General features: G+C 38.0%; 4 protein-coding genes and 1 long non-coding RNA gene across 11 annotated transcripts; 1 reads left to right on the top strand and 4 right to left on the bottom strand.

The window, feature by feature from the left end:
* The first annotated feature begins 1434 nt into the window (after positions 1–1434).
* On the top strand, positions 1435–7889 carry LOC112568441 (zinc finger protein 771-like). Its single transcript, XM_025245744.1, is given in 10 exon segments — positions 1435–1509; positions 2614–2760; positions 5232–5658; positions 5764–5951; positions 6144–6318; positions 6500–6577; positions 6580–6668; positions 6970–7135; positions 7495–7578; positions 7756–7889. Coding segments are annotated over 10 exon segments (1563 nt in total).
* Positions 7890–16228: 8339 nt separating this feature from the next.
* LOC112568825 lies at positions 16229–34274 on the bottom strand. 3 transcript variants are annotated; one of them, XR_003100199.1, is made up of 10 exons: positions 34100–34274; positions 32800–33165; positions 27691–31984; positions 24611–24976; positions 20451–23887; positions 19381–19497; positions 18826–18841; positions 18424–18473; positions 17361–17547; positions 16229–17181 (listed from the first exon to the last, which is right to left on the bottom strand). XR_003100199.1 is itself a non-coding variant. In XM_025246322.1 (9 exons), exons 3-8 carry the CDS (start codon positions 21109–21111, stop codon positions 17381–17383), a joined length of 786 nt encoding a protein of 261 aa, XP_025102107.1. In that variant the 5' UTR covers positions 21112–23887; positions 24611–24976; positions 27691–27841; the 3' UTR covers positions 16229–17181; positions 17361–17380. The 3 variants fall into 3 exon arrangements, 2 of the variants coding, with proteins under 2 accessions (XP_025102107.1, XP_025102108.1); XM_025246322.1 differs by lacking the exons at positions 32800–33165; positions 34100–34274 and having other exon boundaries at positions 20451–20816; positions 21042–23887; positions 27691–27841; XM_025246323.1 differs by lacking the exons at positions 27691–31984; positions 32800–33165; positions 34100–34274 and adding an exon at positions 25698–25847 and having other exon boundaries at positions 20451–20816; positions 21042–23887.
* Positions 34275–35735: 1461 nt separating this feature from the next.
* LOC112569571 lies at positions 35736–41676 on the bottom strand. 3 transcript variants are annotated; one of them, XM_025247386.1, is made up of 6 exons: positions 41616–41676; positions 39693–40037; positions 38066–38188; positions 37582–37597; positions 36897–36958; positions 35736–36319 (listed from the first exon to the last, which is right to left on the bottom strand). In XM_025247386.1, exons 2-6 carry the CDS (start codon positions 39994–39996, stop codon positions 36138–36140), a joined length of 687 nt encoding a protein of 228 aa, XP_025103171.1. In that variant the 5' UTR covers positions 39997–40037; positions 41616–41676; the 3' UTR covers positions 35736–36137. The 3 variants fall into 3 exon arrangements, with proteins under 3 accessions (XP_025103171.1, XP_025103170.1, XP_025103169.1); XM_025247385.1 differs by lacking the exon at positions 41616–41676 and adding an exon at positions 40682–41167 and having other exon boundaries at positions 36897–36965; positions 37589–37597; XM_025247384.1 differs by lacking the exon at positions 41616–41676 and adding an exon at positions 40682–41159.
* Positions 41677–46806: 5130 nt separating this feature from the next.
* Positions 46807–54565, bottom strand: LOC112569254. Of its 3 annotated transcripts, none has more exons than XM_025246991.1 (8): positions 54090–54559; positions 52815–53168; positions 50596–52664; positions 49821–50174; positions 49534–49662; positions 48891–48906; positions 48384–48445; positions 46807–47757 (listed from the first exon to the last, which is right to left on the bottom strand). In XM_025246991.1, the coding sequence occupies exons 3-8, from the start codon at positions 50669–50671 to the stop codon at positions 47702–47704; spliced, it is 693 nt and encodes a 230-aa protein (XP_025102776.1). In that variant the 5' UTR covers positions 50672–52664; positions 52815–53168; positions 54090–54559; the 3' UTR covers positions 46807–47701. The 3 variants fall into 3 exon arrangements, with proteins under 3 accessions (XP_025102776.1, XP_025102777.1, XP_025102778.1); XM_025246992.1 differs by having other exon boundaries at positions 52815–53154; XM_025246993.1 differs by lacking the exons at positions 50596–52664; positions 52815–53168 and having other exon boundaries at positions 54090–54565.
* Positions 54566–55559: 994 nt separating this feature from the next.
* LOC112568629 lies at positions 55560–57469 on the bottom strand. The gene is made up of 3 exons (XR_003100128.1): positions 56825–57469; positions 56152–56506; positions 55560–55857 (listed from the first exon to the last, which is right to left on the bottom strand). It is a non-coding gene; the product is annotated as an uncharacterized LOC112568629 (long non-coding RNA).
* Positions 57470–58867: the final 1398 nt, after the last annotated feature.

The following is a 58867-nucleotide window of genomic DNA, read 5'->3' as shown; positions in this document are numbered from 1 at the left end:
GGGCGCATTACATATGTATTTAAGAATGTATTATACATATTTAGTTGAAAAAGTAGACCGATTCGACCAACATATATGATAAATGGACATATTATGTACGATTGTTAATCATGTAAACAATAAAAAGAAACAAAAATCATGTTAACCATATCAGCTTCATTTCGATGTCGATACGTTGTTTAGGTATTGATGGTAGAGAACATTGCTAACACGTGACACCTGAGCGCAGGCATAGGGGACTGAAGGGAGTAAAACACTGTAACTTGGACTTAAAAAAAAAGCCTACAAGGGTAGATAATATGTGTTCATTAAAGGGATGCGACCCCTGGCTTGTTCATGTGGAGATAAATGTCACAGACCGTCTGAGGAGTGGTGACTGAGGGCTGATAGTCTGAGGATTAAACATTCCGCCGTTGACAGACACTCCTACCAGACGGCGCTCCAATCGTGTCACAACGTACGTCATGCAGGTCCTGACGCCATCACCAGCAGGGGATGCTACTCTCGCGACTGGGGACAAGGAGTCACGATTCTCTAGATACGTGTTACGAACATCGCTCAAGAAACTCCCATGTATGCGGCCCGAGAAGCAATACATCCAGTCTACCTATTGCTGAGCACTGTCTACAGTAAGCAAACGCTGAGTTGATTCACCAGAAATGACCAACAAACTTCTTGCACCAGACGATGTCAGACAATGTTTTCTTTTGATGTTGAGACATATGTTACCAAGCCAGTCTTATTTATGAATAACTCTAGCAAATATTTATTCTTCAATATTTAATTATTCTTTTATTTGATACTTTCACAATAATCATATTGTTTCGAATCCAACACAATTTTATTAAAATTATCTCAAAATTTATTGGCTTATTCCTTTTCAGTCCCATTTTCTTGCCCTTTATAAATTAAGAAATCAGTTTAATTGATAATGAGTAAAATTACATTTTTGATCGGTCGCCAGAATCCCCCATCAAGACAAATGTTTATCTAACGAGGCTGGACTTCTGTTAGAAGATGTGGTTTATGAATGTACAAAAGTGTTTGATATTAAAGTCACTTTTTTGACAGATTTAAGCAGGAAATATTTCATTAAAAAGTGAAAGTGTTCACAAATAATTTCCAACTAAGATGCAAATTTTCGGGTTCTTGTCCCTGACCATGTCCTCTCTTTATTCCTTTTGTGCGTGGTGAGTCACAGATGGTGTGAACCCTATGAACTATTAGGAAACCAAACGGCTGGTCAGTGGTCAGCGGTCAGTACCCAGCAATGGCTATTACACTTGAGATGATAATCCACTCGTAAGACCACGCGCCGCCCTGTCACTCACGGCGAGATTTCAACCACTCCTTCAGAGTCGTCTCCCCTCCTCGAGGCGGGGCTACGTCACGGGGTCCAGGCTTTCCCAGCCAATCAGAAGGCGAGATTGCGTAATGGCGCGAAGACTTGCAGAGAGGCAAGACCAGGGCGACCTTAGAGAGAGAGCGACTAAAGATTACTTGACCCTGGTAAGAAGTTCAACAAGCCCTGCCCAGCTGGCCAAGTGGTGACCACAAGTAAGTGTCCAGTCTCCTTGCTGATGTTTACACCGCTTGGTCGTCGTGTGTGCAGTGGATGGTGATGCCTGTATGTGGATGAAACTGATGTAAACTGTTCTGTGAGTGACACGAAATGAGTTGTTGATATTATGAACAACAGCTGGATTGAGGAAACGGAAGGTAGTTATTTTGTTTTGTTTGTATATCTCTTACTTTTTAATTTTTTAAGTTCAAAATATAAGCAGGTGACAAGAAAATCACGATCATGCAATTAAATTTTTTCAGCTTATTTTGAATTGAGCTTTAATAAACAGCATCCACTTCAGTTTTTATATAAAATGTCATGCACACATGTGCTAGTATTTGCATGCGCACACATAAACTCAGACTATCATCATTCGTGATTCGAATTTCTAAACTATGTCTAAAAATTTATTATCTTAAATATTAAAAAAAAAAAAAATAAAAACAACAACCCCCGTGCAGAACTCGAACTGTGTTTGTAGCTTCTGGACTCCCAAATATGGGATATATATCCGATACAAAACTTGCTTTAGCAGGACACAATCTTGACAAAAATCACAACTGATTCTTGCTATTATTGTAGAGAATCGAAAGGGTTATTTTGAAATAAAAAATAAACAAACAAAAGAAAAATGAAGGCTTCTACATATATATAGCGTGATAAAATAAAAAAAAGTAGGCTTTGTCTAAATCAACAATAATCGTGTTTATCAGGTCGAGCAGGTCTTAAACACAATCACAAATTTACATGATATCAACCCCTGACAATTAAGAAAATAATACGCGACGAACGTATGTCGGCTTTTTGCGATCAAACTAACAGAGAGAGGAAAAGCTAGAAATTATTACTTGCCATAGAAAAAAAAAATTTTACATTGTCGTTATTGAAAAACAGGATTTCTTTATTTTAAAAATCAATTACCTTTAGAAGAAATGATTAGTAATTTTTTTCTGTTTTCATTTTCAGTAATCTCTGTGCACGAGAGCAAGTGAGTGCCAGGATGTACGCATGCGTGCTCATTCCCAAAAGCCTGAGTTTGGTGCTGCAAGCTGCATCCGAATCAGGCCAACCTGCTGGAGATGTCGGCTGCTGTGTGGAGCAACCTTCACCTCACACCCGGCACCATCCTGCACCCGGACGAAGGGGAGGTGCGCCTGGACAGGCTGGAGGTGTACGGCGTGCTCAGGGACGACGATGTAAGTCGATGATTATTCTGACGGAAAACAATCACAAATGTCAAGACAAAAAATAAAAAAAAAAAAAAAATAAAAACAACAATTATGGCGTTTCAAACCTTACCAATCTTGACAAAAAAGTTAACCCAAGGGGTGAGAACTATCTTGACAACAGTTATTTACTTACTTCTTGTCTCCAGTTATTATTATGGAGTTAATATTATTGATGGCGTACGTCCAGGAATATCTCTACTGAAAGTTATGCCACGAATTGAAGTCAAATAATTATTCTGAAATAAAAGCTATCGATGAAATAAGGTTAGTTGGACATAAACATTATCTTCGGCATAAGTCCAGTGATTATTTGAAAGTAAAACTTATACATTATTATTTTTTTAAAACCGAAGTTTTATTGCGCACTTTGTAACCTTTGAGCGAATAGGAAATAAGGAGGACAGGACAAGTGAAAGCCGATGTTTTCACAGTAAACTTGGCCAGGCATTGTCCGGCCCCAGGACAGGAGCATATGTCACGCTGTACCCTCCTAGTTGTCAGGTCACCTGACCAAGCGTGAAATTCGCGGCATTCTGACCACGGCCCCCGCGTATAAGCCGGACACCAGCGAGACACATATCCCATCTTCTTTTCACCATCAGCACAATACCATTCAGATTTACAGAAGGCCTCCAGTCTCCTGCAAAGATGGTGTGACCCTTGACCTCCGGCCACTCGTGCCGACCTCGGGGACCGTTAAAAGGTTTGTAATCGCTAAGAAAAGGAGGAAAGAAGGAAGGATGAAAAAAAAAATGCCTTGTGGAGGGGGATGTCGGTAATGTCCCCCAGTGTCGTATGCCAGCGAAAGGAAAGAAAACTGTCGCGGGGGAACCTGATGAAACGATAACTCTTCCTGGTGGTCTGAGGACTGGACACCCCACCCTCTAGGTTGAATGAGAGACATCTGTGCTGCACGGGTCGTTACGGTGCAGTGGGTGTGACACAGGTATACAGCGATGATAAGTCTGCAAGTTTGCTGTCGGTGCACGGAGCCTGCTGGTACATGGCATCACAGTCCTCTCATTTCTCGTTTTTTTTTTCTTCTCACCATCTTCTTTACATCACTTTTGATTCAGACATGTATGTCGAAGATAGATTGTTCTTCGGTTTCTTCTTTTCCACATTACTCATTAATCTTCCCCAGAGGCTGAAGACCTAGCTGCAGACTCTAATACGTCACAACAAGCCAGGTCTGGATGCGATGACTGATTGGTCATGGACCGATGACATATCAAACTGTCATACCAACGTCTAAGAATGTCCTAGGATCAATCCTAGATAAACTTGTTGAAAAAACTCTTCGTATCTGAAACTATATGGAGAAATGTTTGACATTGTTTAGCAAAGCTTTTATTTAATCATCATGTAAACACTACAATCATCACGTAGGTCATATTCGGTCCATATTTTGTCCTGGTATGAAGGGACAAGCACTTGTTGCATTGAGGAACAATTCTGTACAAATGACCACGCGAACCTCCTGCCCTGCCACACTCCAGGAGCGTCTGACACGAGAGCTAACGAGGACCTGATGACGGGCAGGGACCCCTGCGAGCCCTGACTCCCTGAACAGGAGGTGTGTGGCTACAGGAACCGACTGTGCGGGCAGAAGAAAGAAAATATTACCCGGGGTAGGGAACAAAGCCGCTTGAAAAGATTCTAACAAGCAAACGACAGCGCGTGCAGCGAGGCAGTAAACGTCGTCCTTTGACCTCAGACCCCTAGCGGTACGATTCTAATGATAGACCTCCGCAGGTAGGCGGCTGAGCTAATCGCCAGAGCCAGGTAACTCTAAGCCGGGGAGACAGGGGGAGGGAATGCGAGGGATGTTCTCACACTGATGCTGGGGCATTCATCACACCCGGCGAGCGGGCCGTCACCGAGGGAGGCATCATCGTCTGAAAACGACAGGACAGACGACTATCGCTAATTTGTAATCGTCAGGAGATTTATGTGCCTTCACCCTGCCGCCATTTTTGCGGCAAATTCCTTCAGCTGTTTCAAGAGTTGGAAGGGTCTTCGTCTTGTTCTAAAGCCTGGCGCCATATTGGCAGATCAAGATTTTGTCCTGGACCCTGATGTGCTCGTCTGTTCTTTCTGTTTCTATGTATAACCGCTGAACTTACTGTTCATCTTATGGACATATTTCTGTGAAGAGTTGTCAAAGGAGGGAACATCCATTACATATGCAAAAATTCTCTGAACTGCTCTAGTCATAATTAAAATAATGACAATTTGAGTACATTTGTTAATTTTATTCCATCGAGTTATATTTCTTGACAGCTCGTAGCAACAGACGAAGACAACAACGTCTATATCTTTATTTAAGGTGTTATGAAAGATTCAGACAGATTTTCGTTTTATCCTTGCTTTTAGAACCTGTGAAGGAGTAAACTCTCTTTGGGTCTACATGTTACATGTGTTCATGTTTTTCACAGATTCGCCGGAAGTACGGGTGCTACGACATCATTCATGAAGTGGACGGGCAAAAAGTTCGCCACTGCAACTGGATCCGGTTTGTCAAGGCCTCGAGCGACTCCGATAAAGTCAACATCATCAGCTCCATAGTCAAAGGTCATCCGTTCTTTCAAGTCATCAAACCCATCAAGCCAAATGACGAACTCGTGGTACTATTCCACGACGATAGTTCTGAGACATCGACATCTTGCCATGAAGTCACCCAGGTGACGATGTCATCGCCCAGTAGGCAAAGTATACCAGACAGGTCACTGAGTGCACCAAACGGTGGCTCCAGTGACACAACAGAGGAAGAAGAAGACAAGGACTCATCACCTGAAATGTCAAATCAGTCCAGCTGTCATCAACTCGTCCCCTCTGAGGAAAGATGTTCTCGACGACCTGAAGGTTAGTTTCATTCGTTTCTTTCACATGTTTCCATGGTGATTGAAAAATTTAACCAGTAGCAAACTATCCTTTAATTGCTACTAATAGTTAACAATGTATTATCAGACGTTTCCGACGACGAAAGCGCAAGATGGGGCAAGGACATGCAAGTGTCTTCCGGAGAAGAAGACAGCGTGTCGTCTCTACAGGTAACCGACAAAGACATTCCACAGTCTTCAGAGACAGCCGATCCCCATCAGCATTCCGACAACGAACAGTGCTCACCGAGGGAGGACAGAGCAACATCGTGTGAGGTAAGCTGATGTTAACGACAGAGATTGAATATTCATCGTGTCATACTACTTCATCTTTACCTCCTCCTCTTCATCATCATCATCGCTATCATCACAGTCTATTAACCTTCTCTATAGACATTTACTATAGACCTCCCTCATAACAATTAATTTTTCTTTTTTCTTTCTTATTTTGGAAGGGTTTTGAAGTAGACCCATGTCCCATTGGTTTCTACAACAACGCCGATACCGGAAGTACCTTCGCGGCTGTTTGCAGATGGCGCTCCTACTCGCAGAGGGCGAGAACGAACATGGTGGCCGTGTGACACGTGTCCCAAGAAGTTCGACAGACCCTCGCTTCTGAAGAGACACATCCGCACCCACACAGGTGAGCGAAGTCGCAACCAGAAAAACGCGAGGATAGCCTCCTCCATTATATTCACTGGGCACCCATTCATAACACTTTTCAGACACTACCTACCTGTGAACAGGTAGGTCCCTATAAGTATTATACAGTCAGACAGGCAGTCATCATGTTGTTGTGAACCTTACGGTGGGGCTGTGTGCAGGCGAGAAGCCGCATGCCTGTGATGTTTGTGGCAAGGCCTTCTCCACGTCGTCGTCCCTCAACACTCACCGCAGGATCCACTCGGGGAGAAGCCCCACCAGTGCCCCGTGTGCGGCAAGCGCTTCACCGCCAGCTCCAACCTCTACTACCACCGCATGACGCACAATAAGGTAGGCAACCGACAACAGCAGCGTCTCCAACAACATCAACACCACATCCTCCACAATTACCTCCACATTGCTTCTATTACAACTTCATCATCTCATCGTCACTCTCACAAAACCATAATCGCCTCCTACTACATTTACAGTTACTACTACGTCATTAACCTCGTTATCATCCCTCACCTTCTCCTTCATTCTTTGCACCGCCGCCGCCACCACCACCACCACCATCACCACCACTACAACTACTACTACAACAACAATAATAATGACAGCAGCTTCATGTCTGTGTGTACGTGTTTACTAGGAGAAGCCCCACAAGTGTCAGCTGTGCTCCAAGTCCTTCCCCACACCTGGCGACCTCCGCTCTCACATGCACATCCACAACGGCTCCTGGCCCTTCCACTGCGACGTGTGCAACCGGGGCTTCAGCAAGCACACGAACCTCCGCAACCACATGCTCCTCCACACAGGTCAGTCGGCATCGTCATCGTCATCGTCGGTCCCTTGGCCCTGATTGGCCTCAACGGCATGTGCTGATTTGACCACCCTCAATTTTTTTAAGTTTTTTCTCGTTTCTGTGGTAATGAGGGTCCAGTCGAGTGAATATTGTCCGCCAGTTTCTTCTTTTCTTTGCGTCTTATTCTCCCTGTCTATATCTATATCTCCAGGATCAGCCACACAAGTCTTTGCGATCTCTAGAGGTGGCAATAGATCACCTACATGTCATAGCTTTTTTGCCTTATTTCGTAAACAGCGAGTCTGTAAACATTTCCTGTTGTCTTCATCTACGGTTGTATGAATCCTGTGTCTTATCTTCACGCATCAACAGGTGACAAGCCCCATGAGTGCTCTACCTGTAGGAAACGATTCGCTCTTCAGTGCAATCTCAAGGCTCACCTCAAGACACATGTCGGTAGGTGTATTGGTTACTTACCTTCTCCATTTACCGACGAAATAATCTGTGTCATCTATTATAACGATTACGATGATGATCATTCTCTCTCCAGCTATGTCCACGTGACTTGATTTCTCGTTGACACAGTCTTCTATATCTGAACATGTAATACAGTGTTTTAATTTTTTTCCTCAGGTGACAAGTCATCTCCTGCACTAAATGTGGACAGGCGTTGTCTGACAACCTCAAGATGGTTTCTGAGGGACTGTGCAGCGGATGTTTTGAGGATTCTACAAAAGCATCATCGCAGAAAAGGAAAGAGCAGGTGACAGTTGACTCTAGAACTGACTTCAGTATCGCAAAACTGACCTCAGCATCGCCTCGTGCCTCCACGGACAAAGCCTCATCTCCAGGAGCATCCTCCATCTCATCAGCCTCGTCGGAGAGTCCACCAGCCCGCCGTGCGGTCAGTTCAACGGTCATCGTCCCTGGCTGAGTCCCTTTTCATCAACGTCGTCGTCATCGCTGACATCTCCCCCTGCCATGTCGTGCGTGATAACATCTGTGCCGTCACTTCCCCATTACATGTTCTTGGAAAGCAGGACTGCCACGTCACCGTCAGTATTCTTTGCACAGGAAATGATGTCACGCGAGGCTTTCATGCCGACTGCGCGTGCGTCGCTGCCTTACCCAATGGCATCCCCATGGAAACAACAAATGATTGCACAGGCATTTTGAATAGGCCTTTGCTTTCTTTTGACAGACAGTAAGAATGAGAAAAACAAGGAAAGAAATTTTTAAATGATTACATTTCACTTTTAATTAATTTTTATTAGTAAAACATTTGTTTGTCTTTACCACTATCGCGCTTTTTTGGAGGAATTTTCCATAACACATTTTTTTTTATATTCAAGGATTATTCTGAAGATGACAGATCCTCCGTTTTGGCATCTTTTACTAATTTTTGAAATTCAGCAGTTGTCCAGAGATCACGGAGGGGATGGTGGGATCGAATGACACTGCAAATACAGTTTGCAATGAATGACTGGTGTTCGTCTGTGTGCATGACTAACCAATAAAGTGGTCCTCGGTCATCTTATCTTGGCTGCTGGCCGTGTCTCTATGTGCAATATTGGGACTGACATCTTTGTGCCTTTAATTGAAGAGTATTTGACCGCTTGAATATTTTCTCAAACCAAAAGTGAATAATACTTATCAGTAATGCTCAACTCATTAAGATTTAACATATCATATTTACTGGAGCATTCTGTATGCAAGTGGATGTCATCTCCATTTTTACATCCAAATTAAACACTATGCTGCCTTAGATGTTTTACGATCTTTATCTACGACTATAGAAATAAGTTTGAAAAAATTTTTTACTGGAGTATATTATTCAAGGTTCAAGTAGTCATTGAGATTGTTTTATCGCCATTTTATGTAAATCGTGTCATATTTCCTTATTTTTGTGTATCTATAAATGTAGATAGCGAAGAAGATCGTAGAGTGACTATCCAATAAAGTGGAAAAAGGTCTGCTTCACTGGCAACCGGAAAAGGATGAATTTTTTTTCTGTATTTGGTTCACGGGAATGAAAATAATTATTGTCAGACGCCACAGGCCGAGTTTCCAAAATAATTTAAACAGAGCAGTTTATAGTTGTGGACTTGTCCGTGTGTGAAAATGTGACACAAGAGATGAAGTGACCTGAAGAGTCAACATATATCTTCTGGTCAGGCTGGAGAGGGTTTTTTTTCATGAACTCGATTTTTTTCTTTTGTGGGCGTGGTGGGCCGGAGGACGTGCGCGCGGAGGGCAAACATTCTGGTGACCCTCGCCGCGTCACGACACAGAGGTCACAATAGCCGTGACGTCGCTAATGTGGCGCGTGGAGCGTGACCAGCGGCCAGCCACACAACAAGTTTATTTGTTCACACAAAGGCACGTGTTTGAGCACACAGTCGCTACAACGCCGCCACGTGGGGACTGACCTCTGACCTCTACTTCCGCTGGCGCAGCACGTTCTCACACATGACTGTATCTTGACAACGACGATGACGATGAGAGTGTCACATAATGTGAATATTGATATTAAGTAGTAGTTTCTTTTATTATTGGGACATTCTACAATAATTTATCTCAGAAATGGGAGTTTTATTCTAGAACTTTATTTAATTTGCTTGATTCACGTAAAATGAATAAATTAATGAATTATAAGATTATAATAAATCTTGTTAAATGTGTCTCCTTCCTTTATTTATTTTCCCTCGTCCTTTCTTCCTATCTTTCGACTCTCACTCTTTATTGTGCTTTTTTTCTCGCTCTTCTCCTCTTTCGTTTATTCATTCATTCTCTCACTTCATATCCCTTTCTAGGCACACATATCCTCATGATCATTATTTTTCTCATTGCCACTGTCATTGTCCACCTTCTCCCCAAGCCCTCACATCATCTGCCTATTTAACTTCGCTCATCATCTCCTTCCTTTTATCACCATTACCGTCCTTCTCTCTCTCTTCTTCTTCCTCATTGTGGTCATAGCCCTCCTGCTGCTCGAGGAATATCGCACATTCACGTGGCGAATAATGTACCCGCGCGATTTTCTTGCTGACCACCGGCGACGACATTGAGTCTTTGTGTCCTCCCTCGACAGGACGCCATTCCTTTCCTCCCAGCTTCCCCCTAGAGAGGACCAAGGGGACGTAACTAAGATGGACAGACTTCAATTTACGGGCAAGTAACTCCTAACATTGCCCTGTCTTCAGGTTCGACAGTGGTCAGTGGTAACACGCTTTACAATGGAATTCAAAGGGTAATCAGATTTTCGTCAGGAAATTGAATCTCTCAAGTGTTTAGACAATTTCTAAATTCGCTACTTCACATCATTCTGTACCCAAACACTTTACAAACATTCCCCCGACATTGGATCAGCTTTGCATACCTCCACGATTCATACAGATATTTTAATTGTTGTTTTTACAGTGGACTTTAGGGGAAGAAGGACAACTCTTCGTCTTGATGACGAGTTACGCAAACGTGGCGCCCGGCCGTAAGATGGAGCCGAGAGGCGCCTGGTGTCCCATCTGCCAGTAATCTGTGTTTAGAAAAAGGGGATTGAAAATTAACCGCTCCATTTGAATGGCTTCACGCACGTCTTCACGCGTGGATAAAAGGTGTGGGAGGGTTGGGAAGGTGATGCCGCATCCTCCGTTTGTGCGCGAGGAGGGCGAGCTGACAGCGCGGAGGACGTCCTCCAGACAGGTTTACTAGAGCGGCAAAGACATCCTTCCCTCCTCCCACACATCATCCCCTCTTTCCACCTCCTGTGTTCTCCGTGTGTGTGTAAGGAGTATGCTTGTAAGGCTCAAGAACAAGAGGGAGACATGGAAAACATACGAGGAACAGAAGAACAAGCAAACAACATTTGAACGACAGACGGATAAAATGATGAAGAATGAAAGACAAATATAGACAATACAAAGGAGAACTAAGATACAAGGACTTAGAGTATAGTGATTTTACAGAGCAGGGAAGAAGCAATAAGCGGAAAAAGCGGGAAGGGTGTGACAAAGGACTAGCATTGTGGGAAGTGGTGTAGGGAGGAATGTTTAAGGAAGGGGTACGTTGACAGTGGCTTCTGGGTAGTGGCAGATATGGAAACATTGTTATATCCACATTTATTACCACTCTAACTATACTATCCCGAATAAAAGGGAGAGAGTTCCATTGTTTTGCTGCACAGTGACTAAACATCCTGTGGCCATATGTTATGGTGACAGGAGGAGTAAGGAGACGATCGTCATCCGAGGAGCGGAGTTGTCTAGCTGGGATGTGCGGGAAGAGCAGTTCAGAGAAATATTCAGGGCAGGTGCCAGCAAAGAAATTAATCAAGTAATCAAGTCTAGACAAAACAAACACACAGACAAGTGTTGGTAGCGCGGGTAGACAGAATGTGACTGAACCTACAACCATCTTGAAGTGGAGGGACCTATGTATGTAAGTAGACTTTCGTCTTGATGGCGCTGGGTGTAAGGCAACGGCCGGCAGAGAACATCACCAGATGTGTAACCACAATGTCGCGACAGTTGGCGAGTACAAAGGTAACCTTAACAAAGTCTGCTTTTAGAGCTTTTTACCTCGCCGCCAGTGTCTGTAATAGTCCCTGCACCCGCCCAGCCCAGCCAGTTAAGATGCTCGCATTTCGCCCACTCACCCCCTCCTCCTCATCTTTACCCCCTCTCAGCCGCCGACACTTTTCTCCTCATCTGCAACCTGTCTCCTCAGGGGACCCAGCCTATCACTTTGTGCAAGTCGCGGTCAGCATCGAGTAACTCGCTCACAAGCTCATCAGCTCTTGCACCGACCATTTGCTCGCTGATTTCAGGATCTGATACCGGAAGTAAGGGGCGACGTTGTCAACAAGCAGATGCGCACATTCCAAGAGTGTGTTCGTGTATTTCTTGGTGTAGCGTTTAACCCTAAATTTTCTTGCTTATATTTATTAAACAAACCCCCAAAAACTAACAAAAGAAAAATCAGTCTTTATGAAAGACAAAAGATTAAATGGAATGATAAAAAAGAATAGAAAAGAAAACAACAATAACAAAACAAAACAACAACAAAACAAAAAAAAAAAAAAAAAAAAAAACAAACAAAAAAAACAAACAAACAAACAAAAAAAACCAAACAAACTACAGTGGAACCTCGGTTAACGAACTTAATCCGTTCTGGAAAGCTGTTCGTTATCCGAAATATTCGCTATCCGAGGCGTTCGCTAACCGAGGTTCCACTGTAGTTTGATAGCAAAAAGTTTTGGGATAGAAAAAGATCTGACTACAGTCTCAGTGGTATGGTTTGCGGTAATACGATTTGCGATCAACGACTGGAAAAAATAATACGCCAACCGAATGTGATGAAGGAAGATCTGAAGATGAAGATTGGAAAAAAAAAAATTAAAATCGACAACACAAGAAACAATTTTGTTGCCATTGCTAAGAGTTAAGTTGAAACTTTCTGCACCGCCTTCCCCAACCGACCTGAAGGAGATAAATTAGAATAAAACAATTTTCTAGCAATTTACCTGCAAACGCTTTTACTGACAAGCCGAGGGCCACGTGTCCTGAACAGGCCGCTGAGCGGCTGTGTGACTGAGGTCAGGGGTCGTGCACTGAGGTCGCCCCCTTTGTCATCTTTACGCCTTGTTTCGCGACTTGGAATAATTGTCTGACGGTAATCGGCAAAAGTCTCGCGTGGACAGGCGGCTGGACACCACGCGACCTTTGAAACAGTACCTCCATGTCAGGGGGCAAGCAACGGGAGAAGGGAGGGTGCGCCAACGGGGTGGGTGGGGGATGATGAAAGGGAGCGAACCACGGTCTGGACATTGGTTTATGAGCTCCATGCTCCATATTAGCACACTCGACATTGTGTGTGTGCGCGTGTCTGTTTGGATTTATGAGAATTACACGAGAATTACAACGAAAATCACAGTCACTACAATAAAACAAGACTTACTTTGTCAAAAGTTAGTTTTTCTGTTAAAAGATTGGGTTTGATGTCTTATTGGACGGATTTATTTTACTAATAAGTAAAATTTACTAATAACGAGTGGTTTATGTTTATTTTTTATTGTTAGTAATGGATGTTTACTTTGGGTGTGAGGTCTCTGTCAAAGCAGTTTTAGAGTATGGGCAGGCTACGACTGTCATCCAAGTCAAGGGTGGGTTTGAGAGTTTGCTTTGTGAGACAGAATTTAGTTGGAATTAGGATCAATGAAAGGAAATTTCCACTCGGACTCTGGCCAGTCAAAGGATATCATCCTGGCAAGAGTTCCGTTCTACAATGTGCATAATGGGCACCTCGAACTCATAAGTACATTTTATGCTGAGGTAGGAGGCCAGAGAAACTGCTTTTCGTGCACATATTGAGGAAGAGGAAGAGAGGAGACAGAAAGCAAAAAAAAAAAAAAAAAAAATAAATAAATAATAAATAAAATAAATAAAAAAAAATAAAATAAAAAAAAAAATAAAAGTAGACAAAACAATAAGAAAATGTGAAAGAATAGAGAGAGAGTCCAGGACTACTTTACGGCCGTGGCCCTATATTCCAATAACTTTCGTTTTAACAGAATTGTTTCCGTTTACCTAATGCCATCCATACGAAAGTAGTTTATTTTGTTTGGTTTTCCTCATTAACACCGGAACTGCTCGGCAGTGTGGTCCGGCGGTGGTTGCTCTACTCTGCGCGTGGCGCCTGCCCTATACCCCACAACTCATGTTTGCGCACGTGCTGTCCACGTGCCGGGAGGCTCCAAGTCCGCCCCGCCGTTCACAGACCGCTTTACCTCCTCCTCCCTCCGCGTTTCCTCCCCATCTTCCGCCTTGCTTCCGCTTTCGCTGCTCGCACGACTATCCCCCCCAATCCCCCTCCTCCTCGAGCCTTGATACAATCTGGGATTAGCGTCAACAAGCAGGGTAAACAACACTCAGCAGAGGTCACTCTTAATTATTACAGAACACCTGGTGTAAGGGGAAGTAAGTGGGACAAGGGAAGAGCAGACGAGAAGGGAGTGAACTCTCTGGAAATAAAAATGCTGACGAACATTCTTTATTTAGTAGCATTAAATATTCAGTAAGTCTCTCCTTTAAGTTCTGTTTTCTTTGTCTTCATCGAGCTTTCAACGTGCTCGTCGACATTCACGATGACGTCACCAACACGTGACGGACAAGCTCAAGACGTACTTGTACGTCCATGCTTAGCGTAACGAGCGGAGTTCACGTGCTGAAGACGTACTTGAGTGCGTTGTCCCCCTCGTGTGATTACCGTAAGAACAAACATCAGTGCCATGTCAGTCTGACTAAGTGTTCCTGCTGAAGCCAAGGTGGACTCGATGCAGAAGACACTCAGCTCTCAGTGTGTCAAAACATGAAGAGTCTGTCCTTCGCCGGCGTAAGAACCTTCAAGAAGCTGTCTGACGAACATGCTGACACCTCTAAAGGTGTTTTTCATCCACACAAACACAACTTTTTTCTGTTGTAAAGTATTTATAACATTGCCTGTTCTGTGTGTATTACGTATTACTCTTTTTTTCAATTTTTTTTCCAACCCTCCTCGATTTTCGAACTATCAGAGACTGGCGTTAGTTTATTCACCTCCTTCAAAGATATCAGTATTCTGTTAGTGTTTACTCTCTGAAACGCTAATACTTTGTGTTTACGACCTATAAGGACCCACGCTGACAACATTTTCTTTCAATAAAAGGTCAGATTAACTATTATACGAATATTTTATAGAGAAGGCGATATCAAGATCATTGTCGTATTCAGGAGTCTTTTTAGAGGAGCAAGCCGAGTTCTTTGTCATTTCTATTTGTTTGTTCTCTAATTGGTGTTTAGCAGTACAGTCTTATATGTTAAAGATTTTATGTTCATTTTATCAACTAGTCGTTCCGCATTCCTGCCTTGTCTTGTAGCCTTGTCAGCAGGGGTTGTCTCGAGACTATGCGAGATTCTCAGGGTGGAATTCCATGTTCCTGCTGCGTTCATGATGTGACACGACTGATTACAGTGATAGTAGAGTGAAAGTTGTATTAGCCATCTTGGTTGCCAGTACTGATTGCCTTTGTCACCACATGCACCCCTGTCGGAGATGCCAAGTGTGACACGGGGGGTGGCGTAACTTCCTCCTTCATCGTCCAGGAGTCGCTCCGGCTCCGCTCAGCACCCGCTGAGGTGTGATCTCATCAACTTCAGTAATCTAATGATAATCAGCCTACAAGCTGTCCCGTTGACCATCGATGGGAGGAAAGCAAACTGTTTGGATGGACCGATTGGTTAGATATACTTAATTCATGGTCTGCCTGCCACAGTAGATTTTATCTTTGTTTGTCTCTCTGTTTAAAATAAATAAACTCTGACTCACTCTCTGTGTGTGTGTATGAGAGGAGGAGGAGGAGGGGGGGACATAAATCGCAATGTTTATGAGTGGTCAGCATCACTGCATCAATGAAAACTAAATGTAATCAAGAAGAAAAAAAATACAATGCTAGTTTCATTCTTCCTTAGTAGCAATACGCTCACGTGTTTTACTTGCTTGTCTCGAGGAAGAACATGTCACACAATGCGATAATAAATCCTTAGTCAGAATTCAGGGCAGAAAATGTCAAGTCCTGCTTGCTTTGTTCATTTCTTCTCGACGGAGGTGTCCTCTGGACTCCAGTTGTCCTAACAGTCAGGTCAACGGAGTCTTTTCCACGAGCTGCTCAGGTTTTGAACGGGACAGAGTCCCAAATCGTCGGGTCAAAGTTCAGTTTGACATAGTTTGTAAAATGTCTCAAAAGACAAGAAGGCGAGTCCATAATCTCATAAAGTAACCTCCCTTTAGCTGTGCTGTCATGTCCAGATGTCGCCACGGTCGGTTGGCCGTAAATTTCTGTCTTCGTTCATCTGTGACCTCGCACGCGACCTGGAAGTCAAAGGCTACGCAAAGTGGGGAGAGTGTCCACACGACAGGGGTAGGGAGGGAGCAGCGCTGAACAAAGAAGCATCTTGGATTGGGGGAGGGGTGAAAGGTCGGGAAGGGGGCTGCACTCTGTCTGATCAAGAGAAAGTAAGGTACAAAGAGGAAGAGTGGTGGTCCGTCGAAATACTTTGAAAACACAAAAACTCAATAACTCTTTCCACTTTTCAAATATTTATTAGGTAACAAGGGGGCAAATCTGAACCGAAGATACCACTTTTTAAAAAAAGCAATTGGAATGCAAATAATACAACAGCTATAGGTAATACCTGTGTGAAACTAAAACAAAATGTCCTTTAAAAATCTCAGATATCTCAACAGTCTGGAACAAAATTGAAAGTGAAAGTTGAGAAGAGCATTAATTTCTACTTTTGGAATGTTTTTGTAACATTACATAAAATTTTTTTTACCCTTTCCTACTTTAATTTTTCCCGTTTTCTGTCATCTCACGTCTCATACTCCTCATATTCTTTGATTTTGTGTTCATTCGTTATTTCGCTCATTTAAAAATTTCTTCTCTATTCTCCGCTCTTTCTTTCTTTTCCACTTTCATTAACTTATACTGTTCTTCTTGCTGTTTTTCCTTTCACTAAGTTTTGTTGTTTCTTTCCTCTTTTCTTTATCTATTTATGTCGGTTACTTTTGTGTTGCACAATGCAAATTTTTAAGCTTTTTTTTTTGATACAGCTCTTTCTTTCCTTTCTTGTGTTCCTGCCACGATTAAAACACAAATGACATGGCCCAAATAAAGGGGCATAAATCTTAAACCATGCGAAGCCACATCCATTTCCTCGGTTTTTCCCCTTGACTGACATGCACTGTTCATGGAATCATCTGCCATCTGCGATCGGTGCAAAGTTCAACTGGCCGCATCATTAACCAAGAAAAATATTCTGTTATTGAATTGTCTAGTGTATGTCTATGACAACAGTCTTCCTTTGACACGAACCGCGTTTGTCACGTGTTTGTTATAAAGAACTAATTATTAATCTGTTCTCATGGTTTGTCGCTGAATTTGTGGTCAGTTGGTGTCCTGTATACTGTAGTAATTGTTGGAGGAGTCTGGGTCAGTAGAGGGACCGCTGATTTTTCAAACACATCTTCCTGCAACAACAACAGTAAAAGGATGTGTTACTTTTTTGCCACTCCTCTACCGGTAAATCATACCTTGTCCTTCATTTCAATAGCTTTACACATCTGTTTACAAACATCTATTGACACATAACCGCACTCTGCGAATTTTCCATGAGATGAATGCTTTAAAAGAGAAGAATAAAACATACTTTGTTGGGTTTCTCCTTGTTCATTTTTTTGAGAAACTCCGGGGGCCCGAGTCAACCAGGACCCTCACTGCTCCTGGAGGAATCTGACTTCGCTTGACATGGTCCCAGGCCTCGCAGTACATGTCCTCCGTGATCACGACATACTCTGGACCGGCCTCCAGCATCTCACCTCCAGTGGCGGGTGGTGCTGGACAGGTTGACAGCAAGTGTTTCTTTAAATGTGACAACAGCGTACTGTATACTCAACATTTTATTCCATTATATATCTTACATACTTTTTTGAATGCCTATTAATTCTGTCTACAGACATAAGCCAATAGGGAGATAAAGAGATAGAGAAATAGAAAGAAATGAATAAAGACAGACACTGGGACAAAGAAGAAAAAAAACCCATAATGCTGGACTTATCTCTGCAGTCAAATCTCAGCTTCTTGGATATGAATCGAATACGTTAGACAATTGTACCATGCCTTGAAGAATTTAAACTTACATGAAGCTATCACCAGTAACATAATATTTATATCAGTTATGAAATTAAGATAATATAACATTTATCCCAAGTCCGATATTTTTGCAAGCCTGAGTGAACAAACTCTTCTGTTTTCGGAAAAAAGCTTACAAACACAGCCACAAACAGAGAAAGGGACACCATGACACAAACTGTAACATCACAAATGTTTAGAAGTCCACCAATTAGTACATGGTCCCCAATCTATTAGCTGTAGTGTTGACAGCACAAGGGTCCCCATGCACTTTCGAGAAGACCCCAAGCCATGCAAGAAACTGAAACACGGAAGACTGTGTTTGTCTGCACAAGCGAGGACCAGGGGGAAAAATGAAAAACATACTGAGATGGATTTAAGAGAGAAAGAGAGAGGGAGAGCAGGAGGAGAAAAAAATAGATAATGAATGTGAGGAGTATAGAAAGAGTGATAGAAAGAGGAGAAAGAAAAATGAAAGAGGGGAGAGAGAGAGAGAGCATGGAGGGTGAATGTAGCAGGAGAAATAAGTATAAAAGAACCCGTTAATACGACCTAGACTCACACGACAGGATGACAATTACCTGGAGTTTCCGGGTTCGTAGACTGGTTTTCAATTGTTTTCTCGTGTTTCCTTGTACAAACATACACATTTGGATGTTAGCGATCCAGTAAACAAAATGTATTAAAATGTATTAAAAAGAATATTCTTCTCAAAAAGGGAGTAGATTATTGATAGCTCCTTGAATTGAGCTCCTTATTCTATCAGAAGAAATGGTCAGTAATTTATCTTATGCATCATATATATATATACACATATATCATGCTGGCCATGTTATTAATTTCCTTCACGTATTTTACGTTGGATTTCAACTCATGGCTAGTTAGTCTCTGAAACATTGTTTTCTTGGCAGTCTAAATCATTGGAAAGTTTTTCTGAGATATTTATACATCATTGTTTACTAAGTGTTACTAAGTTGACTTACATATCTCCATTAACATCTGAAAAGAAAGGACAAATAGAAAAAGATAAATATCATCATCATCATCATCATCATCATCATCATCATCATCATCATCATCATCATGAACGATGGTGTGAAAAATACAAATCGATCGAAAGATTGAGTGATTGAGGTATACAAAATGCTCAGCTTATCAAATACTTTACTTCACGTGTGCTGTTATAAGAATATCTATTTCACACGACAATATATTCTATTTATCTGAAAAGACTGACCATTGGCTACTCACTATTTTTGCCGAATATAGGAAAATTGGCACACAGCTTGTCGGCGAAATTCGTAACCTTTAATATTCGCTGTTAGTACCGGCCACAAAATCGAATTTACGAGTAGGTTAAGCACTAAAAGTGTTGGGTTTAGCGACCGAGACTGGAGTATATTTGCTAGTCAGTTCCTTTTGAATGAAAGATAAATGAAAGAAATTAACAAATTTGAACATGCATGCACCTTGCAATATTTTCACTACGTTCAGAGAACATGAGAGAAAAGTAACTATGACAGCCATAGGAAACTTACCTGATAAACGTGGTTTTAGCCGTCTACAGACAAGAAGGACTAGAACAATGATGACGAGAAAGCCACACACACCCGCGAGAATAAACTTCACATTGTCATAGCGTTTCTGTTCAGGTTCTGGAGAAAAGTAGAGAAAGTGCGTGAAAGATTAAGATCATATGATGTATCTCATAATAGTTTACTTGATTGTTGATGAAAATACATGTACCAATACATACATTCAATATTCCAGTAGTAGAGCAATTTCACTCAGTATTTTTGAATCATTAGTTTAGTTCATTCCTTGTTACTCCTGTAGCAGCTTAGGGCCGAAACAACTCCTCGCTAGCGGACCCGGTATAGGGCAGACCCCTCCCCCCTTAGTTGGGCCCAGGTGGTTCCGATGTCCTTTGCCTCACTCTCTACTGTTCTTTTCCAAGGCTGCTTTGGTCTCCCAACTCTCCTCTTCCCCTGAGGGTTCCATGCCTGCTTGGCAATGGTGTCAGCTGGTTTGCACAGGGTGTGTCCTATCCAGCCCTATTTGAGGTCTTTTGATGTCTTGGCTAGTGGCATTCTGGTTGGTTCTTTTCCACAGGCTGCTGTTGGAGATCTTTTCAGGGCATCTCTTGTCCTCTCTGACAGACCTCGTCACTTGGTGGTTGGCTTCCCAATATTCAGCTCTGAGATCTTCCTTCTCTTGTTGATCTTGAAACTGGTTGAGCTTCTGTTTTAGTCCCTTTCTTGATTCAGTCTTTGCCCAGGTCTCTGGGGTCATCCATTCCTTGTGTTTTCTTTCTTTCTTCTCTAGAACATCTGTACTGGTTTTCTTCCAAATGCTGTTGAGTGTTGACCAAAGTTCTTCCAATGATTCTTCTGTCACTCCTGAAAGGGCCTCATACTTATTCTTGACTTCACAGTTATAAATTTCCCTTGTTTCCTTGTTCTTGAGGTATTGAGTATTGAACACATAATGTTTTCTTACACACAGTACTCACAGTACTTACACACAGTGCTTAGACACTATACTTACATTATTTACACACAGTACTGACATATAGTAATTATACACATTAGTCACAAGCAGTACTTACGAGCAGCGTAGAACGTTAAGCTCTTCTCGTTTTGTTTCTGTTCTCCTTTCGACGAGTTGGACATAAACCATCTCCATACATACACTATTTCTCCAGGCTTCTCCACCTTCTTGAAGAAATTTGCAACCGTCGGTTCACAGTGACAGGAAATATTGGATCTATCAGTTAAACTGCAGGATGTTTTGTTATGTATTATTTTACAGTGAATCTCGGGATTCTGATTTTTGATTTGTGTTTCTATGACAACAGTATACTGTAGATCTTCTGTACATTTCTCCAGGTCCAGTTGGAATGTGACGTTTATCCAACCGTTGACAAAAGTGTTGAAGGATAGACTCTCTGGGTTGATGAACCTCAGCTCAGCACCTGTGACGATGGAAATAACAGACGCTGACTACATAGGCGTAGATAGGTTACGTGAATGCAGGCTAACATTTATTTCCCACTAAACCATCGGAACATCACTTGTGTCCTTCTCCTTTTTATGCACCTAGCAAGAGAGCAAACGCTTGCGCGCACACACACACATAACGATCGACGGACAGGTAACACATAAGCAGAAGAACAGTTAAAAATTGCACTAATACTTACAGCTTTCCACGGGAGAGAAAAAGATACTGATGAGGATTAAGCAAAAACACTGCAGTCTCTTGACTGTCATGGTGTGTAGAGTGGTCAACAAGTGACAGACTAGTGTCAAAATGAAATAATTCTCGAAACTGATACCTCCTTCACGGACAAATGACTTGGGGGGCAATATTACTTCCGTATAGACTTTCAGTACAATCGGTCTTCACTTGTTATTGAATAATGAAGAGACAGCAATTCTGTACATCGAGTGAGTCTTATTCTTCCTGAATATGGTTGCGTTCTATCTTTTTGTTTCGAAGGAAGAAATTGGACATTTCCTGCGCAAGTTAAAATTCGTTATTCCTTCCATTACCTTGTTAAAATATTTCCTGGTATATCTTCCATGTTTATTAGATTTTTTGTTAATATTCCTCTCTAGAACTCTACTCACTTAAAAAATTTTCAAACTTTGATTCCAAACCTTTCCTATTAAAACACCTGGTACTAATACCTTCAATACTTAATGGCCACATTACCACATAAACATAGCAGCCGTGTAATCAAGTTCCGTGTGGACAGTGGAGCTGATGTATGTCTTACATTAGGGTCTGAAAATATTCCAAAGTATTACATCAGTATGTATTACATACATGTATGTACTCAGACAGGGTCTGAAAGGGACAGAGTTAGTTTGTGTTCAAACAAAAGAACGCACGAACCTTTAGGCTGCTCTAACTTTTTCAAGAACTTGACATGACTATCCTCCCATTTCGAGCAACACTATCTACTGCTGGAGTGAACAGTGAGATTTTTTTTTTACATTATTTTACTATAATTTCTGGAGTTGGATTCTTCATTAGCGTTCCTACAACAAGAGGGTTGGCTGAATTGTATGGTTTATCGACATCAGTGTACAGGGACTTGGTGACAGAGCTGATGAAACTCAGCTTCGGTACTGTGGAAAAAAATATGGTCACTGAAGCTTTTTCTTTCTCCACCTCTTGTACACACTCACGTAGGCACTCACGAAAGATCACAAACATACAAACAAACAGATTGGTAAACAATTCTACCAGATGTCGTCTTCGAACTCACTTTAGAAAGGAAGAAAGCATATGTATACAAAGGAATACATTCCAAATATTATATTTTATCTCTGTACAGGATACAGCAATACTCTCTGCATAATGTACAGCTGGGTATTCGTTAAATGTACCCCCGAGCGGCAAATAACAAAATTAATAAAAAAAAATGATGCTATGTGGTTCCTGTGAAGACAGTTTTACTATCTTATCTACTTTATATCGGAGCCAAACTACGATAAAAACTTATAAAAGATTTACTCACCAGAGTATGTCCGTAGGTCTAATTCGTTGTTGTTGGAGGGAATGGGAGGACACTGCAGTTTTCACAGTTACGTTTTCTTCTTCAGCTGAGCATTGAGGCTTTACAGTAGTTATTTTAATAATGTTATTTCTTAGACCAGCTCTTTTGATGTGCCTTAATATCTCCATCACTCCTTAAAACATTTTCTTTCGCTTCCGTTTTTGGAATTAATGCAGATTTTGAAGTTTGTACCACGGAGAATAACATTTTGTGGCTTTTACTAGAAAACATTGTTTATCCTGCGCGTTTGTTGATAAACACGCAGAATAAACCATTCAAGGACAATCTCCACATGCTGCAAAGTTGAGAAAGTGTCAGGTACGCGATGTGCAAGACATAAATCACTCCGGGTGTCATCCTCATTCCAGCAATCAAGGTCCACATCGTGCAACGGTAACACACATGGACTGGAGAAAACAGTGATGCCACACATTGCCCGACAGGGTTGTGGGTAATATGGGAATCGCGGGTAGGGAGAAAACTACACAATGTGATGTTGGGATAATGATCGGCAAAAATTGTAAGGACGCCAAGAACTTGTGTATTATAAATTATTGAGATAATTAAATGGCATTTTCAAGTCCAATTCTGTCAGCTGTGACTGAGAATTAGTGTCATTATTAGTATTACTGATGCTTTCCCCCTAAATTCTTAAAACTTCACAATGCTTGAAATGTTCTACCAATCATTTAACCAGTCAACCAGCCCAAGCAATTTGATCCCCTACCTCTGTGCTCCGAGTGGAAATATAGTGTTTATTCTTTATAATTAGCTTCAAATTCAATGCTGTAACTATGTAATCTGTCTCACACAACATTGTATACTATTCTATGGAAGAAGAAAACACTGACCATTTTTTGCTATTCACTATTTTGGCTGGTTAAAAAAAAGACAGAAAGAAACAAACAAACAAACAAACAGACAACAGCAACAATAACAACAGCAACAAAAAACAAAACAAACAAACAACAAAAACAAACAAAAACAAACCAACAAAAAAAACAAAAAAACAACTTGAGTGAACCTCTTAATTGAGAATTTTTACCTCAAACGCTACAACCAGAGATAAAAGGGAATATGTTAACCCCTATAAACTATGATTTTAGTGTCCGAGACGGGAGTACAGGTATTAATGAGTGGATGTAAAATGAAGCAGCATAAATGAACACATAGAGGAAAAAAGTAAAGAAAATAATTAAAAGAATAAAATGATAAATATTAATAATGAAATATTAAATTAAGGAAATCTTTTTCTAGTTAGATAAGTATGCATAGCCATACAAGTAGTTGTATGCAGTCTGTTTTATGCTACATGGAGAGTTAAAAAGAAAATACAGCTGCTATGGCAATCACAGAAAACTTACCCCTGAAACCTGGTTTTAGTCGTCTACAGACAACAAGGACAAGAACGATGACGACGAGAAAGCCACACACACTGCCGAGAATAAACATCAGGGTGTCGATGCTTTTTTTTTCAGGTACTGAGGAAAGGTAGAGAAAATTAAGATAATATATTGGGATCAAATAATGATTTACTCAATTGTTGATAAAAAATTGTATTAAACTACATAAGAACACGCGAATCGAATATTCCAGAGAACAGAAAAGTCTTGCTCAGTTGATGCTTAATCAATCTAGCTCAGACAAACATTGTTTCAAAGAGTAAACCTCCATCAGTCACTGGTCACACTTCAATTCTCTTTTCATATAAAACATGCATATTTTAAACACTATCATTTATCAAATATTCTATAATTTTGTTCTAAGAAAAATTTTGCGATTCTTATTTTTTGAGGAAACTACTACTAAGATATTATCAAAACGAGTGGCCATAAAAAAGCCAGTTTTTATTCTAATGTTTTAACATTAACTTTGCACTATAAATGTCCATAACAAAACAATAATAAAACAACCCCTTCCGAAGTATAGCAGGGAAATTTACTTTTACTTTTTTTGCTACAACTAAAGGTAATTTACTTGATGTTTAAATTAACGAGTACAACACTTCAGATTTAGTGTAATTAATGTTCTGACTTCTTCATCACGGGTCACACTTACATCTGCACGACAACATCGACAGGCACAATACTTACATAAGTACTACACACAGTACTAAAAGTAATTACACACAGTACTTACACAAAGTGCTTACATGTAGTACCTAAACACAGCACTTACATTTAGTACTTACACACAGTACTTACGAGCAGCGTAGAACTTTAAGCTCTTCTCGTTCTGTTTCTGTTCTCCTTTCGACGAGTTGGACATAAACCATCTCCATACATACACCACTTCTCCAGGCTTCTCCGCTCTCTTGAAGAAATTTGTAACCGTCGGTTCACAGTGACAGGAATTATTGGATCTATCAGTTAAGCTGCAGGATGTTTTGTTATGTATTATTTTACAGTGAATCTCGGGATTCTGATTTTTTATTTGTGTTTCTACGACAACAGTATACTGTAGATCTTCTGTACATTTCTCCAGGTCCAGTTGGAATGTGACGTTTGTCCAGCCGTTGACAAAAGTGTTGAAGGAGAGACTCTCTGGGTTGATGAACTTCAGCTCAGCACCTGTGACGATCGAAATAATTGAGGATGACTATACAGGTGTAGACAAGTTATGACAAGTGAACGTATGTTAGAAAACTATTTCCCACTAAACCAAAGGACAGTCAGGTGTGTCTTTCTTCTTTTTGTGCACCTACCAAGAGAGAAAACTCTCGCGCGCATATACACATTGACTACACAGGCTTAGATTACGTAAGCAAATTAATCAAAATGTATACTCGTTTGTATTTTGAAAAATCTAGCCTAGAAGAAACCCACTCTGAAAAGAATTTCTTACTGCTTTGTGTGCACGTAGCACGTTTTCTAGACAGAGTGAGAGAACGCGTTAACACACACACAAAGACACAGAAATAGAGGGAGAAAAATAAGAATAATAAAAATAAGAAAGCTGTAAGAATAAAAAAATATCTAAGGGAAAGATGATAGAGTATGGCTGGAAGTGCTATTTTATAGTAATTTGTTGCGGTTCACTGAGCTCCTTATATCATACATCATCAAAACAATAGAAGTAGAAGCAGATTTTGAAGCATGTGATAGAGGCATGATGACTACTACAGTTTGCAGCCTGCCTACTGTAGTTAATGTGCTCACATGTCAGAACTGTGATATAGCGCAGAGGAATATGCATAAAAACAACACCTGGAGAAAAAACACAGGGTGTAAGAGGCAGTACAGTTATTACATAAACAGAGGAATAATAATTAAAGATAACGCCAGTACTTACAGCCTTCCACGAAAAAGCAAAAGATACTTATAAAGATAAAGCAACAACACTGCAGTCTCATGACTGTCATGGTGTGTAGAGTGGTCAACAAGTGATATGCCAAAGACAAAGGGAAATCACTCTAGAAACTCAGACATCCTCAAAAAAAAAAGAGAGAGCAATACGACTTCCTAAAAGTCGTTCATTGTACTGAGGTCTGCACATGTGAGAGCTAGGAAAGTATCGCATACATAGAGTGAGTTTTATTTTAAACTGATTGTATGGATGCGTTTCGAAGAAAGAAACATTTCCGCATTTAGCTGAAGTATTTTTGTAATTTTCTCCATTTCTTTAAATCGGTTTCCAAGTTTCCTCCATAAATATTTGCAGTATGTTTGTTCAAACAAAAGCTAACAACTGTCTTATCCTGTTCTGAAATTAAAAAAATTCTCTCATGCCTTGCATGTCTTGATATAATCAAAACAATTTTTAAAAGCCGGTGAATTATTTTTTAGGCAAAAGGAGTCATGGTGGACAAGAATTTACCAAAGCTCAATTTAAGCACGAAAATAAATGAAGCAATGAGATAGATGAAAACACTTGCATAAGAACTTTGTGTTTGCCACTGTCTACTAAATTATGTTACTGTTTTCGTGCGCACGATAGTGATCAACCGGAAGTATGATGGTTGCCAAGAAGGAAATTCGTCCAATGTATGGCTACAGGAGTTATTGCAATTTGCGACCATTGAGCATAATTGGTGGAATCGAAACGTTTACATAGACTGGAATAAGGACGCGTCTTATTTTAAAAATATATTTTGATGTTCTCACTCGACAGTATCGGACATCTGAGAAAAACAATGGTACTGTTGATGTAGATCATGGTGATGCCGTGGACCATTAATTTTATTTTAATCTGTGTATCGAAAAATCTGATCAAACTTAATGTTTCTAATAAAAACTCTTTTTTTCACCGAGAAATCTTGTTTGCATCGAAAGCCATACATAGATCCCTGTTTAGGGTTTGATTTTCTTCCATTATTTGTCTATCAATCTCAGGCTGGAAACCAATCACATAATGTTTAAAGTTCTTTTTTTTGCATTAAAGGACCTGTAAGTGAAGTCCTTGTCTCATGAACAGGTGAAGATGTAAAGTAAAGTTTTTCCCAATTTTCCATTCCGCTTTTGTGGTATATGCCTACAAACATCTCCATCAGGACAGTGAATGGATATGGACCCCAGCCAATAGGACAGCTGAGACTAGACGTCCATTAGGCGTATCTGTGTACAAACGTGACGTCAGGATTTTGACTGTTTTTCAAGCGGCTGAGGACGGAAGATTCTCGTGAAAGGTGTTAAAGAGATCGAGAAGACGCCATAGAACATTCGATCATCCTACTGCTGATGTCAAATCAAGTTGGACGATAACATAGCAAAACTCGAAAAACTTTTTAAACATGCAAAATGAAGAAGACTAGAGATTCAGGATATGGCGGAACAGAAAAGATGAAGATCTACCACCATACCAGTAGTTCTGTCATGTGGTAAGATTAAAATTATCACTTCTGAACTTATTTTCTTAAACAAAAAGTATAAATTTTATTTGACTTTGCAGCCTTCCGCAGTCACAAACAACATAAATACAGATGTTTCTTTCCAAAGATGTACTAAGGATGTTGCAGTCAAGAAGTGAATAATAATAATAATAACAACAACAATAGCAACAACATCAGTAGCAGTTAGGACAAGAAGGAGCAGAAGAAGGAAGGCAGAGAAAGAAGCAATACGGGAAACAACACATTAGATACATTGCTTTTGACAGATAAGAAATACTATAAAGAGAAGATAAACATTGAACAACTTTTAGGTCTTGCAGCTGCTGCGGTAACAGCAGTGTAGTTATTATTAATCGTAGAAGCAGTGTATTATTGTTATTAGAAGAAAATATATCTTGATCCTAGAAGTACCAGTTAGAACGTAGAGTGAATAAGTATAGACAAAAATAAACTTACAACTTTCATGCGAGTAGCTCATACTAAAAGTCATCAAAATAAGAACACAAGAGTGGCTGAGGTAGATGGCAGCCATGAGCTCCGCGCAGCTTCAGGTCAACTAAAGTTGGAGTCCGCGCAGAATCGAAACTTTTCCACACCGGAAGTTATGACCTCACGTGCGACAGATGTTGTAAAATCAAGCGTGAATAATAGTTCCTCATGGGACTTTCTTAATTTTCCTTTTGCTCTTGATATTTATGAGTGATGGCTTTGTTTATATCTCTTATTTACCTCTCTGTCAAGGTTAAGGGAGGAGAAAATGGTTGAATATTATAGCTATCTCTTATTGCCTGCTTGGTAGAGTTGTATTGCTCATTCCATTTAAGCAATAGCCAAGAAACATTTATAGAAAAGTGTGAATGAAACCTATTGATTATTTTGTATATTTTGTATAACATCAGACCCATGACCTTGCAAAATAAGTCACATCGTCACTTAAAGATTTCCTTAGCCTGATAAATAGAACTAGAGAGATTAAAAATCCCAATGGCTTAAGAGGTTAGAAACTTCTAGAGGAGTGACATACTTCCTCAGGCTAAAGAAATACAGGAACAAGATACCATGAAGGGACAGTAGCATGCATGCCCCCCATGCCCCTTCAAAAAACGAAAGGTTAGTTTTAAAAAGTTATCTTCGTTATAACAACTTGAAGAAATACGGAGCAACGAAGCTCTGAGAAGGATTTCTTTCTTTGCAACATCGCTTTCGATCAAGAGACTGATCAGCCGCTTCCAACCTCTCTCTGGTTCCCTCTCTGTCTTTCTCACATCTGCAGCCCACTTACATACTGACCCTGTTGTTACTGATCCTGAATCAGGATATTTTAGTCTTAGTTTCAGTAATGTTTTAATTCATACTAAATACAATGCTACTAAATATATGTTACTTACCTAGATGGTAAAAACTCAGTCATGGCTCGTGACATCATGGTGTAGGCTGGTCCTTCCTATTTTGCAGCATTTTAAATGCATAATTTGATGTTTACAAGTAGGAATGAAAAATAATTATTAATAATACATTTAAAGAAGTTAAATTAAATTTTCGTTATTTAAAAACGTATTTGACTTGTAACAGTTTGCTATATTTTCCACAGCACGCAAGAAACATTTTTACGGGGTGTAACTTTTGGGTTATTTATTTACGAGGTACAGGTCATAGTCATATATTTTGTGTAAATCACAAACATCGATGACGTGCTATTTAAAAAAATAGAAAAGAAAAGGAAAAAAACCCCGAATTACTAATCGAAACTTTGAAACTAATATCATATGTATTCATATCCTATACAAAATGTGTGATAGCAAAAATAACTGTAATATTATAGGATTAAGGCTTTAATGTATTGTATTGAGAAATAACTGTTATCCAGTGATTACTACCAGGAACCTCAAGAAAAACTAAAAATAAAAAGAGCCAAAATGCATTACAATCATACCCTTTAGATAATAGTCTGATGAACAACCAGGAATACAAAGACACGTACATGCATGCTGTCGCACAATAATACAAAAGTCACAGAACGACGTTTACCTTTATCAAAAGCTGTCTTAGAATCTTTTCTTTTTAAATGAAACAAAAATTTTGTGAATGGAAGTACGCTTACCTTGACACCTGACGACATACACTCGACATTAACTAAATGACACAAAGAAGCTATAATATGTGTTTGGTTACAGTTGAAAGACATCAACATCTGAGAAGAGTCAGTAGAAGAGATAACAAGAAGGTGGCTAGGTGTTTCAAGTGACGAAGGGAGAAAAAAATCTTCAGCCTGGAGATGCATCCACGACAGCAGCTCATTTCCATTGCTTTCATCCATTTATCAATGTCCCTGGTACAATCTTGAGAGTTTTAATAAATCCCTGCAGAGACATGAGTATTCTCTATGAGCAAACAAACTTCTGTATGGTGATGACTTCTAAAGACTATCACTTGATTCTCTTGTTCTATTTTACTACAATGATGACGAAAGTTTTTTTTTTTTTTTTTGGTATTTGTCTTGGTTCAGCTTGAAAGTCATATTAATCCATTCACTGACGGATTATTTTAACGAATTCCCGATAAGTGCTTAAAAGACTGATTTCGCCTGTGGAGAAAAAAAAATTTTGTTGGTTAGCAAGAACCGATTCTATAAGAACATCCATTTTATTTGAAAGCAACTTTTCATTACATGTATAGTAAAAAGCTAAGGACCATTAGTGGAGTCTGTGACAACAGAAGTATCTACAACAGCAACAAGTTTAATTCATATAAAGACAACACCAAGAAGACTCAGCTTATATCCTTTGTTTACATAGCTCATACTAAATTCACCAAGATGACAGCACAAAAGTAGTGAAGGTATGTATTCACCTTGTTGACTGCTGTCCATCAGGTTGTCCAAGAATCATTGCAGGGTCGGACTTTCGACAACGAGTTCCACACCAGCAGTTCCAATGTGTCAAGTTTATGTTTTGAGACTAAGCATGCACATACTTGATGTAATCATGAGAAGTAGCCTCATGATCTTTACAATAATAAATGACTTTTTTTCTTTCGCCTTCACAATATTTTCAATAATTTTACTTGAACGTAATGCTTTTTGATAGCGGTTACATTTTGTGTAAATTAGGACAATTCTGTAAATTTGCATTTCGAAAAAAAAATATACTAAAATTTACGATAGCTGCTTTCAAATTTCGAATAAAAATAGTTTTACGTTATATCGGAGTGAAACTACGATAAAACTGATGTAAAAGATTTACTCACCAAAGTTTGTGTGTCCGTTGGTGCGATTCGGGTGAGAAAAGAACAACAGTTAATTCGGTTTATCGTTCATGAATGTTGGAAGGAAGGGCAAGTGACTGCAGTTTTCAGTTATGTTTTCTTCTTTAACTGAGCATTGAGGCTTACAGTAGTTATTTTAATAGTATTATTTCCTATACCGGTTTTATGATGTGCCTTAATATCTCCATCTCTCCTTAAGTCCTTTCCAACTTTGCGTTTCGCTTTCCTTTCGCAGTTGATGGAGAGTTTATTTTGATTAATGCAGATTTAATTCAGATAATGCAAAAGTTGGTACCACGGAGAATGAAGATTCGTGGCTGTAACTAGAAAACATTGTTTATCCTCCGCATTTGTTTATTAACACTCACAATACATATTTCACGGAGAGTCTCCAGATGTAGAGTTGAGAAAGTTTCAGGTACGCGATGTGCAAGACATAAATCACTCCGGGTGCCATCCTCATTCCAGCGATCAAGGTCCACATCGTGCAATGGTAACACAAGGACTGGAGAAAACAGTGATGCCACACATTGCCTGCCAGGGTTGTGGGTAATAGGGGGATCGCGGGTAGGACAAAAACCATACGATGTGATGTTGGGATAACAATAATCAACGGCGAAAATTGTGAGGACGCCACTAAATTGTGTAGTGTCCATTATTGAGACCATTAAATGAAATCTTAAGTGACTTCTTGTCAGCTGCGACTGACAATCAGCGTCATTATTAGTATTATTGATAATTATTCCCCCAATTATTAAAATGTTTCAATTGCTTGAAATGTTCTACAGATCATTCAAGCAGTCAACCAACCCAAGGAATCTGACCCCCTTCCCCCGTTGACCGAGTGGAAACAGTGTTTATTCTTGGTGCAAATAATTTATGTTAGATGCAACACTGTAAAAATTTAAGCTGTCAATCACACAATTGTGTAATCACACAACATCGCATCGTATTTTGTTCTAGAGAAGAAGAAAAGACTGACCATTTGCTATTCACTAGTTTGGATGGCTTCAAAACCAACAAAAAAGAAACTAAAGCACAACTCTTAAGTGTTAATTTTTAGCTCAAATGTTATAACCAGAGATAAAAACGAATATATTAACCACTATGAATGCTGATTTTAGTGTCCTAAACAGGAATACATTTATTAGTAAGCACATTTCAAACGAAGCAACATGAAAGAGTATAGAGGGAAAATAAATCAAGAAAAAAGAACAAAGTGATATGTATATATTAATAATGAAATGTTAAATGACACAAATCATTTCTATTTGGATAAGTATGCATAAGCATATGAGTAGTTGTATTCAATCTCTTTTATGCTACATGCAGAGTAAAACAGAAAATACAGTTGCTATGACAACCACAGAAAACTCACCCGCGAAACGTGGTTTTGGTCGTCTACAGACAAGGACAAGAATCATGACGACGAGAAAGCCACACACACTGCCGAGAATAAACTTCAGGGTGTCGCTACTTTCAGGTGCTGGGGAAATGTAGATAAAAGATCATATATTGGGATAAAATAATGATTTATTCGATTGTTGATACAAAATTTGTATTAAAGTATATAAGACTGATGTTCAGAGAACAGAAAAATCTTGCTAATTTATACTTGATCAATCTGGCTCAGAGGAGCATTGTCCTAAAAATAAGCCTATCAGTAAGTTACTATAATTCGCATGTCAGTTCTCTTCCTACACTGTATCTCTCGATACATTCAAAGGGATGCTCAATAGAGATTTGTTAGTGAAGAACCATGTTGATAGTTTACCAAGAGCAATGAAAAAAAGTAAACATCTTTTATTAAAAGTTCAATGGGACTAGGTTTATAACGACAGTTAATTCTCTAGAAATGTGCAAAAAGTTTTCTTATATACTACGTTAAAACTTACATTTAAAAACCACTCTTGCAATTCAAATATTTTATAAATTTGTTCTAAGAAAAAAAAATCATTGATCCTTATGTTTTTTGAAAGGAAACAAATGCTAAGATATTGTCTAAAAAGATGACTGTACGATAAGCCAGTTTTTATTCTAATACTTTAACATTAACACTTCATTATAAAGCCCATAAAAATGAAATAATAATAAAACATTTCCCTGAACCATAGGCCAATGTACGTTTGGTCTTTTTGTGACAAATAAAGGTAGTTTAACTGATGTTTAAATTTGATGAGAACAACACTTTGCATTTAGTGCAATCAGCTTTTGAAACATTCTGACTTCTACACCACAGTACTACTTAGACATTGTACTTACACATTGTACTTACACATTGTATTTACACATTGTACTTACGAGCAACGTAAAAAGTTAAACTCTTCTCGTTCTGTTTCTGTTCTCCTTTCGACGAGTTGGACACAAACCATCTCCATACAAGGACCGTTTCTCCAGGCCGATCCACCTTCTTGAAGAGTGTTGCAGCCTTCAGGTCGCAGTGACAGAGAGTATGAGATTGTTCAGTTACACTGCAAGATGTTTTATACTGTAATATTTTACAGTGAATATCAGGATTCTGATTTTTGATTTGCGTTTCTATCATAAGTGTATACTGATGATCTTCTGTACATTTCTCCAGGTCCAGTTGAAATGTGACGTTTATCCAACCGTTGACAAAAGTGTTGAAGGTGAGACTCTCTGGGTTGATGAACTTCAGCTCAGCACCTGTGACGATCAAAATAATTGACGCTGACTACATAGGTGTATGTTAAAAAATTATTTCTCCCAAAACCAAACGAAAATATCGTGTTTCTTTCTCCGTTTTATGCTCCTAGCAAAAAAGAATACGCACCCACACATTGACAATATATGCGTAGATAACTTAAATCAAAATGTATGTTCATTTGCATTTTAAAAAAGCATTCCCTTTCAAACTATAAAAAATCCGCTTTGAAAAAAATAGAGTTTCTTTCTCCTTTGTGTGCACGTGGCAGGTTTTCGAGAGGGAAAGAGAGACAGAGAGATAAAATGTGTAAAAAAAAAAAACCAGACACACACAGAAAGTGAGGGAGAGAAAGAAAGAATACTAAAGACAAGAAAGCTGTAAAAAGACGAAAAATGCCTAAAGGTAAAGATAAAGAAAACGGCTGGAAGTGCCGATTTATAGTGATTTGTTGCCGTCCACTCAAGTCCTTATATCGTACATCATAAAACTTCGACACCTACTTCTAGTCAAAGTAGATAATAGAGGTATGATGTAAACAGTTTGCAGCCTGCCTACAGTGGTTAATGTGCTCATATATCAGAAATGTGATACACAGAAAGAGAAGAATAACAAAATACAATACAAAATAAAAATAAACGCTGATAAGAAAAGAAAAGAACATAAATGGCTGAGAAAAAGGGAAGAAAAGTATACTGAGATTTTATTACTTGTAGAGAAATATCACAGCAGCAATAATAATAGTAGTTATAGCAGAAGAAGAAGAAGAAGCATATGCACACAACCTAAACAATGTGAATGAAAAGGAAGTAAACGATATGGAGCAGAGGAATAAGTAAAAAAAAAACACCCGGAGAAAAAACAAATACTAAAAGATGCAGTACACTTATTACATAAGCAGAAAAAAAAATAGTTTAAAATTACACCAATACTTACAGCTTTCCACTGAAAAGCAGAAGATACTTATGAATAATAAACAACAAGACTGCAGTCTCTTGACTGTCATGGTGAGTAGAGTGGTCAACAAGTGATATGCCAAAGACAAAGAAAAGTACTCAGACCTTCAAGGAAAACAAACTGAGAGCAATGACTTCCTGACAGTCGTGTATTGTACTGAGGTCTGCACATGTGACAACGGAAAGTATCGCATACATCGAGTGAGTTTTATTTTAAAATGACTGTATGGATGTGCTTTGAACAAGAAACATTTCCGTATGAAGTTGAAGTATTTTTGTGATTTCCTCCTTTTCTATAAATCAATTTTCCAAGTTTCCTCAACATATAATTTGTAGCATGTTTTTTTCAAATAAAATCTAGCTACTGTTCTATCCTGTTCTAAGATTACAAAATTTCTCTGATGCCTTGCATGTCTTGACATAGTCACAAAATCTTTTAAAAGCCGGCGAATTATTTTTTTCGGCAAAAGAAGTCAGGGCGGACAAGAATTTATCAAAGCTCAATTTACGCACGAAAATAAATTAAGTGTATATAGACATGTAGACAGTTGGATAAGAACTTTATGTTTACCACTTCCTCTAAAACTATGTTACTTTTGTACTGGGCACGATAACCATCAACCGGAAGTTAATGCCATCTGCAACAATTGAACATAATTGGTTGAATCGAAAAGTTTACACAGACTGGAATAAGGAAGCGTCTCATCTTTTTTATTTATTTTAATGTTCTTACTCGTCAGTATCCGACATCTGAGAAAAACAATGGTACTGTTGATGTAGATCATGATGATGTCGTGGACCATTGATTTTATTTTAATCTGTGTATCGAAAAAAATTTATCCAACTTAAAACCGAGAAAGCTTGTAAAGACAGACCTATATCCCTATTACGGTTCGATTTTGTCTTCCATTATCTATCTTAGGCTGGAAATTAGTCACATTATGTTGAAATTTCTTCTTCTTTGGTTTTGACATTGCATTAAAGGACTTGTAAGTGAAGTTATTTGTCTCATGAAGTGGTGAAGATGCAAAGCAAAGTTTATCCGAATTTCCTCTTCCTCTTTTGAGAGTTTTAGTAGTTCCCGAACGTTCTGTCACGTGGTAAGCGATTATCACTTCTGAATTTATTTTTTTCAAAAACAAAAAGTTATAAAGTTCATGTGACTTTGCAGCCTTCCACAGTCACAAACAACATAAATACAGATGTTTCTTTTCAAAGATGTACTAAGGATGTTGAAGTAAAGAAGTGAATAATAATGATAATAATAATAAAAATAAATAAATAAATAAATAAATAAAAAGATGTTTTCATACTTTTGAATTTTACAATGTCGTTTTCTTACTTTTCTTTGTGTCGTCTGCGTGTTCGTCTAGACTCTAGAGACAACTCCCTCCAGTGAATAGTGAGTCAGTTGGTGAATTTGTGTCCAAGAAATTTACAGTCAGTGAGTTAGTACACTTCTGTTTAGGTGAATGAGTTTGTATGGGTGCACGCGCGCGTAAAAAAATACATAGTTCATGCATTACCAGTTCCACCACAACACGATTTTATACAAGACTTTTATCCTACACACTCGCATTTCCATCCTGAAAAAGAAGAAACTTTTTCATCACCATGAGAAAAACTTTACTGATCTGCTGTCACCAAACCACTTCAATCCGTACAAAATGTAAAGAACGAACAGCTGACTGGTTGTATCTGGTTACACATTGTCGATGATAATATAATTATATTCATACCTGTAGTTTTATTTCTTGTGCATGGAATCTATATTGTAATAAGTAGTTCTTTACTTGGAAACAGATGTACACGAGAATGTCTTTCACAGTTACTAAATTCCGACACCTGGTGTACACAACACGTGTAGAAGAACCTGTCAGCATATGTTGTTGTTCAGTTCCGTAAACTGAGCAAAGGAACTACAACAAAACAAACAAACAAACAACAAACAAACAAACAAACAAACAAACAAACAAACAAACAAGCAAACAAACAAACAGAGAAACTAATGACGGACTCTACAAAGCTTTCTCCTCGTACAGCTCGTTTGTGAACATCTCCATCTGCGCCTGCTGTTCCACCCGACGGGGTCCGGGTGGATTTCGTCTGGGATCGTGGATCGCTCTGTCATAGACATCTTCTACATTCACTGGGTTTTCACACCTGCTTTCTTCCCGGCTCCTTACGGTGACGGCGGGAGCTGATGAGAACAAAAAACAAACAAAGAAAATCACTGTAAAAAAAGTGGTCAACACCGATGATATTTTGTTTAATCGATGTTACATGTAGGTGGGTTTCCCTCTACATTTCAAAATACATTTCTATGAAGGCTCATTTTAGTTACGTATTTCCTGAAGACTGAATTTTCCTGACTACAATTTCCAGACTGAAGTTTTCGAATTCTAATGATGAAGCGCGCATGAAAATCCTGTACTGCGCTGTGCATGCTCTCCTGAACAAGAGAGAAAAATAAAAAAAGTATGACAAAAAAGATAGTGGGAAAAGAGTTGAAGGTAAGTAGATGAAGAAACAGGAAGATATTGTCAACAATATAGACAACAAGACCGAAATTCTGCCAATAAAAAGACCAAAGAAGATAAGCAAAACACTCACACACACACGCAGATTGACAGACAGAGTGAACTTGAAACAGAGAGAGAAAGAGGAGAGGGGGGGGGAGAGGAAACGACTTGTTTACATGGTGTAAGTGATATGAGAGAGAGAGAGAGGTGAGGAGGGAGTAGAGGTTGTTACATTAAGGATTTTTTTTTACTTACGTGGATTATTATGGTCCCGTTGCCCCAGTTGTGTGCAGCCCCATGGTGTTAGCTGCACCTTCCTGTGTTACAGTATAGCACATGGTAACCTGCATCTCAGCTAATATGTTAATTATTATTGTTGTTTCTGTTTTTCGTTATTTTATTCATGAAGTTAATCAACGCGAAATTTTCGAGAAAGTTGACTTCTTCTTGAAATAATCATAAATATTTTTATTCTCCTCCTGGTTATGTGTAATATTTTAGTTTTCTACGAAAGTCATTTTTATGTCCTGGAGAGTCTTCTGTAAATATGTATTTCTTGTGTGTCATCGTGTAATGTGTTGTGTGGCACTGTGCCGTGTCAGATACTGGATAATATCTATGTGACATCGTAGAAAAACATCATGTAACACATTTTGATGACATTTAAAATTAAGTTTTAATGACACATTAAGAGCTAATGTGAAAATTTGAATTGAATTTGTTTCTCTTTCAAACCCATAACTTTTTTTAATAGCAAATCATTACTGAATATTTATAACATATTCCGGGGGCTAATTTAATTTAATTATATATATATATATTCTTCTTGATTGTTGTTGATACAATAAATTTAAAATCACTTTTGGAAGTAATACAATTTTAAAGGTAGCACTTTTGTTTCACTCAATCATTGTTAAAAAAATTCTGTAATAAACCTTACCTGTGTTTAGTTGTTGCTGAAATCAAAGAGCAGTTTGATTACTACAGGTAAATGGAGCAAACTTATGATCATAAGACAAGGATTAATGTGATCACAATGGCAATTAAAACATATTTACTGGACACTTATATTACAATGGCACAGCAGACACTGGAGAGACATGTTAAAATATCACTGACAAATAATTGCAAAATATTATCACAGAAATAACAAAATGACAAGAACTCTGATGCTCTCCTTTTGACTCACATAAAAAAATTCTTACTTCTGGAAGCCAGCAGATTTTAAATATTATTTTAGTTATAATGGTATTTGACGGCTTGACAAAAGCATGCAATCTTCGGGAAGAATAATTTTCTCATTGTCACAACAACATAAAATGTAGGAAATGAAAGAGTCTGATGTAAATTTACTCAACAGAAGAAATTGTCAGTTTTTGTTAAGTGTTTTTACATCGACTACATTAATATTCATAGATACTTACTTGGCAACTGTAGCTTCTTGCAGAAGGTGGAAAGAAGAATGACAGCAACTACAACGAGGACGAAACTACAAAGTGCACTGATAACAAACTTCATTGTCGTCATACCGCTGACCGACTCCTTGTCTGATGATGAAAACAACCATAAAATAACTGGTGCAGAACATGGGATAAAATGAATGCGAAACCTTTTCATTCTTTTATGATTTTAGTTTTACATGCATACAGGTTTAACTTTGATATTTTCTGTCAAATATATTGAATAAGAAAAAAATTAAATTACAAAAAGACTAGATGTGAAACTAAAACTACTAGCTTTCTTTCCCTCCAGCAATACAGTCTGTTTTCTTTTCCCTTAGCTTTCACCTACATAGAGTGAGAGGTTAAATAATTAGTTTGCTTCAAAGACAATGAACAATCATTTCACATTAACAATAACAGTGATGTTGTGAACCTTTTCCTACCAAGATTTCTGGTTGAATTTTTTTCTTATAAACGCGTCTTAAAATAAAACATGTCCATGTAGATTCTTTAAGGAATATAAGTAATTGGACCTAAGAGGTAATTACACGAGCGCGGTTAGATGAAAGGAGTAGGAGCCGATGTCATCTTGCAAAATGTTTCAAGGTATAGACATTTTAGAACAGACAGGTAGATAAAATAAAAACAATGCGGTACCCCAGTTTAAGGTTGTCTAAAGAAATTATAAAGTGACTACAATTTTCAGGAGTTTGATTGGAATAAATGCAGTCCTGTCTATGCCAAGCGAGGGACTGGCTTTGTAAGTAGTTTGTAATCAACATCAAAGCTACTGTCAGTATGATAATAAGATTTTTTTTGTGTTCTATACAGCATTTGATTCCCATATGCTTTGGTAGTATAAGAATGTGTTTTTCATTAAGCAGACAGCTGCTGATTTGTAGTATATATATATAGTTCAAAGATAATATTTTCTCACAATTGTGCGATTTCACTTTTGGCAGAACTTCATCAGTGTATTTTGACTTCAAATGGTAACCCTGAGATACGTGTTGGCATCGAGCAGTAATCAGTATCAGAATTCATCTCCTAGATTTTGAGCTTATGGTGAAGCATTAATGACATTAATACTACTACTGCTGCTGCTGATGAGGATGATGCATGAAGGGTATCTTGATGCGCTTCACAAGAGACCAGGGGAAGTGGGAAAGAGTCCGTGTGATGAAGTCTTTACAATGGAGTATAAACAAGCATGTCCATTTAGCAATACAAGAACATGAAAGAAGAGATAAAAGCTTTGGGGAGTAAAGACAGCAAGATGGGCACGTTATAATAGGTGTTTCCAAAAGATTTATGTTCTCTAAGTCCAGTAAAGTAAACAGAGACATGATTCAATGACAGCATGAGAACGAGTTCTAGATGCGATTACAAATAATAATTGTATATCGTTGCATATCGTTTTTGCATATCGTTACACGTTGTGTATCGTTGTTTATCGTTTTTGTACATCGTTACACGTTTTTGCAACTCGAGATTATTGTGGCCACTCACATATACCATTTAAACTTAATTTACGTTCTCTCTTTATCTTGTGTCTTACATTCCTTACATCGGAAAGCAGCAATATAACATAAACAGGCACAATGCTTACCTATGACAAAAACAAACATCTCCTTCTCGCTATTTTTTCCTGAAGTCAAGTCAGTCCATCTCCACCTGTACTCCACATTGCCAGGTCTCACCAGTTTTTCCGAGAATTCCACAGGACCCGAGGGACTGACACAGCGACATGAGTATATAGCTTGATTACTTGTTTTGATGCACATTTTGTTGTGATGTATTCTACAGAGAATCACTGGGTGATTTTGTTCCTTTCTTTCTACGGTGATAAGATATGTTTGGTCTCCACATTTATCCAGGCTGAACGTCGCATTAAACCAGTCATTGACAGACATTTTCTGTGTCTTCCCGACTGGGCTGAGGATGTTCACTTCACCTTTGTGGGATTAAGAAAACAAAATGTAAGTTGGCCAAGCATTATGTACCGAAATACTCACAAGTATATGTTTACAGTAAGTAAAGACGCACGTACACACAAACACATGTTCATAATTAGACACAATATGACAGAAAATTGTTCTTTAAACACGGCAGGGTTAGATGACAAAATTGTAAAAGGACTTTCAAAAAAGAGGAAGAAGGTGACATGTTACAGAAGAGACTAAACTGTTTTATACAGAGCTGTTGTTACTTTTTCTCACCAGTACAAATGTTTATTATTTGCACAGTTGAAAGAAAGGTGTAAATGTTTTGCTTGCACAGACCCGTCCTAAAGGGGACCATACTGCTAATAATTCTAGCAATAATAATAACATCAAAAGCAGTTAGCACAAGAAGTAGCAGCAGAATGAAGGAACGGAAAGAAGTAATACGAGAAACAACACATTAGATGGATTGTTTTTGACAGATAACAATACTATCAAGAAAAGAATTTTTAGGTCTTGCAGCCGCTGCGGTAACAGCAGTGTAGGTATTATTAGTGGTAGAAACATCTTATCTTTGTTATTAGAAAATATATCTTTGTACTAGAAATGTCAGTAAAAACATAGAGTGAATAAGTAACGACAAAAATAAACTTACAACTTTCACCCGAATAGCTCACACTAAAAGTCATCAAAATAAGAACACACGAGTGGCTGAGGTAGATGGCAGCCATGAGATCCGCGCAGCCTCAGGTCAACTAGAGAGGCGGTCAGCGCAGAATCGAAACTTTTCCCGACCGGAAGTTATGGCGTCACGTGTGACAGATGTTTTAAAATCATGCTTGAATAATAGTTCATCATTGACCTTCTGAATTTTCTTTTTGCTCTTGATAATTATGTGATGGCTGTGTTTAAATCTCTTTTATACCTCTCTGAAAAGGTCAAGGGAGGAGAAAACAGCTGAGGAGCATTGTTTTCTCTCATTGCCTGCTTGGTAGATTGTATTGCTCATTGAAGCAATAGCTAAGAAAAAAATGTATTGAAATTGTGAGTGAAACCTATTGATTGCTTTGTATATTTTGTATAACAACTGACCCATGACCTTGCTAAAAACATCACGTCGTCATGTAAAGATTTCCTAACCTTGGTAAATAGAACTGATTACAAAATCCTGATTGTTTAAGAGCTTAGAAACTTCTAGAGGAGTGACATACTTCCGTAGGCCGAAGAAATACAGGAATAAGATACCATGAAGGGACAAAAGCATGCATGATCCCCATGTCCCCTCCAAAGAAACGAAAAGTTAGTATAAAAAATTATCTTCGCGAGAAAACTTTGGGGAAACACGGAATATACAAAGCTCTGAAAGGGATTTTTTTTCCAACATTGCTTTCGATCAAGTGACCGATCAGCCTCCTCCAGCCTCTCACTGGTCCCCCATCTCTCTCACATCAGCAACCCACTTACATGCAGTAATGTTATTACTGATACTGAGTCTATGATTCACGAATCATGATATTTTTGTTTTAGTTTCATGATGTTTTAGTTTTAGTTTATATTACATACAATCTTACTAAATGTATGTTACTTACCTAGAAGGTAAAGACTCAGTCGTGGCTCGTGACATCATGGTGTATGCTGGTCCTTCCTGTTTTGCAGCATTTTAAATACGCAACTTGACGCTCACAAATAAAATGTAAAAATAATAATTAATAATACATCTAAAGAAATTAAATCAAATTTTTGTTAGTCAAAAACATAATTCGATTTGTAATAGTTTACACTGCTGTATTTTCCTCAGCACAAACATTTTCACGGGATGTAAATTTTGGGTGAAATAGCTCCTATTAAATCACCAAGATGATGGCACAAAAGTAGTGAAGGTATGTATTCACCTTGTTCACTGCTGTCCATCAGGTTGTCCAAGAATCATTGCAGGGTCGGACTTTCGACAACGAGTTCCACACCAGCAGTTCCAATGTGTCAAGTTTATGTTTTGAGACTAAGCATGCGCATACTTGATGTAATAATGATGAATTTGCCTCATGGTCTTGACAATAATAAATGATTATTTTGCTCTACACCCTTGCTTTTGCAATATCTTGTTACTCTCAGCTCTTGTTCTTGTTATTTTGTTCCTCTTTGTGATTTCTGTATTTGATTTTATTTTTTGTTTTGTAAGGTTAGCTATTATTTTATATGTTATTTGTTTGTTTTCCTGTCCCTCGTATCTTGTCCATGTTTTGTTCTTGTTCTTACGCTCTAAGAGCATGATCCTTAGAGTGTATGTGTGAGCTTTACAAATATTGCATTTATTATTATTAAAACGCTTTCACAAAAAACAAACAACAAAAAACTTTTTAAAGCAGAACGTAAGGAGGAAAAAACAAACAAACAAATAAACAAATGATGTCAAAGCATAAAAGATGATTAAAAATAAATCCAGCGCTAAACAACAACAAAAAAAATTAATTATTATTATTTCGTAGTCAGTTGCATTTTCAAGAACTACGGGAGTCAATGAAACCTCTACCTGAAGATCTCTGGCATCTGGCGGATAAAACAGCGACAACAAGAACAACAGAGACGAGCACGCCACCAACACTGCCCACCCCGACGATAATGTTTCTTGTACGATGACCATGTGTCTCGTCATCTGTTTCAAGAAGACACTTTTCAGAAAATAAACTCGCGGAGATTGGGTGATTGCTTGAAACTAGGGACTTCATTACATTTTCAATCCTGATCATGGTTTCGAATGTAACTTTTAGACATTACTTCAAAGTAAAGCGACATAAAAATGTCGTTTTGTGCTCAAAATACTTCATGAAACTGGTTTAAAAATCAGACGGAGACTTGGTGAAAGTAAAACTGCAAGATTAACCATAAACCTTTCTTCTTTAAGCGAAATAGCTGTGGTTATTAAACGGATCATCTGCCTTGAGCTGATTTTGAATTTGATAAAAAACTTTGGAATTACTACAGAAAACCACAGAGTAAACACTAGTCGCATCACAAAGTGGTGTAGGCGCCACTACAAATATCCGTTTTGTTGGTTTTGTAATTCTAGATTTTTGCTAAAACGATTCACTAGGTCAGTCAGCATCCATCATGTCAACTCAACTCGTGTCTTGATTTGCTGTTCCTTACTTCTTAACTCCTTCTATTGGAAATTAGTAAAATCACATAAACAGCTCGGTGCTTAGAGACAAAAACAAATATCTCCTTCTCTCTAGTTTCTCTTGAAATGACACCATTCCATCTCCACCTGTACTCCACATCTCCAGGTCTCACCAGCTTGTCCCAGAATTCCACAGGACCTGAGGAACTGACACAGCGACATGACTGCATAGCTTCATTTCTTGTTTTAAAGCACGTTTTGTTGTGATATATTCTACAGAGAATCAGTGGGTGATTTTGTTCCTTTCTTTCTACGGTGATAATATATGTTTGGTCTTCACAATTATCCAGCCTGAACGTGACATTAAACCAGTCGTTGACAGAAAGTTTTTTTGTCTTTCCGACGGGGCTGAGGAAGTTCACTTCACCTTTGGGAGGAAAAACAAATTGTTAAAGTTGGAAAATCATTTATTATCGAAACACTCACACATATAGGTTTGTACACTATATAAACACACACACAATGATGCACATTAGTAAACCCTTGATGTTCACAAATCGTGAAAAACGTGACAGGAGATGAAGATAGTTCATAAAGACTACAGAAAATAGGACGAATGAGACAAGTTAGAGAACAAAGTTTAAATCTTATTTGGGTTAGAAGAACTGTCATTACTCTTTTTTATCCATACAAATGCTTATTACTTGTATAAAGTAATGAACGCTGCAGATATATTGCTCATAACAGAACTGGTCATATTTAGTAACATTGCAATTAGCTTCTGCAGGAGAGACAGTACAAACATCCTATTATTATTATTATTATTATTATTATTATTATTATTATTATTATTATTATTATTATTATTATTATTATTATTATTATTATTATTATTATTAAAAGAAAATATGATGTGAGACTAGTTTTGTCAGTATACACGAATAGTATGTGTACATAAAAAATACAAAGATTAAGATAAACTTACAAGTTTCATATGAATAGCTGCTACTAAGAACCATCAAAATATAAACACAAGACCGGACTAGGTGTACATCAGCCATGAGAACTGTGGATGTTGAGGTCTTGAAACAAGAATCAGGCAGTAAACAACTCAGACATCTCCAGGCAGGAAGGTAGGACGACGACTTTTTGTTGGCCGTTAGTCGTGACAGATAATCGTTTTCAACACTAAATATGAAGGAGATTTTATGTGTTTTTAGAATGTTCTTCCTGTTCTTGATGATTATCAGTAATGTGTTTGTTTGGTGTTTATATTGTTCCCCATATGTATATTATAAACTACTCCCAAAAAGTTTAGGAGCTTATAGAAAATATCTGAGTAAAATGCGTGGTAGGTCTTTCCTCATTGTTTTTAAATTAAGGAAATAATCATAAGTTTGCTTAGAAAAAATAACTCGTAACTTTACTGAAAGGCATCGTGCTAGTTCAGTTTGTTTTGTTATAGTTGCAGACTCCATCTCTCCAAGCAGCTCTGTTTCATCAGAACACTCCGTAAGTAATTCTCGAACATTAAGAAATATTAATTAAAACTTTGTGAAAACAAAATGAGACATATAATGTCTGAAAAGGCGAAGTAGCTTTAATTTAGTAGTAGTGGAGAGAAAGGATTGAGGATGAGATGAGAAGAAAAGTAGTTTAGCAAACTTGTCAGGTGAGCTTAGGTGTCATGGTAACTCGACTAACCTAGGATTTGTTTAATAGTGGATTTTGCTAAATACTTAAAGAATTGCCGATGCTGGGATACTTATCGTTGGGTTCTTTTATCCATTTACTGCGCACCTACTTATTAGAGACTCTTTAAAAACTGAAACCACAAGAAGAATCAGTAACCTTCCTCCTTTCAGCAAACTTGTTGAGTTTTTCCATCTCCCTTTAGCTGTCTTTTGCCATGGACAGAAATCGTTTCATAATCAGAGTTATTATAACGAAAAAACACGCCTCACCTCCACCAAAAAACAACAAAAATCTCACAACCAGTCTTTTTTCTTAAAGAAGAATGTTTTACACCCATAATTTCTAGTTTAGGCAAACGTTTATGTTTCTTACAATTAGCTGAAAATGTTAAAAAAGCAAAACACAACCAGATAAGCCAAAAACCAGCTTATGAAATTCATCTTAACCAAACTAAGAGCGGTGTAGATATTTATTGGCAATGTAAACTGCAGTCTATCATGTCATCAGCATGTAAAACACAACACGATTGTTCGACATTGCGAAGACTTGTAGAATACCTCATCCTTTCTCACCTGAGTTAGTGAGTGGCAGAGACGCTAATAGCCCTCAGGTGCAAAATCACACTTGTGGGTACAGAGGTCATCGCCCAAAAATGTAAAAAGTGAAAGCAAAAAACCTGAAACGAAACCAATTGTTCCATTGTCACACATTTGTCTATGAGGGTTATGAGACTCACTCAGCCACTTTCAGAGTTGTTGCTGTCTGTAAAATTTATCATCTAGATTCTAGAACTTGTCGCTTGTTCTGTTTTGTTAAATATCATGGTAATAAGCGGATGGAATGGGTTCTAAAATTGAATTAACTCTTGAATTTGATCTTTTGGACAGGAACTGATTAATTATGTTGGTTGTGAAATAATTGTTTTTTTAATAAATTTCAAAACAGTGTAAAGATTAAACCGAGAGAGAGAGAGACTATTGCTTCTTGCCATCCATTGTGAGCGATGCTGAACACGACTTTTCAAAACGAAGGATTTCATAAAGAATACTCCTATCGGAGACAGTAATTAGTATATCAGCAGAGAGTTCACACACTAACGCACTCACGCATTCAATATCTAACTCACAGATATAAGCAAGATGAGACATGTCACGTGTCCTCAAGTAAGGAAAAAATATGAAGCCCAAAAAGCAACAATTGTCACAATATTTTTATTTACAAATCCGTTTTCAAGGGTATTATCTCCCTTTAGCTGTTGACTGCCTCTCCTATCTTGGCTAAAAAATAATAATAATGGATAACACATTCATAGCATCACTTGCAGTAAAAGAAAACAACAGCGAAAAACATAGCCCGACTTCCTAAGAAACCAGAATACTTCTAGGAAAAATATACTTCGTCAAGTAAGTCTCCCTGTTACTCTACAGATGGACACAGGAGTTTAGTTATTGTGGAGCCAAACAATGGAACTCTCTCCCTTTCCATATCCGCCATCTACCCACTATTGGATCATTCAAATTCTAACTGTCACACAATTTAAGCCATTCTTCACCCCCACCTTTTCCGTTTATTGCTACTTTCCTCCTGGCTTCCTTTGCAGAATCACGATATTCTCAGTTCTTAGTTGGTTCGACTTTTCGGTTTCTTTATTCGTTGTTAGTAGTTTATTCTTCCGTCCCTCTTAATCTGTCAATGTTGTCCATGTCTCATTCTTGTTTCCACCATTTTTATTATTAGTGGGCATGGTTAGTGCTCAAAGTATGAGCCTAATATTGTGGTCGAGAGCTGTAAAATTATGCATTATTGTGTTTAAAGAATGACAGTCACGTGATTCAATCATTGAGAAAAGCAGACTGTGTCTTCCGTCAGATCACATCTTCAGATGTTCCCAGTCTCGCAAATCCATCATCAGTCAACAAGAAAGCTCTCTCTCTCCGTCTTAGATACACAAACACATTTAGGATCTGTTTTAAATGGTTTATTTTAACATAAAGGACCGTCTTAATCAGCTACAACATGTCCACCTTTCCCGTGACAAGAAGAGGTGGCAACCAGTACCTAAAATTAAAATTAATTGTCATTACATACTAGACTAAGCCAACTGTTCCTCGCAAGCACAGCATCATGCTCAGCATGCGGATGGCTAAGAAACCTCTTTACATCAAGTTTTGTCGTATTTACTCGGTTATTACTATGGCAAAACTCGATTTTCCATAAACAACTGTGATAACAATCCACGACAAGTTTAACAACGATTCTCGCAAAGGCAAGATATTTTACTGTTAATGACATGAACTCTCTCTCTCGACACGAACAGTTTATTTGTTCACTGTTGACAACTTGAATCTTGGTCTCCGACACAACATACGAAACCGCCCATCAAGTCACTAAGGTCATCAACGAATATCACTGCCTAGGACTTCAATGACAATGAAACTGAAAAACATTGTGCATGATTTATTTTTGTTTGTATTAACAAACTTAACTTGAAAGGAACAAAGTTTTCAAGTTTCACGGAAGCTCCATAATGGCCATTGACTTTGTTTTGTCAAACACAGACGACCTCAGCTTTGAATCTGTTCAGCACTGTAATTTTCCCACTACATACTTTGTTCTCTTTTTTTCAGATGTTGGAGTGTGCGAACAATTTTTTAACGAGTCGAAGCTCGTGTAAAACTTGACTGGCAGCTGAGGATGGAGTACAAGCAACAGGAACATGAGAAGCTACTGACGGACCCTACAAGGCCTTTTCATCGTACAGATCGTTGATGAACATGTCCATCGACTCTTGTTGCTCCACCTTTCGGGGTGCGGGACCTTTTCGTCTGGGATCGCGAACCACTCTGGCATACTCGTCTTCTACTATGAATGGTTGGTTACACCTGGTCTCTTGTCGGTAATTTCCACTGCAACTGGTGCTGACGAGAAAAAGCAAAACAACATGTGGCGATGTGACAATGACGGCTGTGTTTATTGTTTTCTGTAGGGACAATGCCTGTAATTATTTACTCGCAGATGTGTTTCTACAAATTTTACCACCCTGCTTCAGCTAAACAAGTATGTGTGTGTGTGTATATGTGCACACGTGTAGATACTTGTTTATGTGATAGATACATCGCAAAGCAATGAGGAAGGAGAGAAATGAGTGGAAGAAGAAACAGGAAGTTATACAAGAGTATTGGGAAAACAGGATGTAGTCTGTGAGCATAGAAAGACGGGGAAGTCATGATATATGAATGTATGAAGTTTTTTTTTTGTTTTAAATTAATATTGTTTTCTCGCTTATTCAATCACTTAGGAGCTAAAGAAATATTTACTGTGTGGAAAATCCAGATAAGTTTGATTGTTATAGTTTTATATCTCGGCAACGACGAAGACGACGTTGCGGCAGTTCACAGACGAGAAACAAAACGTATAGACAGAAGGATGGGGAGCAGTGACCGAGTTATAGTGTATATTTCATTTTAAAGATTAGGTGAACATAAACAGGCACACACACACAGAGTAATAGTGAGTCTGTAATCAAGGACCTTATGCTACTTACCTTGAGTTTGAGGGTTCGGCCGTGTAAGTTGTACGTTATCCAACGGTGTGTGCTGCCCCTTCCTACGATACAGGGTTAGACACAAATAACATGACATACATAAACATTAGTTAATAATATTTTAGCTTCAGTCGTCAGTTAATATTCACCTATTAACGTCACTGATGTAAATTAAACTCAGTATTATGGATGTACACCAAACTCTAGAACTTCGATCACTTTTGTCTCCATATGTTGATGACTTACTATTAAGAACTTAATTGTCTCGTTTATATTGAGTTTTATCACATACTTTGTATATCTTCCTACTATAACAATAAAATACTGGCGTTTCCATTCATATTTAACAATTTTGAAAACCATAATGTTCATGCTTTATGCTTTATGAAAAGATCTGTCTGTGAATACAATTTTTTGATAGTTTTAAATTGTTTCTACTTGCAATGAAAATTAAAAGAAAAGCTGCACCACTTTAGTTATAATAAAATATTTTCTTTCTACAATTACCTGTTTTCAGTGGATGCTGGAACAAAGATTAGTCTGATTATCATTTATTGGCAGAGGAAATAATTATTCATGAGAACTAAATGTATAACCATGACACACACGAGACTGGCTGCATGAAAATGGCATTTACTGAACAAGCAAGATTATAACAACTACTAGAGCTACGAAAAAACTACTTAAAAAACAGCCAGCCAACCAAGTATTATAACAATATTTCTAGAGCGACAAAATATATACTGGTGTATGAACTGGTGAATAAATGAATTCTCACCACCGCAACTAAACTTCAGACATATTTGAATGAAATAATATTTCGTGCATATTCATTATCAGCTTTGTAAAATGCTTAATTTTTTTACAGTTACTTTTCTTTCTAATCTCTGGTACAACAAAACCTGCAGAAAACAGAATAATTCAAGACAATCAAATGCATAAAAATGGGGAAAATAAGTAAATAAAATAATATATAAGTAAAACAAACACTAAACTACAAAAATATTTTACTCGTTTAAAAGTGTTATGCGTTTTTGACCCAAGCAAAAAAAAATCTATTGTGGAAAAAAAAAAGAACAAATATCAGAGAACCCTAGAAGTTGTTTGTACATGAAGACTCACGAGTCACAACAGCAACACAAACACTTACCTGATGGACGTGACTTATGACATCTGGCGGAAATAAAAACGACAGCAATAACAATAAGGAGGAGACCACCAGTACCGCCGAGAATGAATTTCATCGTTTGAAAACGTTGAGTATTTTTCTTGTCACCAGCTGTGGAAAAATTAATTGTAAAAGTACCGGAAGACGATTGGTTGTTTGGTGGGAGTAGTTGAGGTCATGCATAAACATAGTTTTGTTTTGTTTAAACTGAAAAAAAAACAAACAATCTCAGCAAGGCGTAACAATAAACAAGGGAGGCTATTTCTTACTTGTAATGTGAAAAGTTATATTTTTCTCTCCTTGTTTTCCTGACTCGTCCTTCCATCTCCACCTGTACTCCACATCTCCAGGTCTCTCCAACTTTTCCCAGAATTGCACAGGACCTGAGGGACTGACACAACGACATGAGTACAGAGCTTCATGACCTGTTTTATAGCACGAGGTTTGGTTGTGATGTATTCTACAAACAATCATCGGACTATCTTGCTCCTTTTTTTCAACGCTGATAACATATGCTGGACCTGTACACTTCTCTGTGTTGAACGTGAAAGTCATTTTCAGCCAGTCATTGACAGACACGTTGACTGTGCTGGACACAGGGCTTGTAATCTTCACATCTCCACCTGCAGAAAACATTGAAATTATAACACACACAAACACAGACACGCACATACGCACACGCATTCATACACATAGACACTCTAATGTACACAGATAATAGTGTATACAAACTTCATCCCCTTTAATACCTTTTCTTTTACTTAAACTCACATTAGAGAATCATAGAGAGGTTAGTATATTCACGTCAAAGTTGTCACACACATATCACATACACACACACACGCGCACAAACACACGCAAACACACATTAATAGACAAGCGATCAAGTAAAGTCTTCACATGGTTATATTCGTACTGGGCTATAAGAAAGAAAGCAAGAGAAATATATACATTTTATGTTATTTACATATGAATATCAATATAATAATATAATAACAACAACATTTGGCACAGTATATAAAGAATACAAAAAGTGCAACTTACAGCTGTCATCCGAATAGCTCCCACTAAAAACAATCAAGAAGAAAAAAAAGCAACGGAATAGTTGTATGTTCGCCATGACAGTCACGTTCGTCAGGTCTTCTCACAAAAACACAGATGTGTGTACAGACTCTCGAATCCTCTTAGCAACCGGAAGTTGGGACAATCGCCTTACGTCAGCTGTTTCACGTGACGGAAGTTTGTTGATGACAATGAAGTTGATGATCACTACACGGGATTTCTACATGTCCTCCAGCTCTTGTTTACTATTGAACACTTGGTTTTTTTTTCGTATTTAGAAAATCTCTGCTAATTTTTGCTTACAGTGAGTGTTTTCTGTTCCCAGACGTAAATAAAAGTTTTCGTTTGGAAAAATGTCGAGAGATGTCATAAATTAGTAAATGACACCAGCACTATCTTCTTCCGTATGAACGATGCACACTAAGGGCGAGAAGAAACAGTCAACGACTTCAGTGCCCGGAAAGAGGGGAGCAGAAATATATTTTTGAGGAAGTTAAAAAACGAAGTTTGCAAATGAAACCCATTGTGTCTTTGAAGCATTGTTCTCAAGAAGGAAGTTTTTTCTAAAAGCATGACAAGCTTCTCTTCTATCCCTGAACGCTAAAATAAACAACTTTAATATGTACTGTCTCGTCAATCACTGATTAATGCATATGGAGATTGTAACTTTTATAAATGTTATGTGCTACGGTATGATAGAAATAGTTTTTTTTAGCTATAGTACACTTTCAACTGTGTACAGAGTACTGAGACAGAAGCTTGTATATTCCCTACGTTCTGACAATTCTATTCGGGTATCCAACATTGACTACAACTGTTTGACTGCCTTCCCAAGCTTGTTAGTTTTATGCACAATAATACCTCGTTTGTTGTCGAGAATCTGTCCGAAAACAATAGGCGAAATCCGAAACCGACAAAAAGCGAGGCAATTATTTATAAATGGATTAATCTAAATAAAATTAATTTGCTTCAGACACTCCAAAATACATACAAAAAGCACATTTTATAGAAAAGAAAGAAAGTGTTTAATACTAAAAACAATAAGAAATTTAAAATGAAAATAAAGACTAATGTCAAGAGCTGCTGGTTCTGCAAACTGTTTTCGGTCCCATGATTTAGAAAAAGGTAAACTTATTAGCAAGGTAAACACTTAACAGGGACAGTGAGATTTGAGCACACGTGATTTTATCTCACGTACCTTTCGTACTGAAACTGAAAAACGCAAAATAAACACATTACACATTACTGAATACGCAGGAATTACATGTAAGTGTAGTAATCAATAAAAAAAGCTCAAAAACACAAGAAACAAACTGGAAATGTTTGGCTAGAAGCGCGGGGTAGATGCTCACACAACGAGAAACAAGACCACACTGAGGATGTGGGTCACCCTTTGTTTTCGTAAAATTAGCAACGAGGTCACGTGTGCTCGCCGACGAGAAAAAGATAATTTTTTTCGAGGAGAAAATCGACGAAAACTGAAGTCAAAGAAAACCGAGGTTTTGTTTTATTTTATCCAATCATTTAAGGGAGAAGCTATTACACGTTTGAATTTTCTTACCAATATTATCTGTTTATTTTGTTCTAGGCCTAACTAGAGAAAATATTCTATAGTTTACTGGTCTTAGAGGCACAGTTACCTATCGCCCCTAATTCGACCTATGTGTTTTTATACCAAACATATTAAAATTATTTTACTACTTGTGGGATGTTAGAAATAATTTATTACTACATTGTAACCAGAAATGAGTAACTGGTAAAAATTTAATACCTTAGAAGGTCGAAAGTAAGTGAAAATCGATTACAAAATGTTTTGCGTATTTGTCATGACCTACTGTCAACAAATTTGTTTTTCAAAGCTATGCTGCAGAACGCTAGTAGTTGCTTGAACATCACTCACTACAACAACAAAAACACTTACCCGATGGACTTGACTTATGACATCTGGCTGGAAATAACAACGACAGCAACGACAATAACGAGGAGACCACCAGTACCGCCAAGAATGAATTTCATCGTTTGTAAACGTTGAGAATTTTTCTTGTCACCAACTGTGGAGAAATAAATTGTAAAAGTACCGCAACACACTTGGTTGTTTGGTGAGAGTAGTTGAGGTCATGCATAAACATAGTGTTGTTTAGTATAAACTGAAAAAAAGCTAAGCAAGGGCGTAACAATAAACAAGGGAGGCTATTTCTTACTTGTAATGTGAACAGTTATATTTTTCTCTCCTTGTTTTCCTGACTCGTTCTTCCATCTCCACTTGTACTCCACATCTCCAGGTCTCACCAGCTTTTCCCAGAATTCCACAGGACCTGAGGGACTGACACAGCGACATGGGTACAGAGTTATATGACCTGTTGTAAAGCACGATGTTTGGTTGTGATGTATTCGACAAATAATCATCGGACGATCTTGCTCCTTTTTTTCAACGGTGATAACATATGCCGGACCTGTACACTTCTCTGTTTTGAACGTGAAAGTCATGTTGAGCCAGTCGTTGACAGACATGTTCACTGTGTTGGACACAGGGCTTGTAATCTTCACATCGCCACCTGAGAAATAAATGAAAATGGCAAAGACTGACTAACACTCACTTAGTCTTTTGCATACACATACACATACGTGACCTTACCTACCTAACATTCTACCGTTTAGTCACAATAGCACATGCGTGTATAAAAAATGTCTAAATACATTACACGTACATTAAAACATAACTACCAAAGAGTTGAAGCTTATATTTGTAGGTAAATGTTTAAATTCTCGTTTTATTACTCATCATCTTCACTTTACTGTTTGGTATTTAATTGTTGGATGTTTATTCCTTACGTTCTAACATTTCCTATTTGGTTCTAGATAAAAGAATGCGAAGTAGAAAACAGATACATTTCTTGTGAGAAACTAACTTTCATAATGAAATATTATTTAGAGAGAGATCTGGGAGCAAGAGTTTCACTGGAAACACATTTTCCCGCCTTTTCTCGATTCTTTGTGTCAAATATGAGCCGTCATCCGTTACGGGACATCAAGAACACATCAGGAATCAGAGAAGATTTTAAACGAGAAAATTCTGGGCTGTGTTCACAAGAGTATTTCGTATTTTTTTTAATTCAAAGAGGTTATGATCTTTTCTGGGGATAGAGAAAATATTATCTACACAATCTACATATAGAAGCAACATGAGCATTAACACTAGAAGTAGTCTTAATAGCAGCATCAGCAGACAGAAGATAAAAAGAAAGCAGATCACCATAAAACTCGGGATTTCTTATACAGTAAATCAGAAAGAATATTGTTGACAAGACAGAATAAAGCTAATTATACAAGCTAGGATTGTGGGACAGGAGGAGAGGTGTGTAAGAAAGTAAAAATAAAAAATACAATATGTGTATTGGGTTAAGTGACAAAATGTGGAAACAGAGACAGCGGGTGGGCTACAGACAAATCAAAAGAAAAGACAAAAATTAACTTACAGCTTTCGTCCGAATAACTCATACTAACAATAGTCAGGATGAAAACACAAGACCAAACTAGTTGTATGTCCGCCATGACAGCCGCAATCAGTCAAGTCGTTGCTGATAGATGATGGAAATTAGTTGAATTTTTCACTTTGGGTAATAGGATTACATCCACAGGATGAAGGAGAAAGACAAAGCACATCTGTAGCGGAAACTGAGTGTTTTCATTGTCACATTGTTTGCAAGAAGAATGTCCAGCTCTCAGTCTGTTTCTAAAGGCTTTTGTAGTTAACTTCCACATGGGCAGTTTCGTTATTAATTAATTACTGGATTCACTGATTGGTACACCCGGAAATGTTTTATCTACTTTTATATGTCCTGCTATTACCGTAAACCTCGACTTTGTACATAAAGGAAAGCAAGATGGCAACACGAGTTCCACCTGGTCCTTTCAGACACACTGCACCTGGGGATGTAGGTGCTCACCGCTAAACGATGCTAGAAAATGAACTTCTTCTGAGGGAGAGTTAAGTTGCACAGTAGATATCACAGTATGACTAATATTTTTTTTAAGGTAGTAACTTGTGGTGCCAGCAGTGATAATGATGTTGATCCGCTGATTATTTAAATCTAGAAACATATACACAAGCTCCCTCTAAAATCGACTGTATATACATTCAAGGAACAAATCACTTACCTTTAAGTTTGTCAATATAAGGTTTATCTCAGATGTTAAGGACAGGAGAGGATTCCTTCTACAAAGTCTTGTAAAACTGTACAAAAGCGAGCACAAAAGCAGCATGCTAAATACTAGAAACGTTCGTGTGAACAACTTTAAACATAATAAAATAAAAATTACTGATAATTATGACAATAATTCCCATAAACTAATGTTTAAAATATAAAATTCGAACAGTCTAACCTTGCAAAGCAGTAGTTCTATTTATTTTAAGTAGAACAGTAAAAAAAGAGCAGTTAATAATTAAAATAAATATGACTTGTCCAGAAATGTTTAGGCACCCATGTGAAAATGTAACCGAATAATTGCACCATTAAGAAACATTGTTACAATTCTGATGTAAAAATATAAAATCTTACCTTTCAGAGCAGACTTTGAATAAAAGAGTAACCGACATCTGACGAAAAAATATTTTGCAACCAGTCGGCGGAAAAAATAAAATGAAAAAAAAAATTCTTTCGGAAGCAAAGCTGGCTGAGAAACGAAGTCTGTATAAAATACGAATGTAACTAAAAGCATAAAGTGATCGGTAATATTTTATTGACAAGACATCGATCATCATGCAAATCAACGGACCATGTATCTTCAAGGTGTGTAGTGTTTTCTGAAAGGTGGATTTGTTAGTGTACCGTGGTGAGAAGTGAACTGTAGCATAGACTTTATCAACTAAATAGTAAGTCTTCCCCAAGTGCAGAAAAACAAAATTTTTAGCTAAGGGGAGATAACGCAGAAATGTGTGTGTTTGTGTGTTTGTTAGCATACACACAGAATGTATCTATATCTGTAGACAACTATCTACAGGAAAGATATAGACAAAAAGTTTCAATGAACAACAAATTTGATCTTTCAAGAAATCAATTTTTCTGGAAATTAGAATATTTTCAGTCCCTAGTAAATTATAGCAACAATAGAGACACTCACTCACGGATCTTGGTGACTGGCAACTGGCAAAAGTAATAACGACAGCAACAATCACTAAGAGTCCACCAAATCCCACGAGAATAAATTTTGCTGTTTGAAAATATTTGAAATTTTTGTTGATGCCTGTTGATAAAAAATAAATTGCAGAAAAGTAACTTGTGCAAAAAGCATGACTATATATAGGGACGGTTAAACTTAATATAATTATAAACATATTTATGAACTGTGTAAGAATGGTCGAGACTTTATTTTTGTATTTAAATAAAGAACAATATTGTATAATTGTGTAGGAACATCGTAGATGATTGAGATAAAGAGTTGTCTTTGTAATTCTAGGAAAAATAAAACTATCACCAGACTTACTCATTTTTGTTAAATATGTCGAGATCACAAGAGATAAAAGATGTCATTTCTTACTTGCAACGTGAACATTTATCTTTTTCTCGCCATGCTTTCCTGATGAGACATCAGTCCATCTCCACCTGTACTCCACATCTCCAGGTCTCACCAGCTTTTCCCAGAATTCCACAGGACCTGAGGGACTGACACAGCGACATGAGTACATGGCTTCTTCACCTGTTTTATAGCACGAGGTTTTGTTGTGATGTATTCGACAAATAATCATTGGACGATCTTCGTTTTTTTCTGCGGTGATTAATGTAAGTTGGACTTGAACATTTATCTGTGTCCAGCTGGAAAGTCATGTTCAGCCAGTCATTGACAGACATGTTGAAGGTGTTCCAGACAGGACTTATAACCTTCACATCTCCACCTGTGCAAGAAAAAAAAGAAAGTCACAGTCAGAAGAAATTAATGGCAGACAGTAACCTGAGTGGAGCAGTAACAGCAGGAGACACTTTTTTAAAAAGCTAACAAGGCGAGGGATAAGTATGAAAGCAGCAACAGAATATAACAAGAACATAATATCCAATCAACTTAAACTCAGCTATTATAAGCGGTAGCAAGTACAACCGAGGTTTTCTGTGAGATTAAACTCAATAACAAATTAAGGAGGTAGGAACAAAAGAAGGGGAAACAATGACATCTGGTGAGCTACATAAATAAATGACAAAAATAAGAATCATCTTACAGCTGTCATCCGAATGACTGATACTGAAGATAACCGCGATTAAAGCACAAAATAGTTGTGTGTCTGCCATGATAAAAGATGTCCTTCCATCAGGCTGTCATGCACATGAGATGTCTTCACAGTCTCACGAGCATTCTTGAGATGAAGGTGCGATGATGGGGTCACCCTCGCTGCTACATGTCAACGATGGTTGTTTCTGAAACTAAGAATAAAAAACAGCCTTCAGCTCCTTTCACTTCAAAACAAATGATGTTCTATCTTCTTGAAGTCCTTCACAAGTTTCGTGCACATTGTTAAATTAGTAAATTTTCTAAATCTCTGTTTAAAATTCATTGTATAGAAGTAATTTTAGAGCTATCACTGAAAATGTTAAATTGTTTTGGTAACTGAGAATCCGGTAACTGGAAGGATTACAGTCTTCCTTGAGCAGGGGACACAATTAGGGAAGGAAGGAAGGAAACAACATTGAGAGGATGTTGGAAATTAAGCAAATCCCTACTTCAAGTTACAGTGTATGAAAAAGTAAACATATTTAGTATACGAAAAAAGTTAACAATCTTAATGACAAGAAAAGCAGAAACAACTGACTTTTTAAATAATTGAACAATTTTAGAGACAGATCATAATTTGCTGTACATTTAAATAACTGCCCGCACTATTATATTAACAAATCTCTTACCTTTTTTCCCGAAACCATTATCTTACTTTAAGAGGTTGTGGCGAAACGGAAGAAGATTTCGGAAAAAACCAGCTGTAAGCAAGTCAAATTATTAACGCAAACCGATTGAATACATTCTTTCCGGAAGGGAAACAGCGATGGAAAAAACAATTATTTGGAAGCAAAACCGGTCGCAAAAAGTTAGACCGAATAACCTGCGAAACAATCCCTGCGCATTGAATTCTCTTCTGGTAATATTCTGGTTTATGTAAATTGTCGAAAAATATTTTTGCTTTAATTTTTAAGTGCTTATTGCAAAAGACTACTTAATAGTCAATTATTGAACATTTGATGATGTTGCAGGACAGTAATAAAAGGATATCCGGGTACTTGCATCTTTTTCTGGACCTTTTTTTTTTCCTGATTTGACCTCAGTCCATCGCCACCTGTATTCCACGTCTCCAGGTGACATCATCTTGTCCCCGACACGATTTTGTCAAGTCATCTGTTAGCAGGCACAACCCTTGGGTTTATTTGATTCTGCGGAGAATAATTGCAGGATCTTTTCCCGTCCTTTCTACAGCGAGAAAATATGACTGATGTGTACATTTGCTTGTGTTCAGCCAGAATGTCCTGTTCAGCCAGTCGTTGACAAATGTACTTAGTGTCTTCTCCATAGGGCTTGAAAGATGGAGAGTTTTATTCGCGGAAAAAATGTGATATCAGTCTGTATGCACTCGAATACATTGACATGATATCTCTTTCTCTCCCTCTGTATGTGTGTTTGTCACACCAGATGTAATGATTTGTGTCGTATTGTAAGTGAGTATTTGACAATCCATGTTTAATATTTTTGTATAATGTCGTCTTTTTAAAGTTTTCTCTGATGTGAATTTTATAATTGTTTTAAATTTGTGTTTTATCACTGTGAAGTTAGAGAACACGTATAAGACAGCCATTGTGTATTAATATATTCGAATATATGATTATCTAACATGTGTTGTATCTATTCTCTAATTTGGGAACATATTCTATGTTCTGTGATATTATATTGTTGTTTTGATGTTTTTTCCTTAATTTAGTTTAGAAACTCGTTGATGAATTAGGATCAACCCTAGATGGGTTTGTAGTAAGTCGACCAACCGCCTTGTACACAGTCAATAATCTGTTTACACGATGCTGTTGATATGGTTTACTCAATGAATAAACAAAGAATGTTCTTTCACGCAGCACAGTCTTTCACGTCAGGAATAAATAAATCTTAGTTTTTAAAATTATGATTTCAACATATGGCCACAGGATTCTTACTTATTGTGCAGTGAAACAAAGGAACTTTCGCCCTTTCCATATCCGCAACCAGTCCACACAATGCAAGCCATTCTTCA

The sequence above is a fragment of the Pomacea canaliculata genome, linkage group LG7 (genome assembly GCF_003073045.1).
Source record: "Pomacea canaliculata isolate SZHN2017 linkage group LG7, ASM307304v1, whole genome shotgun sequence".
Classification (NCBI taxonomy): Eukaryota; Metazoa; Mollusca; class Gastropoda; order Architaenioglossa; family Ampullariidae; genus Pomacea; species Pomacea canaliculata.
Note: the sequence above shows the minus strand (reverse complement) of the source record. Positions and strands in the feature narration are given on the sequence as shown.

Coding starts and splice junctions, on each gene's coding strand:
- LOC112568825 (XM_025246322.1), bottom strand. CDS start 21,111: ATGACAGTCAAGAGACTGCAGTGTTTTTGCTTAATCCTCATCAGTATC. Junction 20,817..21,041: donor TTTCTCTCCCGTGGAAAGCT/GTAAGTATTAGT, acceptor CCATCGTCACAG/GTGCTGAGCTGAGGTTCATC. Junction 17,548..18,423: donor TACGAACCCGGAAACTCCAG/GTAATTGTCATC, acceptor CAACCTGTCCAG/CACCACCCGCCACTGGAGGT.
- LOC112569571 (XM_025247385.1), bottom strand. CDS start 40,757: ATGGCTGCCATCTACCTCAGCCACTCGTGTGTTCTTATTTTGATGACT. Junction 40,038..40,681: donor GAGCTATTCGGGTGAAAGTT/GTAAGTTTATTT, acceptor AATCCCACAAAG/GTGAAGTGAACATCCTCAGC. Junction 38,189..39,692: donor GATGTTTGTTTTTGTCATAG/GTAAGCATTGTG, acceptor TTTCATCATCAG/ACAAGGAGTCGGTCAGCGGT.
- LOC112569254 (XM_025246993.1), bottom strand. CDS start 54,165: ATGGCGGACATACAACTAGTTTGGTCTTGTGTTTTCATCCTGACTATT. Junction 49,663..49,820: donor TATAACTTTTCACATTACAA/GTAAGAAATAGC, acceptor ATTTTTCCACAG/CTGGTGACAAGAAAAATACT. Junction 47,758..48,383: donor GCCGAACCCTCAAACTCAAG/GTAAGTAGCATA, acceptor TTTTCTCGTCAG/CACCAGTTGCAGTGGAAATT.